Source organism: Hyaena hyaena, unplaced genomic scaffold (assembly GCF_003009895.1).
Source record: "Hyaena hyaena isolate Hyena2069 unplaced genomic scaffold, ASM300989v1 scaffold_791, whole genome shotgun sequence".
Classification (NCBI taxonomy): domain Eukaryota; kingdom Metazoa; phylum Chordata; class Mammalia; order Carnivora; family Hyaenidae; genus Hyaena; species Hyaena hyaena.
In genome coordinates, this window is record NW_024081423.1 from 253,231 (window position 1) to 312,611 (window position 59,381).

General features: G+C 36.9%; 1 pseudogene; it reads right to left on the minus strand.

Annotated features, from left to right (window-relative positions):
* Positions 1-25,936: 25,936 nt before the first annotated feature.
* Positions 25,937-48,117, minus strand: LOC120221613 (annotated as a pseudogene).
* Between the last annotated feature and the right edge of the window lie 11,264 nt (positions 48,118-59,381).

Genomic DNA, 59,381 nt, shown 5'->3' on the forward strand with positions numbered 1-59,381 from the left:
CAAAACTAATACAAGAAGAAATAGACAATCTAACTAGGCCTGTATCTATTAGAGATATTGAATCAATAAATTCATAGCCTTCCAAAATGTAAAGCACCAGACTCAGGTGGGTGCACTGCTGAATTCCACAAAACATAAGGAAGAATACCAATTCTCTATAATCTCTTCAGAGGATAAAAACAGAAGGGATGCTTCCTAACTCATTCTATGATGTCAGCCTTATGCTAATACTAAAACCAGACAAAGAATTATAAGAGAAGAAAACTACAGACCAATATCTCTCATGAACATAACAAACAAAATATTAGCAAATCAAGTCCAACAATGTATACAAGGAATTATACACCATGACCAAGTGGGATTTATCCTAACTATGCAAGGCTGGTTCAACAATAAAAAATAAGGTAACATAATTCAGCACATCAAAGGGATAGAAAAGAAAAACTTCATAATTATATCACTCAGTGCATAACAATCATTTCACAAAATCTAATATCCACTCAAGATAAAAAAAAAAACAACCTCTAAGTAAACTAAGAATAGAGGGTAACTTCCTCAACTTGATAAAGACTACCTACAAGAAGAAAAAAAAAAATCCTTACATCATGCTTAATGGTCAGAAGAAGAAGAAGAAGAAGCTTTTTTGCTAAGATCAGGAACAAGGCAAGGATGTACCCCCTCACTACATTGTCTCAGTATCATAGTGGAAGTCCTAGCTAATGCAATAAGACAAGCAAAGAAAATACAAGGCATAAAGAAATAAATAGAAAGAACAGAAAGAAATAAAACTATTCTCGTCTCCATATGTCCTGATCATTTATCTGAAAATGTAAAAGAATCAACAAAAAACTCTTAGAACTAATAAGTGATTATAATAAGCTTGCAGGATATAAACTTCATATAAAAATATAGTTGTTTTCCTATATACAGCAATGAGCAAGTGGGATTTTATATTAAAACACAATACCATTCACATTAGTACATACTCCCAAGATTCTTATACAAAATATGTATGAAATTTATATGAGAAAACTACAAAACGCTACTTAAAAAAATCAAAGAAGGACAAAATAATGGAGAGCTTTTCCATGTTCATGGATAGGAGGATTCAATATTGTTAATAGGTCAGTTATTTTCAACTTTATCTACAAATTCAGTGTAATCCAATCCCAATCAAAACCCCAGCAAGTTATTTTGTGGATATCAATAAACTGATTCTAAAGTTTATATGGAGAAGGAAAATATGAGGAATATCCAATACAATACTGAAGGAAAAAAAGAAAGTTGGAAGATTAATACTGCACAATTTCACTACTTACTATAAAGCTTTAGTAATCAGTTCAGTGTGGTATTGGCAAAAGAATAGACATATAAATCAGTGGAACAGAATAGAGACCCCAGAAATAGGCCCACATAAATATAGTCCAATGATCTTTGACTAAGGAGCAAAGGAAGTACAAAACAGCAAATACAAACACATTTTTTTTTTCAAAAAATGGTGCTGGAACAACTGGACATTCAAATGCAAAAAAGTGAATCTAAACACAGACCTGACTTCCTTCAAGCGGGTTATAAACCTCAGTGAAAATACAAAACTATAAAACTCCTAGAAGACAACATAGTAGAAAGCCTAGATGAGCTTGATATAGTAATGACTTTTTGATACAACACCAAAGGCACAAGCTATGAAAGAAAGAATTTATAAGCTGAACTTCATTAAAACTAAAAAACCTCTGTTCTGCAAAAGACAATGTCAAGAAAATGAAAAGACAAGCTACAAGTGAAGAGAAATATTTGCAAGACACACATTTGATAATACACATTTGGACTGGTATCCAAACTATACAAAGAGCTCTTTAAAGTCAACAACAAGAAAACAAACAACCCAATTAAAAAATGGGCAAAAGATCTTAACAGACCCCTCACCAAAGAACATATACAGATAGTAAATAAACACATCAAAAGGTGTGTTCCACATCATGTCATCAGGGAAATACAAATTAAAACAATGAGACACCACTACACACCTATTAGAATGGCCCAACAGCAAAAACACTGAGAACACTAAGTGCTGACAAGAATGCAGAGCAATAGGAGTTCTGTTTGTAGGAATGAAACCTGGCATGCTTTCAAAGACATCATGGCAGTTTCTTACAAAATTAAACATACTCTTACCATACGATCCAGGAATTATGCTCTTAGGTATTTACTCAAAGGAGCTGAAAACTTGTTTCCACATAAAAACCTTCACGTGCATGTTTACAGCAGTTATATTCATACTTGTCCAAACCTGGAAGCAACCAAAATGTTGTTCAGTAGATGAATACATAAACGTATTGTGGTACATCCAACAATATTGCAGTATTTTTCAGCAGTAAAAAAAATAAAATTGAGCTATCAAGTCATTATAAGACATGGAGGAAACTCAAATGCACATTACTAAGTGAAAGAAGCTAATCTTTAAAGGTTACATACAGGGGCGCCTGGGTGGCTCAGTTGGTTAAGCCTCCGACTTTGGCTCAGGTCATGATCTGACAGCTTGTGGGTTTGAGCCCCGCATCAGGCTCTGTGCTGACAGCTGGCTCAGAGCCTGGAGGCTGCTTCTGATTCTGTGTTTCCCTCTCTCTCTGACCCTCCCTTGCTCAGAAATAAATAAAACATTAAAAAAAATTTTAAAGGTTACATACCATATTATTTCTCTCTCTCTCTCTCTCAGAAATAAATAAAACACTAAAAGAATGTTTTTAAAAAGGTTACATACCATATTATTTCAGCTATATGACATTCCGGAAAAGGCAAAACTATGGAGACAGTAAGATGATCAGTGGTTGCCAGGGATTGAAATGGGGACAGGAGAACAGGCAGAGTGCACTGAACTTTTATTTATTTTTATTTATTTATTTATTTTTTTAGCTTTTAATTCACTTTATTTTTCTTGTACAAAACTATGTGGTGGCCACAGCTGGAGCCTGGGTCCTCTGAACAGAGACTCTGGTGGTGCACTGAACTTTTAGGACAGTGAAACTACTATGTTTGATACTACAATGACAGATCCATGTCTTTATACACTTTCCAAATCCATAGAAAGTACGACACCAAGAATGAACCCTAATGTCAACTATGAACTTTAGGCAATAATGATGTGTTGATCTAGGTTCATGATTTGTAATAAATGGATCACTCTGGTGTAGGATGTTGATAATGGGGAAGGCTATACATGTGTGGGGGCAAGAAATAAATGGGAACTCTTTGTATTTTCTCGGTGTTGCTGTGAACCTAAATCTGCTCTAAAAATAGTCTCTGTTTTTTAAAAGTGCTTTTACATACATTATTTTTATAATGCTGTAAAATGTGTGTTTCTTATAGAAGGCTTTTTAAAAATCTTTCATTCTTATGAGTATAGTTTTGCTCTGTAAGTGGTAACAATTCCACACTGGTGTCTCCCTATAATTTTTCTTTTAGATAACTAACATTTATTTGGCCTTAATGGTATATTAGGCAGTTTACCTAAGACCTCTTACTTTAAGGTCAAAAAAGTCTTATGATCCCAACTTACCTTCCGGCGGGCCAACCCGAGGGCAAGATGCTGGTTTCTCCATTTGTCCTCCAGTGCTCCCCGCCCCAGCCCTCCCACATCGCCTCTATTTCTACACCTGATCCTGATGCCCCTCTTTCTTTCCTGCTAGTTTTTGTCTCCTATCTAAGCGGAGTGCTTGTACCTTGGGATCTAGGACAGGAGACTGGTCCTAGCTTTGGTATAAGGAGCTGCCTCCCCGCCCCCCACTGCCAGGCCCCTCCTTACCACTGGCCCATCTCCATTGACTTCATTTGTCCCTTACTGAAAGCAAATCGGACCCTGGAGTACTTTCCTCACCAGAGTCAAGTAAGCCACATGTCAAGCAATTCAAGAGGGTGCCAGAAGTCAGGACTGTGATAGCAGAAAGAGGAATGTGGATCATGAGCTTGATATGAGCTGCTGATGAGTGTCCACTCCCAGAAAACAAGAAGGACTTTACTAAACTGCTGTCAGATTCAGAGCCTGTTCCCTCCCCAAGTGGATGCTAACTGAAAATATACTGGCTATCAGAAGAACAGGAAAAACAAAACAAAACAAATGCCCAGCATGGTTGTTAAACACAAGACCACTCGAGGCAGAAGCTGGTCAGTCTATGTCAGATGGCCAGAACACACACAACTCCAACTCACAAAATCAAGATTTTCCTGGGCTTAGGGTGATAAAAATTCAGTGAGTCCTGGGCTTAAGAATTATTCCTACCTTCATGAAAAGTTAGGGGCAGGAGTGGGAGAGCTGGGAGAGGAGGAAAGGAGCCCTCTGAGGCCACAAGCTGAAAGGGAGCCTGGCCCTTTCTAGGCCTGGCGGGGAGACTCACATTTAAAATCTACTACATCATTTATGTGCTTGGATAGTAAATTTATCTCTTTCCTTCTTTTTTTTCAGGGTGGGGGAAATGGGAAGAGAAGGGAGGCCAATAATAAATAATCTGATGTCCTGATAATATTTGACAACACTTGAATTAGGTGTCTGCAGTGTATTGGAAGAAAATATTTGGCTATTGGATTAAACCCTAAAAACCCTTAGAACAATAATAAATAAAGTACAATGCTGACAACCCAAAGCACAGTGAATGAGTATCCCAGGGGAGGTATGAACACTTGATCCAGAACTGCAAATGCAAGCTTGAAATCTCTTTGAAGTTTTATGCTTAGTCTTTGAAATTTATCCAAATTCATCCAATGGGCATTCTGCCCATTAATGTTTATTTTAATATGAAAATAATATTCTTTCTCCTACAAAATTTCCAAATAAAACTCAGTGTTCCAGAAAGGTGTGGCAGGGAACACATAGTCCAGTTTCATATGTCCAGGGGTGTAAATAATCAGGTATCCAAAATCTATGTGCATTTAGACCAACTGTTGGCTGATGATTTCGCTGCCCTGGGTGACAAAGACAGGAAGTGCAGATCTTAGGCTCTGGGTTGCAAAGAGACAGCAGAGAACCTCTCTTCAAAAGAGTCTGGTAGAGACACTACAGAGCACCTCTCATAAGTCACATTAGGGAGAAAGCATTATATCTGGGAGTACAAACACACACAGGAGTCTCCTGGGATGCTAATATCCTTGGGGTCCTTGTTATGGTCTGCATTAGTTCAGGTAGGTGAGGCTATGCTAACAAAACGGACACAAACATGCAATGGCTCCACACGATAGAAATAGAACAGTCCCTGAAGGTTCAGGTTGTGGGTTCTGCTTCATGGAGACATACAAGAATCAAGGCTGAGCATGGCTCTGCCATCTTTTAACATGTGACTTCCAAGGTCGCCTGGGGCTGCCACCTTAGTGACCTGGAAGAGAAAAAGAGCAGTTGGAGAAAGGAATGCAAAGTTTTTATAGGCTAGGCCTGAAAGGACACCCACATACTCATGTTCATATAGGCTAGGCCTGAAAGGACACCCACATACTCCTGTTCATATTCCACTCATTGGCCCTCAGTCATATAATCAGACTGAATTGCCAGGACCCTGGAAAAGGGAATCTATGTGTATGTTCAGGCAGAAAAGGGAAACATAGATTTTGTAAAGTAGAACTTTTTAAACAAATGTTTAGTTTTTAAAGAGAGAGCACGAGAGAGAGAGAGAGCAGGGGAGGGGCAGAAGGGAGGTGCCAAGGATCCTAAGCAGGTTTCATGCTGTCACTTGGCCAGAGCCAGACATGGGGCTCAAACTCAGGAAATGTGAGATCATGACCCCAGCCAAAGTTAGATGCTTAACTGACTGAGCCACCCAGGAGCCCCGAGAATAGCACTTTTTGCAATAACACCCAAAGCCAGAAAACCCCATGAATCTGTATCTGTTAATTTCAGACATATTATATAATGAGATAGTTGCTACATGGGGCACCAGCAGATTTATAGGTGATTCTAGACCCTCTTCAATATTCTAGTTATGCTAAAGAGATTCCCCAAATCAATGAGCTAAAGAAAGTTTACTGGCTCTTTTTCATAATATTAGTTTTTCCAAAGCTTTGATCTGATCAGTTAATTCCAGACCCTCTGCAATGCAATTAATAAAAATACTTGTCACATTAAGACCTATTTTTTTTCCCTAAAACTGTTTTCATTTTAACCTTTTAAAATTAACTCCCAATAAGCATTTCTCTAGAGCACAGGAAGTACCTATGAGAGCAAATCAAAATAACAAATAATCCCATATTCTTTTACTTATAATTTTTCCACATACTAAGTTTGCCTTCCTCATCTCATTGGTTGGACTATGACTTGTGTGGTTTGTGGCTATGCAAGTTAAAATAATCATTTGAAAAAACTTTTCTTCTTTTTGCAAAATACTCTTGCCCCTTAATACAGTTTTAAGCTGTGTGGGTCTACTTATATATGGATTTCAATAAATGCAGTGCAGTACTGAAAATATTTTTTCTCTTTCTTATAATTTCCTTAATAGCATTTTATTTTCTTTAGATTGCTTTGTTATAAGAAAACCACATATAATACAGATAACATAAATATATGTGTTAATCAACTGTTTATGCTATCATAAAGACTTCTGGTCAACACTAGCATATTGGTACTTAAGTTTGGGGGGAGCCAAAAGTTACACATAAATTTTCCTTGGTGACAGTGGTGAGTCCCTAATCTCCAGGTTGTGCAAATGTATAACAAACATTTGGGTCAAATGTATACCAATAGCATGACAGATTAATGACAGATCTTTCTCTGAAATGTAACACTTCATACTCAGAGTCAGAGCCAGTACTAATGAGACCCATTAGGGCAACTTCTGACTAGTGAGTGTCCTATACCTGTATGTCTCAAGTAGTATCCTTCACCAGGCAGATTATATAAACTCGCCTATCCAAGGCCCAAGGACACCTTGGATTTGTACAGTTTCCTCACAGGAATTTTGTTTCCAGAAGGGTAGCACTCTTTTCAAAGAGCTGGAGATCAGAAAAGTCTGTCTTTACTGTTTTTTCCTTCCTCCTAGTAACTTAGCATCATCACATAAAGTTCTGAGTGGCACTTTTTTATCTTTACCCAAGGCCACCACATTGTGCAACTCCAGAGTACATGATTTGCTCTCTATGCAATGTTAAGAGCCCTCTTCATCATAAAAATTCAAAAAGATGGCATGTGAATTTAGGCTTCCTGGTCTTTGGGGAGCATGCACAGACGGTTCTTCAAGCTCCAGTTACATCCACCAGGTAAAGTTCTATCAGTTGCAAATGAACAGTAAATGAGGGGACTTCCATTTTTAATGAAATTGTTTAGAAACCAAGCCATTTAAAATATTTGGTAATGTAAGATAAAATAGGGCAAATATGATTTTAAATGCAGCTTGAAAAAAAAGTAAAGGAAATCCCAGAAGTCAGAAATAAAGAGTAAATAAATAAAACCAAAGCAGTGAGCATGTGAGCTGACATTATGACCTCCCCAGAGGAAAAGTTGTCAATTTCCATAATCTTGAGGCTTGAATTTCAATACTCCTGCCAAGACAGGAGGCAGAGCTTTGGTCCCATAAGAGTAAGGAAGATCAAGACTCCTATAGCAAGTGAGGGCCATTGAAGAACAACACCCTCAATAAAAGATTAAACTAGATAAATATCAACACAAGATCATAGAGATGGGGGTGGGTGAGGCAGGGCAGGGGTGAAGCTTGTGTGTCCCTTACTGTCCTGGCAGTCAGAAAAAAAAAATGCTTCCTGGATACATATCAAAACCACACTGAGATAGTACCTCACGCCGGTCAGAGTGGCTAAAATGAGCAAATCAGAGGACTCTAGATGCTGGCAAGGATGTGGTGAAATGGGCACCCTCCTACACTGTTGGTGGGAATGGAAACTGGTGCAGCCCCTCTGGAAACAGTGTGGAGGTTCCTCAAAAAATTAACAGTAGAACTCCCCTATGACCCAGCAATGGCACTCTAGGAATTTACCCAAGGGATACAGCAGTGCTGATGCATAGGGGCACATGTACCCCAATGTTCATAGCAGCACTCTCAACAGTAGCCAAAGCATGGAAAGAGCCTAAGTGTCCATCAACAGACGAATGGATCAAGAAGATGTGGTTTATCTATACAATGGAATACTACATGGCAATGAGAAAAAATGAAATCTGGCCATGTGTAGCAACAAGGATGGAACTTGAGGATGTTATGCTGAGCGAAATAAGTCAGGCAGAGAAGGACAGATACCATATGTTTGCACGTATAGGGTGATTAGGAGGAATTTAATGGAGGACCATAGGAGAGAAGAAGGGGAAAAATAGTTGGGGAGAGGGAGGGAGGCAAACCATGAGAGACTCTTGAATGCTGAGAACAGAGGACTGAATGGGTATGGGGGGGAGGGGAAGGGTGTGTGCATGGAGGAGGGCACTTGTGGGGATGAGCACTGGGTGTTATATGGAAATCAACTTGACAATAAACTATTTTAAAAAATGCTTCCTGGCAACTCATTACTATCCTTCATGTAGATTTTGGATTCTATTTCACACTAACAGCATGGTTCAGGAAAACCGAATTAAAAAAAATATATACATACATATATAAATTGTTCCAGCCAATAACCCCCAGGGAACTGAACTCAGACTGCACAATATTTTCATTTTTAAAAACATTTTTTTAATGTTCATTTATTTTTGAGAGACAGAGCATGAGTGGGGGAGGGGAAGAGAGAGAGTGAAGGTGACACAGAATCCAAAGCAGGCTGCAGGCTCTGACCTGTCAGCACAGAGCCTGATGTGGGACTTGAACTCACAAACCACTGGATCATGACCTGAGCTGAAGTCAGGCGCTTAACCAACAGAGCCACCCAAGAAACCTCTTGGCTGTACAATATTTTCAGAGGACGAATTCACAATCAGAACTCTTAAAATACCTGAGGAAATAATCTTCTATGATTAAGAGCCAGCAGACATAATGAACAAAAGTATTAGAACCCAAGAACTTCAGGTAATTGGATAATCTTACAGATTAAAAAATAAGAATATTTGACATAAACAAACATAACAAAAGAATAAAACATTATCAAAAATGAAAAATAACCAAATAAAAATTTTAGAAACAAAAACCTAGTAATTGAAATTAAAAGCTCAGAGGATAGGTTTTATCTGCTTAGACACAGCTGATCAGAGAATCTGTGACCTGGAAAGCAAATATAAGGAAATTACACAAATGCAATACACAGATTGAGAGATGAAAAATATCAGGGGCACCTAGGTGGCCCAGTCAGTTAAGCATCCAACTTTGGCTCAGGTCATGAACTCCCAGTTCATGAGTTCAAACACCATGTCAGGCTCTGTGCTGACAGCTTAGAGCCTGGAGCCTACTTCAGATTCTGTGTCTCCCTCACTCTCTGCCCCTACCCTGCTCACACTCTGTCTCTGTCTCTCTTTCTCTCTCAAAAATAAATAAATATTTAAAAATTTTTTAAAAACTTCTTCAAAGAGAAATTAAGAAATATTCAAATAAAATGAAAACAACCAAACATATCTAGTAGAAGTTGCAGAAAGAATTAACACACTGAGGAGAGCCATATTCATAGAAAGGCTGAATATTTTCCAGAATTCATAAAAAACATGAATCTGTAGATGTAAGAGGTGCATATATTCTAAGTGAAAAAACAAGTCTACACTTGAACACATCATGGTAAAACTAAGATTTTAAATCACTATATCAGAAAGCAAACAGAAAATTTTAACACAACCAGCGAGATCATCCTTTAGACTGAGAGCAGATACACTATAATAGCACAATAAAAAACAAGGCAATGAAATAATATCTTCAAAATGCTGATAAAATATAACTCTAAATTTTTTATATCCATTTAAACTATTGTTCAAGAGTGAGAATGAATTCAAAATATTTTTAGACAAACCAAGACTGAGAGCAGTGAGCTGATGAACTCTCACTGAACTGATCACTAAAGGATTTTCTTCAAGAAGAAGTAATCAAATCCAGAAGAAATGAATATGATATAAGATGTAATGATAAGCAATGACATTGGTAAACATTCAGGTAAACCTAAACAAGAATCAGCTGTATATAAAACCTAACCAGGGGCGCCTGGGTGGCTCAGTCAGTTAAGCATCCAACTTCGGCTCAGGTCATGATCTTACAGTCCATGGGTTTGAACCCTGCATCAGGCTCTGTGCTGGCAACTCAGAGCCTGGAGCCTGCTTCAGATTCTGTGTCTCCTCTCTCTCTGCCCCTCTCCCGCTTGCTCTCTGTCTCTCAAAATAAAATAAAGATATAAAAATTTAAATAAAAACAATGACAGATTTTAGGAAAGAGGTGTAAAAAGTGGAATAAAATACTAGACAACAGTGATGTTTGATTGAGGAGAGTTGAGGGTTAGAAAGTGAAACATTCCAAGAACCATGCATGGTATAACAAGACAGAAAGAATGAGCACAGACTTTGTTAACTGAGGTACAAGTTCAAAATTGAAAGGTAAACACTGAAAGAATAGAAATAGATTATGTTACTTCTAAAGCAATCGCAACAAAACGGAAAAGGGAATTAAGAAAATTCTATCATTCCAGCAGAAAGGAGGAAAAACTTTAAGAAACAAATTTACATATAATATGTACAAGTACTATAAACAAAACACAAAATAATATAGTAGGAATAAAGATTTTAAATCACAGTAAATATGGGATATATAAAATGAGTATTAAAATATAACAATAAGTAAATATAAATGGATTAAACTTATGTTAGACAGATTTAATCCAATCCATCGAAAAAGATGCAACCTACAAAAGATTCAATACAACTGACTATAAACATATGGAAAGAATTCTCAGCTTCACTAGTAAAGAAAAAATGAATTCACATATGGATTTTAAAATGACAATCCTTAGTGCCGAAGGGAGTGGGTAAATTGACATTCTTTTAAAATGTTGCCTGTAAATGAATTGGAACAAATTTTCTAGAGTACAGTTTGTAATGTACATCAAAAAGCTTAAAAACATACCTAGCAATTACACTTTGAGGAAATAATCAGACAATGTGTGCAAAAATTATCTACAAGGATGTTCTAATGAATTATGTATACTATCAAAAAAGCGAAATCTAAATATCTAACAATTAACAGTTGTTAAATTACTATCCCTGCTGCTGCTACGACTGCTACTAGTAGTAATAAAAGATAATACTTACTAAGAGTTTACTATGGGGGCACCTGGGTGGCTCAGTCAGTTGAATACCCGACTCTTGATTTCAGCTCAGGTCATGGTCCCAGGGTCATGAGATTGAGCCCCATATAGGGCTCTGCGCTGAGTGGGAGCCCACTTAAGATTCTCCCTCTGCCTCTCCCCTGCTTGAGCTCTCTCTCTCTCTCTCTCTCAAAGAAAAAAAGAGAGAGAGTTTACTATGTGCCAGGCATTGTTCTAAATACTTTACTAACACATTTTAACCTCCATTATAACTACAAGAGCTAGGTCTTTTTATCACCCTCATTTTATAGATCTGGAAATTCAGGTGCAGAATTGCCTAAAGTCACCCAGCAATCAAAGAACCTCCCGTTTTTTTCTTTTTCTTTTTTTAAATAAGTTTTTATTTTTAGTGGTTTGTCCATTCCGACTTGAAAATGATTTATTGGGGCAGTCATCATAGTCGAATCCAAAGGCCATAGGCAGAGATGACCGTGCTGAAAATTTGGTAATCACTGCCATAGTATGCATGGAACCTCTCTGAGTTCCATCCCTTAGTCTAAACTTGGCTGCTTTATTTTCATTGTCTGTGTTTAATCTTACATCATTCTGCTGATTAACTCTTTATAGAAGACAAAAGGAAATTGGAAAACAGGTAAGATTATGTATCAGGTACAAAAGCCAATCTAAGGAGTGAACTTCACCTAGGGCAGATTTTCCATAAATGTCTACCACCATGTTTTTCTACCTCAGTCTTCTTCCAGAGCCTTGCCATTCCCCTATTAAGAGAAGAAATCTATGTCTTCTCTTCATGAATTTGGGTGGGTTCTCCAGAGCGCCCATAACACATGTTTGTTACATTATGTGGTCAGTAAAACACATGTTATAGGGAATATTTTATTTTAATAACACTAACCATATGAAACAGCATATATCCTAATACTGTGAACACACACACGTATGTATGTTAGTACAAAAACCATTCACACACAGGCATATTTAGATGCAAAAATAAGCAAGGATGAATTATACACTGAAGTATTAACAATCTGTAATCCCAGGACTATAGAAAACTTTTTTTTGCTTACTCTTCATATTTCTACAAGGAACTTCTATATCTCATGCAATTTGAAACAAAGAAATAGTAATTTCAAAGATAAAGAAATCGATGTGGCCGATGGGGTGGGTGGGGGTCAGAGAGAGAAGACATCGGTCTGCCCAGTTGGAAGCTTCTTTGTTTCTGAGGCTTCCCATCCCCCCTAATCTGCTGCCGCACTTCCCCAGCACCCAAGCTAGCCAGGTTCTTTTCTGTCACCTCCTTACCCCCAGCATCTCCAGCTGTGTCTTTTGGCAATTGTCATCCTGGGTCAGCTGCCTAGCCTCTCTCCCTTGGTCCAATCCAAGAAGATACTAAATTACTTAGGGAGTCACATGGGCATTTCCTTTATGTCATCAAGGAAATGGGCCCAGGTGTAAACAGTCCACAGTGGGAGACAATAGCAATTCACTAAATATAGTCAACAAATGTTTGTTGAACTCCTACAATGTGATGGACACCATCTTTCAGGTTGAGCAACCTTGAATTCAAGGAAATACCCTAAATCAGCCTCTTCCAATATATTCCTCTGGTGCTTTTTCTTTTCTTTTCTTTTCTTTTTAAATAAAGATCACAACAATAAAGTTGCTTTTGACATAGATAAAAACCATAATCTCCTCCTCTTGCAAGAGTATAAAAGTTCTATGTTTCAGAGTAAGACTCTGATCTATAGATAAGCTCATGCATGCTAACAAATGTTCAAGTAATTATTTGATTGCAACTCATTTAGATTCTTAATTAAGTTCCTCAGTCTGTAATTAAACTCTACCACATCCATTCCTGTCACTAAAAGGGAATAAAGGCTGGGGCACATAGAAACTGTTCATCTACAATTTCATTTTCATCTTTCTTTTTTTTTTTTTAATTTAAATTCAAGTTCATTAACAGTGTAGTCTTGGCTTCAGGAGTAGAACCCAGTGATTCATCTCTTACATATGACATGCTGTGCTCATCCTGAAAAGTGCCCGCCTTAATGCCCATCACCAATTTAACACATCCCCTACCCACATCCTCTCCAGTAACCCTCAGTTTGTACTCTGTATTTAAGAGTCTCTTATGGTTTGCCTTCTCTGTTTTTATCTTATTTTTCCTTCCCTTCCCCTATGTTCATCTGTTGAGTTTCTCAAATTCCACATATGAGTGAAATCATATGACATCTAGTCTCACTTTTTAAGCAGTGAACTGTTAGTGTCATTTGGATGGAAATATCCTGTATAATGGAAGCTTAGAAAATGCTTCCTGCTGAAAGCACATTTTTCATCGCCAACTCACCCAAGTCTGAGCTGGCAGTCTGAAGGAGGCTGACAGCCCTTTCAGGTTCAACCACACACACCCTCAGCTTTTTTGGATGCAAACCTGAGGTTGTTCTTCAGAGCATCCCAATTTTTCTTTAACCTTTTCTGGCTCATCCAGGACCTTGTAGCGGTTCTTACAAAAGCAGTGCATAGATCAAGAGCATCCAAAACTCTTTACGATAGGGGTGCTTCTCTTAAAATGGAGTTTAGCCATTTAGCTGTTAGGAATTCTAACACTCTTAATTGTTGAGAAGCTAAACAGACCTCAGGGTCTGAAATTCAGGCAAGTATTTAAACAAGAAATCAATCTGAGAAGATGCAAATAAATTTATTGAAAGTTATTTTTCCCTTGGCCTATGTCCCATACTTATTTTTAAATATTATTTATTTATATTTATTGACTGCTTTCATTTAATTAATTTAGAAAGCATCTATCATCATAAACTTTGCTTTGTTAGAACCCCAAACACTGGTCTGAACTAAACTAACATAACTCTGAGTAAATTATTGCTTTTCTAGGTTTTGGGGGGGGTCAGAATGGGGTTCCCTGTAGTGATAAAAGATTCATATAAAGTGGTTTTAACTAAAAAAAAAAAAACAAGAATTATTTTTCTTACACAGCAAATGCTGAAAGAAGCCCCATAAAGTCAAGTCCCCTACAGTGTTTAACTGGGCTAAGGGATCAAGATGCATGATAACTGCTGACCGCTGTCATTTCTCCCTCATATAAAGAAATGAATGCGCGCCTGGAAATCAGACCGAGCCATCCTGCTTGCCATGGGCTAAGGGTCCAATCCCTCACAGCTAGAAGCCTAATAAACATCAGGTCACAAATGTAACAGGACTGGAGGCTTCTGCATGTATTTCATTTCTCACTAGGGGACCATGATGCTCAATTATTTTCTAACTTCTAGTGTCCAAAGCAAAAAATAATCTCTCCCCTGAGAAAAGTGGGCAATGAGTTTTTTTTAAGTTCACATTGTTCTCTCCATAGACATTAGCAAGTGCCAGTGCTAGTCTCCACCCTGTCTGACTCCTCCAGATACACAAGGGTAGATGGGCTGCATGGTGCTGTGAGCAAGTGCGGTGGGTTGTGTCCCACGTGCAGCTCCCAACATAACATCTGTCGCATCAAAAGTTAGGTGTGTCCTGTCATGGCACATGGAATCTCAGGATTGTGACCAACTGTTCTTTGCCATCACAGAGACAGTGTGATAAGCTGGACTTTTAACACCTGTGTAGGACAGTCTGGGAAACTGAGCCACAATATCCCAAGAGTGAATCACTCACCTCAGGTCATCAGCTGAATTCAGGGCACTGAGAGAGGTTTTTGTTTCAGTTAAGCTAGGTTCCAATCACAGAACCTTCGGTGGATGCCAAGCCATTTCCACTCTGACCCTCTCCAGCTCAGGAAGTTGTCCTGACATGGATGTCAGCGGGAAAACCCTCATGAATTTTCAAGTAAAACTTGCTCAGCCTAAAATGTTTTAGGCAGTAGAGCTCTCTATAAAGAGACTGGAAAGAAATACATTAACAAAGGGGTAGCTCTGTGTTGGATATTATGAGTGAATTGTTTTCTTCTTCTGTAATGTGTTTTCAATTTTCAAAATTGTCTACAGTGAGCATGTATTACATGTATAATTTTTAAAAACTAATTTAAAGGGCAGATGGAAAAATGTATGAAAAAGGCAACGGCTCTTCCTAAAAACCCTCACAATGCTGAGGTCTCATGAAGCCAGACTTCTTGTGGCCTATTCCTAGAAGAGAGATTTTCTAGTGCCTTTCAGGAGCTCCAAAAGCTTCAAGAGCACATTTGACTGAAACGTTCTTGTACTGACCCCGACTCCCAGGGTGGTAAGCCACTACATAGGGAATCAGTAGGTAAAGGAAAAGCTACCTTGACTCTCTAAAAATATATAGTTCATAAGTCACTGTGTGATGGATACACAGCTCTCAAATTTCCTTCATTAACCAATACAATGGGCGGGGGAGAAAAAAAAACCACTGAGCTCCCTCTGCAGGTCAATGATAGTATTAACTGTCCAGTTTTCCATTCTTGGTCTCCTTGAATGAATCTGTGACCCTAGTCAACAAAACTGTGGTTCTTTTAAAATGAAATGAAATTTACTGATACAAAACAACAACAAGAACAACAAAAGCAAAAGTATAAAAAAATCTTCCTCTTGTGCATTCTGCAGTAACAGAACAAAACAGCATTTAAACACGTATAGGAAATTGGAACAGCTTTTGTAATTTAAGTTTCATGAAAAAATTCAGTAGGGGGTGATTTAAATAGCGTTGCCAATTAGAAAGCAAAAATCAGGGCTGCAAGGCAATATTTTCAGCTCTGAAGGACAAAGGCCTCCATCACCTACTCAAGTTGCATCACAGAAAACGAACTGGTAAAACAGAAGTGACAGAAACATGGGGAATCTATTTTTCCTCCTTTCACCTGTAAATTTAAGTCAGCTCTTTGATAGCCCAGCATCATTCTCCTCATCAATAAAATGAGAGTGTGCTAGGTCATGTCTCGAGATTCCATTAGACCCTAACAGGAAAACCATACCTATGATAGTAATAAGGTATCCCAAGGTGTATTAAAGAATTGAATTATATTAAAAAGGGCATATCTTCAAGCTCATTTCAGTGGAAGGGTTAGAGGTGATAATTTATATAAAGTACACAACAGATGGAAGGTACTCAACAAATAGCTGTTGAGTAAGCATTGCCGTCTGGGATGAGAACTCTGTCTCTGGTCACAGTGTCTGGCCTCAACACCTCTGGCCCTGTCTCTCCCTGAAGACATCCTTCGGAAACTCAGCGAGGCTTCTGACTGGCCTTCCTGACTATTCTTTCAATACATCTGATCCTACACTAAACATTACTTTGGATCAAACTCAAATGAACTATAATTGTTTTTTTTTTTAAGACAGAAAATTGAGGAGCCCCTGGATGGCTCAGTTGGTTAAACGTGCAACTTCAGCTCAGGTCATGATCTCACAGCCCACGAGTTCAAGCCCTGTGTTGGGCTCTGTGCTGACAGCTCAGAGCCTGGAGCCTGCTTGGGATTCTGTCTCCTCCTCTCTCTCTGCTCCTCCCCTGCTCCTGCTCTGTCTCTGACTCTCTCTCTCTTTCTCAAAAATAAATAAACATTAAAAAAATTTTTTTAATAAAAGAAAATTGAAACCCTTCTCTCATGGAGTTCCTGCTAAGAAAATTGAGGAGGTGGATGCCTTTAAGAGACTTTCTATAAGACTTCAAAAACCAAAACCAAATAGATCGATCCAAACTTGAGAGACACTGGAGACCATGCACACAGAATCTGTGATGTGCACAAATTATGAAAGCACCACTCCATTACTTTCAAGAGGAATCAATGCTAAAGGCTCAGCTGGATGTGCTGAGCATTGACTCTCCACAGGCATACTACTTTGTTACTCAACTAAAAACGAGGCATTGCCCTTTATGCAAGAATTAACACAATTGGTTGGAGGCCACACAAGCCCCTCTGCACTCTAAACCAGAGTCCCTACAGACGGCCACTCTATGAACTACGTACTTCATGGCAAAGTAAGTATAGAAATGGAAAGTGAGAGTCTACAACATTATGTCTACTGAATATGGCATTTAAAAATTAAGCTTGCACTTTACATTTCAATTTTTATTTTATTTGTATTTTTCCCTTCCAGTAATTCTTTATTTTACTTTATAAAACTGTCCATCCAAAATAGATTGGAAATTTAAAAAACAAAAACATTGGTCCTACACTAGGTAAAGTTTGAGAAGCACTGTTCTAGTCTGCGTTTTCTTCTAGGCAGAGCAAGTATGAAGTGCCACTAGGTCTACATGTCCAATATGATAGCCACTAGCCACATACGGCTACTAAACACTGGAAATGTGGCTGGTCTAAATGGGGATGTACTATAAGGATAAGACACACATGGGATTTCAGGTCCTAGTAAAAAAAAAATGTACACTATCTCAGTGTTTTAAAAAGGTGTTGAAATGATAATATTTTGGACACATTGGGCTAAAAATATAGTAAAATAATTTGGTATGTGTCTTTTTGATTTTTAATGTGACTACTAGAAAATTTAAATTTAAATACATGTGGTTTGTATTTGTGATTCATAAATTTCCATACTTCTATTCGGTGAAGATGAGTGTTGCTATAGACTTTTCTCCTCCTGCTACCTTTGAACCAGTTTTGTGATGTCCAATCTTACAATTACATGGGCAGCTCAAATGTACCTCTTCAGTAAAACCTTTCATGAACCATAAAAAAGCTCCCCACACATCTCTCTCTTCAGCTGTGCACCTATAGTGCTTAGTCCAGACCTTCATCTATATGTATATTCATAAACATATGGGCATGTGAGAAAAATGAAAACAGTGAGTGGATAATTTAGATTTGGTGGTCAGGAATGGCCTCTCTGAGGTGATATTTAAGCTGAAAGATGACAAGAAGGCATGAGATCCACAAAACTGGCGATGAATATATTAGGCAGAGAAAACAGTTTATGCAAGTTTCCTAAATAGAAACAAGTTTGGTATTTTGAAGCAAATAAAATGGCAGCAATAAGTTGGAAGAGGAATTGAAGAAGAATTTCTGTTTTTAGCAATATGATAGAAAGCCTGAACAGCCCTCCCAACTGAAAAGTAAAAACTTGGTAAAATCAAGGATTCTTTTAAATGGATTACAGAATGGCATGAATAAAAGTATTCATCGAAGGTAAAAAATATAATGAAATAGGCATTTATCCTGAATAGGATAAATGTTGTTTTTGCTGAGCCTTAGAGACTTGAATTTCTGCTTCGATGACCACATGGGCCTGGGGGACAGGAGGTATAATGGTTAATTTTACATTTAATTTTACATCTCTCTGTCTCTGTCTCTGTCTCTGTCTCTCTCACACACACATACACACACACATCTTGTTGGTTCTGTTTCTCTGGAGAACCCCAACTAATACCGAAGGTAAAATCTAAATGGAGAGTCTAGTAGGAAACCTGTTACATAAACGTGAAATCTCAGAGAGGGTTTATAACCTCAATGTATGGACAATCAAGAAATAAACTCATCATACAAAATTGCATAGCAAAAGAATTAATTCCACTTTGACACCAGATGGTAGTGGTAGTGGTGAAAAAAAGAAAAGAACCAGAGAAATCATAATCATAAGCCACTTCTTATATGGGTTTGCAGTCCAAATCCATATAACTCATATGATCCAAAGAAACCTTTAAGGGCAGACTTTTTTTTTTTTTTTTTTTTTATAAGAGTGACTATAAGAAACACTATTTATTTATTTATTTATTTATTTATTTATTTTTTTTACAAATAGTTTATTGTCAAATTAGTTTCTACATAACACTCAGTGCTCATCCCCAAAGTGCCCTCCTTCATGCCCATCCCCCCCTCCCCCCCACATCCATCAGTCCTCAGTTTTTGTCAGCATTCAAGAGTCTCTCATGGTTTGCCTCTCTCCCTTTCCCCCACCATTTCCGCCCTTCTTCTCCCCCTTGGTCCTCCGTCAAGTTCCTCCTAATCCTCCTATACGTGCAAACATATGGTATTTGTCCTTCTCTGCCTGACTTATTTCGCTCAGCATAACACCCTCAAGGTCCATCCATGTTGCTACACATGGCCAGATTTCATTGTTTCTCATTGCCATGTAGTATTCCATGGTATAGATAAACCACATCTTCTTGATCCATTCATCTGTTGATGGACACTTAGGCTCTTTCCATGTTTTAGCTATTGTGGAGAGTGCTGCTATGAACATTGGGGTACATGTGCTCCTATGCCTCAGCATTTCTGTATCCCTTGGGTAAATTCCTAGCAGTGCTATTGCTGGGTCATAAGGGAGTTCTATTGTTAGTTTCCTGAGGAACCTCCACACTGTTTTCCAGAGGGGCTGTACCAGTTTACATTCCCACCAACAGTGTAGGAGGGTGCCCGTTTCTCCACATCCTCGCCAGCATCTAGAGTTCTCTGATTTGCTCATTTTAGCCACTCTGACTGGCGTGAGGTGGTATCTCAGTGTGGTTTTGATTTGTATTTCCCTGATGAGGAGGGATGCTGAGCATCGTTTCATGTGTCTGTTGGCCATCTGGATGTCCTCTTTGGAGAAGTGTCTGTTCATGTCTTCTGCCCATTTCTTCACTGGGTTGTTTGTTTTTCGGGCGTGTAGTTTGGTGAGTTCCTTATAGATTCTGGATATTAACCCTTTATCTGATCTGTCATTTGCAACTATCTTTTCCCATTCCGTTGGTTGCCTATTAATTTTCTGGGTTGTTTCCTTTGCTGTGCAGAAGCTAAGGGCAGACTTTTATCATGAGTAATTTTTAAGTTTCTCATAAATTTCAATACAGTAAAATTCAGTCTTTGTGATATATACCTCTATAGGTATAATGTATCCACAACTGTAATCATGATACTAAGCAGTTCTATTCCCCCCCCACAATTCCTTTGTTATAAAACACTTCCCCAAATACTTACAATCACTGATCTGTTCTCCACTGTAATAACTTTGCCTTCTCCAGAATATCATACAAACCAAATAATAGCAGAGTATGGAAACTTGTTGATAATTCATCATCTTTGATGATTCCTATCATTCATGCCAATTAAGCAATTAATTTTAAAATAGTCTCAAAATATTTTAAATATTAAAATGGAGTTAGGATTCAGACATGTTTTTACAACTATCAATAACTCATTGTTTAATATTATTACACGGTATAACTGCACCTCAATTTGTTTATCACTCATCAGCTAAAGGGTAATTACGTAAAAAAATTAAAAAAAAATAAAATAAAATAAAATAAAATAAAATAAAGGGTAATTACGTGGTTTTCAGGTTTTGGTGATTATGAACAAAGCTGCTTTTTTCATGTAAATTTTTATACATCCATATTAAGATTTTAACGTAAGCATAATTTTTATTTCTCTAGGGTGAATACCCAGGAGTGGAACTGCTGGATCATATAGCAAGTATATGATTAACTTGATAAGAAACTACCAAGCTGATTTTTCAAAGTTGCTGTACCTGTACCAACTTGTGTTCCCACCAGCAATTTAAAAAATCTAGTTCTTCCTCATCTTTGCCAGCACTGGATATTCTCAGATTTTAAAAATTAAACCATTCTTGGGGCACCTCGGTGGCTCAGTCAGTTAAGTTTCTGACTCTTGATTTCGGCTTAGGTCATGATATTATGGTTCATGAGATCGAGCCCTAAGTTGGGCTTTGTGCTGACAATGTGGAACCTGCTTAGGATTCTCTCTCTCCCTCTCTCTCTGCCCCTCCCCTGCTTGCACTCTCTCTCTCTCTCAAAATAAGTATTTAAAATAAATAAGCTATTCTTTTTTTCAAGTGCCACAAAATTTAATAGAAAAAGGAAACTATTTTTAATAACATTCTTAAATCTGTCAATCAAGATCATAGTAGATAAACATTTAAAACCTTTTATTTTGTTAGTGAAACTAGATTTTTACATAAAATATATATATATAATTTTACTTTCAATAAAAACTAGGGGCACCTGCCTGGCTCAGGTGGTGGAGTGTGCAACTCTTGATCTCAGGGTTGTGAATTCAAGCTCCACGTTGAATGTACGGATTAGTTAAAAATAAAATCTTTAAAAAACAAAAGCACACACACACACACATACATGCACGTGCACACAAACAATTAAAAACTGTTTTTATTTACTTTGGAAAAATAAGAACCATTTTGATAAATGAAAAAACTTAATGTGAGCAAGACCAAATAGTTTTCTTTTGATTTGTCTAGCTGCCTCTACTATTTTTATTCTTACAAGTCAAGAAAGTCAGAATGATTTGATTTGCTTCATTGTCTAATATTGTGTCTATTGACGCAAATGTGGGTTACTTTGGTATCTACTGAAACATAAATGATAAGGTTCTTTTGATGGAATAGAACATTAAGTTGAGTGTTCAATATTTTCAAAGCTGAAAAAACAAAACTGATTGGAGTTCGTGGTCACAGAGAGTTTGTCATTTTTCTTCTTTTGCCCATATGAAAATACATTAGTGGAAAATTACCAATGGATAAACATTTTTAAATTTCTTTCCTATTAACTTTAATAATAATGCTTAGTCAGTAAGTATATTAACTTCTTTCATTCAGTGTTACTACTTTGTATAAAATTAAAGTAGAGGTAGACTGATAATTTACATTAAACATTGTGAAACACAGAGTTTGAAATGCCACATAAGAAATTATATAAAATAGTGTTTTCTTATTTTTTGATAGAGAGTATGGGTGCATGAGCACCCACACAAGCTGGGGTGGCGTGCAGGGAGCAGAGAGAGGAGAGAGAAAATCCCACAAAGAGTTGGACAATACCCTATAAATTTTTAATATTTGAGATTCAACTTATTATTATTTTCAAAATAAATTTTTATATATAATAAGTTGGTGCTTAAAACTCATTTGTTTGAAATTATTACTCCAAGGAACTCTTAGTTATTTTTTACTATAACCAGTCTTTGGAAAATAAGAATATAATATTCTTATAGGGATTTTCATTTTTGAAAAAAAAAAGTTCTAATGCACTTAAAGATCCTCCTCCTACAACAAAGAATTAGTTGCCAGAGTGACCACTGTTATAAAAAATAACATTTAGAAATGCAAATTGGGTTAAAGAGAAATACTTCTATTATATCTTTTAGTTATTCTAATGTTATAATGCAACTTATACCTATTAAGAAGTAGCTTTTATTTTTTCTCCCACTCTTGTTAGCATGTTGTTTTAGAATAGAGCACAGCAATGTGTGGGCTCCTCTGGTATTCTTCTGCATCTATGAAGGTGTCCCTGAAACCCCTCAACCACATAAAAGTTATTTTTATGTCAGAAATAAGAACAGGAGCATAGTAATTTTTTGGGGCAAATTTCTCAATTTTAGGATTAAAACATTCTCTACTAATTTTAAAATACATGATTTTCAAGGAGAGAGTTAAGATGGCAGAGCAGTATGGAGACCCTGAGCTTGTCTCATCCCTGAAAGGCAGCTAGATCAGCACCAAACCATTTTGAAAACCTAGGAAATTAATCGGAGGATTAACACAACAATCTCCATAACATGAGCCATAGAACTCAGCCGGTGTGCAGTGCAGAGAGGTGAACTGGGGGAGAGAAAAGCCACGGAGGGTAGGGAGCCATTTTTGCAGAGAGAGGACAGAGAGAAAAAGGAAAGGGGAGAGTGTGGTGCACTGGGATTGTGCAAGAAAAGCACTTCCATGAAAGTAGCTGAAGAGAAAGAGAGAGAAAGAGTGAAAACACTACCAGGGGATTGAACAAGAAATCTGTTCTCCAAAATCATTGAAGGAGAGAAAGGAGAGGGTTTCAGTACCACTAGGATTCTTTAAACAGTGGAGTGCAGAGTCTGAAGTTCCAGAGCTCAGTGCCTGGCAGTGTTCTGGTGAGGAAGTAGGATGAATCCCCAAGAGCAGGCAGCATGGTGTGAGGGGCTCATGTGCCACAACAGGGAGAAGGGGTTTCCCTGCTTGGAGTTCCTTTGGTAGGGGCCATATGGCCTCTCCACAGGCAAAGTTCCCAGTGGACACCAAAGAGCAGCACATTTGCTGGTATTAGGACAAAGATGCAAGAGTGTGGCAAAACTTGGCACTGGCTGTGTGTGGTGATTTGCCATAATCTCTGAACCTCTGCTGCTGTGCAATTGCACAAATGTTTTCTGGGCAAGCTGGCACCTGGCCATTGCCCAGCAAGATCCTCCCCTAGAGAGCTGACACGGGCCCAAGCCACAGGGGTATCTGAAGTGTGGGGTTTTGAAATACAACCCCATGTGAGATAAAACTCTGGAGGGACGTGTTGCCTGCCAGGAAGACAACTTGGACACAGACAGAGTAGAGGTGGGGAGTGGATGGAGTCCTGAGACAAATTAGGGGTGCTTGACTGCTGGTGGGTGAAAATGCGAAATTCCTGCACCAGAGACTAGGGAGCTGGATGAAATCATTTTCACCTCTCCCGTACAGGTGCATGTGCATATGCACATGGATCCACCAGTAAGCTAAGAAGCACCACATAGTGAATAATGGAGCCATTACATCCTGCCCAACTGAGCCCTCCAAGTACATCCCCCAAAAGACAGCAGGAATCACTCCACTTGCTTAGGGTATGGACTATAGAGTGCTTCACAGTTTCAGTTCTAGGGAAAATTGGATGTAACTTCATTTGGGTTTCATTCTGTTTGCTGGCTTATTAGTTTGTTTTCTTTGCTTCTTTTTTTGCTTAAATTGTTTTATTTTTTTCTTTCTATTTCTTTCTTGGATACAGAAAGAGAAAATTTTATTTTAATTTTTTTACTTTAATTTTATGTCTTATTTCATTTTATTTTGTTTTATTATATAATAATATATTATTTTTTTATTATATTTTTTTTTAATATTTTTTAAATTTATTTCTAGGAGAGAGAGAGAGAGACAGCGTGAGCAGGGGAGGGTCAGAGAGAGAGGGAGACATAGACTCTGAAACAGGCTCCAGGCTCTGAGCTGGCAGTCAGCACAGAGCCCGACGCGGGGCTCGAACCCACGAACCACGAGATCATGACCTAAGCGAAAGTCGACGCTCAACCGACTAAGCCACCCAGGCGCCCCTATTATATAATATTTTTAATTTGTAAAATTTTGTCTTACCTTTTTTTCTTTCCTTTCCCTTTTTTCTCTATTTTATCAAGCTTCTTTCAATAAGTAGATCAAACACACTGAAGATCTAGCTTCCTTTATTTGATTTTGTTTTGTTTTTAATTTTAATTTTATTAGTTTCTTCTTCCAAAATGACAAGATGAAGGAATTCACCCCCAAAAGAAAGAACAGGAAGAGGGGAGCCTGGGTGGCTCAGTTGATTAAGCTTCTGACTTTGGCTTAGGTCATGATTACACAGTCTGTGGGTTCAAGCCCTGCATCAGGCTCTGTGCTCAATGCTTGCATATCAGATAAAGGATTAGTATCCAAAATCAATAAAGAATCTATTGAACTCAATCAACACCCAAAAAACAAATAATCCAGTGAAGAAATGAGCAAAAGACATGAATTGACACTTTTCCAAAGAAGACATCCAGATGGCTAACAGACACATGAAAAGATGCTCAAAATCACTCATCATGAGGGAAATACAAATAAAAACCACAATGAGATACCGTCCCACACCTGTTAGAATGGCTAATATTAATAACTTAGGCAACAACAGATCATAGAGAGAATGCAGAGAAAAAGAAACCCTTTTGCATAGCTGGTGGGAATGCAAACTGGCGTAGCCACTGTGGAAAACAGTACGGAGATTTCTAAAAAAATTAAAAATAAAACTACCTTATGACCCAGAATTGCATTACTAGGTGTTTATCCAATGGATACAAGAGAGCTAATTTGAAAGGGCACATGCACCCCAATGTTTATAATAGCACTGTTGACAATATCCAAAGTATGGAAAGAGTCCAAATGTCCATCAACTGATGAATGGATAAAGAAAATATGGTACATATATACAATGGAATATTAATCAGTGATCAAAAAGAATGAAACCTTGTCATTTGCCATTACGTGGATGGAACTAGAGGGTATTATGCTAAGCAAAATAAGTCAGAGGAAGACAAATATCATATGATTTCACTCATATGTGTAATTTAAGAAACAGGTGAACATAGGGAAAGGGAAGCAAAAATAAGATAATAACAGAGGGAGAAAAACCGAAAGAGACTTTTAAACACAGAGAACAAACTGAGGGTTGCTTGTGTGGTGTTGGGTGGGGGGATGGCTAAATGGTTAATGGGAATTAAGGAAGATACTTGTTGAGATGAGCACTGGTTGTTATATGTAAGTGATGAATCATTAAATTCTATTTCTGAAATCATTACACTATGTTAACTAACTTGGATTTAAATAAATAAATAAATAAATAAATAAAGCCACTATGAACATATGTGTATAAAAAATACACAAGTTTCATTTTTATTCCAAATGTTTTTTAAAAACATGACCACATTTTAAATTTCTGCCTAATATGTGTATAAATATAATAATGTTGCTTGAAATCTAACAATAGAATGAATGAATCTTTTCTAAAGATGAAAGATATCAGAAAATTTATTCCTCATTCAGCATCTTAAACTAAAAATAAACCTGAAATAATAATTTTTAGAATTGTAATGTGAAAAAGAAATCTTCCATGGTAGAACCCACATTGATTTACATTGAGTACAATCCTATTATTTAAACTGGATTGTGGGGCTGGGAATCCTGAAGTGAATATTTCCTGGCAACCACTCACATTAAAGTTTGGGGGAAAATGTTTACCATATGACAAAAGTAAATTAAGATGATTACTCCTCTGTCATAGATGATTTCCTGGATTTGAGAACAAGGTCTTTAATGGATGAAGAAAGTTTTTGAAACTCTTTATGAGTACTATTGGTGATATCTTCTTGTTTTTTGTCTAATTCATCATTCCAGGGACCATCTCCCTGCCTGGTCTTCTTATTTTGACTAACTAAATGCTTTAGAACTGAGCGTTGATCCTTTACCAAAAGCATATGCTGATCCTCTAGAACTTTACTATGAAGAAGAGCAGTGATCTGTGGGACACGTCTTCCAGGTGCATGGAGCATGCTGTGGGTTGGGAACTGGAACAGAAGGACTGGTGTGAGATGCAGAATAAGAGCAGGATATTCTGTGACTTTTAGCTGTTCAGCTAGTGCTTGTCGATGCTGGAACCGTATCTGCCTTTCCTTTCTTGTGTCTCCTATGTTCACTATAATATCACAAGCTGCTTCTGCTGAACCCAGACAAAGAAAGTCTTCTATGCTCTTTTCATTCAGAGAGCTATGGAGTTTTGTGAGAGCTATTTTGGCTTTTTCTGATAATTTACTTAATTTTTTTTCTCATTTCACTTGTCATTGCTGCAGGACCATATACTGCCGTAACTAAACCCAAAGTTAAGAGGCTGAAAATAAGGTTAGTGATATCAGTACACACTGTCTTCAGCAGGTGCTTTGTAAGAGCAGCCTATGTATCATTCTGTAAAGAACTTCACCTTTTTCTACATAGCCCATTATTATTGTATATGTTTGAAACCCCTTCTTGCAAGTCCCTGATTGTGTACTTTCAACCAGTTCCAGAGGCAGAAGTTGAAGAAATGAACACTGAACATACCACCTCGTGATACGTTTTATTAAGAGGTTTTATTTAGTACTCACCAAGTTCAGACATAAACTCCTCAGAGGCATCTTGTATATGTTTTCTTTAAAAATCTTCAACCTCAGGGCGCCTGAGTGGCTCAGTCGGCTGAGCGGCCAACTTCAGCTCAGGTCATGATCTCACGGTTTGTGGGTTCAAGCCCCATGTCGGGCTCTGCGCTGACAGTGAGGAATCTGCTTGGGATTTTCTCCCTCTGCCCCTCCTCTGCTCTGGCGTGCACGTTCTCTCCGTCTCTCAAAAATAAACGTTAATTTCTTTTTTAATCTTCAATCTCACCTTGGAACATGAAAGAGATCTCTGGTTTCATCTTCTCAGTGTGAAATGACTCATCATCACTATCATTTTTTCTTCCTTTCTTCTTGATTTTTATTTTTTAAATATATTTTTAATGTTTATTTATTTTTGAAGGAGAGAGAGACAGAGTATGAGTGGGGAAGGGGTGGGGGGTGGGGGAGGAGACACAGAATCTGAAGCAGGCTCTAGGCTCTGAGCTGTCAGCACAGAGCCCGATGCAGGGATCAAACACACAATCCGTGAGATCATGACCTGAGCCAAAGTCGGACGCTTAACCGACTGAGCCACCCAGGTACCCCATCTTCTTGATTTTTAAATTTGTGTATTCTCTGGCATTGCCACTACCTCCTCTCATACTTCCACTGCCCTCTGTTGCTTTTCTTTCCTTCATCTATTTTTATCTTGTTTACTTGTGTTAATGCATTCTAAAATGGAGACTTGTTTCATATCTTCTTCAGTGATTAAATGAACAGATTATTTTTCATTTCCTTTTCAGCTTTCTGGTGCATCAGTTCATGAAAAGTTCTATGCAGGTACTAAGAAATGTTCTATTGACTACAACGGTGTCACTACAGACAATAGCTGAAACCTGCTTGCAGAATGCTCTCATCACCCAGTTGAAGCAACATCACAGCATCTTCAACTGATAAAGAACTGGGAAACTGGGGTACAATATCAACCATGTTCTAGAGCTGATTGATGGCTTCCTCTACTGATGCTTCCATGTGATGTGTAAATCACTGAGTTGACCACAGCTACTTTCAAAAACAAGACTTGTGTAGGTCTTCTATCTTTTCTTTATGTAGGTCACAGCATGTGGGATTCCAAGTCTGGATAAAGTATCAGATTCTAGATAGCCATTCTACCTGATGCATTCTGATGTAAATGTTAGGGATGAACACTGCCTTATCCTGTCTTCCACCAACCACAGAGCCCCATAAACATCTATTGTTAACAAGCTCCTCAAACACAAAGTAGTTGCTCTTGACATCCATATTTTGAAATCAGAGAATTCACTGCTGTAGGCTGGGTAATAGCACTGAACAGTCCATGATGCGTACTTTATGTCAAGCTATAAAAGCTTCAGTAAATATTGCTCCTGTCTTATTAAGGGCAATATAGCCATTAAGAACTCTACCTAGTCTTTGAGTTAATGCCTGTGTCAGAAAGTTTTCAAGAAGATTATAAGTTTTACACAGTTGGAATATGGTGACTTGATCACTTTCTTGCAATTTGTCATTTACCTCTTCTAACAGATCTAAATAGTTCGCATCTATCAGTTGTCCCAATACTAGCTGAAGGTGCTTTTCTGATTTAACAATGTCACCAATTCTATTTTCAGCAAGAGTCAGAACCACATTGATTACCTGTTGCAGATCGATGATTACTCAACCACCTCAGACATATAGCTCATCTCTCATTTCTTTACTAATTTGGGCTGGAATAATATATTCCTTCCTATCAAGTGTGTGAACTACTTCTAGCTGTTTCTGAGCAATCAGTTTATTCACAATATCAATGCACTTCCACTCTGACAATCTCTGGGTAACTGTGGTGAGCTGTGCCCACTGGAAGTCAACTGCCAACCACTTGATCTCCTCACAGGTGTCCTTTCCCTACTTGCCCAGCCACCAAAGAACTGTCCACACATCAGCCTAAAAAAATAAACCATTCTAATTAATCAGTAGTGATATCCAATATGTTTTCAAGTTTGCATTTCCCTAATGACTAAGGATACTGAGCATCTTAATTGGCAACTGTATACCTTCTTTGATGAAATATGCATCCAAATTTTTGCCACTTTGTTTTTTGAGTTGTTTTCTTTTTGTTGAGTTTTGAGAGTGTTTATATATTCTGAATACTATTTATCTGTCAGATATGCAATTTGCAAATATTTTCTCCCAGTCTGTGGCTTGTGTTTTATTCCTCTCAATAGCATAGTTTTCAATTTTGATAAAGTCTGGTTTACCCCATTTTCCTACAGATCATGTTTTTGTTGTCACATCTAAGAACTCTTTTCCATACTCAAGGTCACAAAGATTTTATGTGCTTTCTTCCAGAAGTTTTATTCTTTTATGGTTTACATTTAGGTCAATGATATATTCTGAATTAATTTTCATATGAGGTGTGAATTATGGGCACTTTTTTTTCGGCATATGGACATCCAATATTTCAAGCATCATTTATTGAAAAGACTATCCTTTCTCTAACTGCTTTTGCATCTTTTTCAAAGATGGGTCTGTACTGGGCTCTCTATTCTGTTCCATCAATCTGTTTGCCTTTCACCAATTACAGCATGGTCTTAATAATAGTAGTTTTATAGAAGTCTTGAAATCAAGTAATGTGAATCCTCCAACTTTTTTCTGAGATTTCAGAACTGTTTTACCTACCCCCATTCATTTGCCTGTCCATACAAATGAAGTGTCAGTTTGTAAATATCTAAAAAAAAAATCCTTGGGATTTTGACTGGGATTGTATTGCATCTATCAATCAATTTGGGGACAATTGACATTGTAATACCGTGAGGCTACCAATCCATGAACAAGGTACATGTCTCCATTTGTTTATCTTTTCTTTGGTTTCTTTCATCAGTGTTTGTAGTTTCAACATATATACCCTGCACATTTTGATTCCAATTGTTAGGACAGAGAAATACAGTTGCCTTTTATATGTCAACCTCATATCCTGTGTTCTTGATAAACTCACTTATTTCAGGGGTTTTTTGGTAAATTTCTTTGTATTTTGCATACAGACAATCATATTGTCTGTGAATAGAGGCTTCTATTACTGCCCTTTTATTTTTTTAATTTTTATTTTTTATGAATATAATTTATTGTCAAATTGGCTTACATACAACATCCAGTGCTCATCCCAACAAGTGCCCTCCTCAATGCCCATCACTCATTTCCCCCTTATTACTGCCCTTTTAATCTGTAAGGCTGTTATTTCTTTTCCCCTCTCATTGTACTCATGAGAACTTCCAGTGAATGATGAAAGTGGATATCCTTGCCTCATTTCAGGTCTTATTGGAAAATCATCCAATCTTTGGCTATTAAGTATGATATTAGCCTGATGAGATACCTTTCATCAGGTCAAGAAAATTACAATATATTCCTGGTTTACTGAGAATTTTTATCATCAATGAATGTTGAATTTGACAAATGCTTTTTCTACATTTACTGAGATGATCATCTAGTTTCTTTCTTCAGTATGTTAATACAATGAATTATACTGATTTTTAAAAGCTTGCACCAACCTTGCATTTCCAGAACAAATCCCACTTGGTCATGCTGTATTTTGTTGCTGTTGTTGTTGTTGTTGTTGTCGTTGAGTGGTTTTGTATTTCTGTTTATGAGGGATATTGGTCTGTAATTTTCTTTACCTGTAATTACTTTGGTTTTGGTGTCAGGTTAATGCTGGCCTAATATAATGAATAGGAAAGTGGTCTATTTTCTGGAATATAATGTACTGTTTCTTAAATGTTTAAAGAATTCACCAGTTAAATCACCTAGACCTTTGGTTTTCTTTGATAGAAGGCTTTAACTATAAATTCAACCTTTTTATAGGATATTCAGATTACGTATTTCTTCTTCAGTAAATGTGGTAGATTGTGTCTCTCAAGGAATTGTCACAATTATGGGGACAAAGTTGTCAGTAGAATTCCCTGAATGGGATTATATTGTCTCCTCTTTCATTCCTGAGATTAGTAATTAGTTTCTTCTATTTTTTTCATCGTTTGCAGGTTTATCAACTTTAATGGCTTTTAAGAAATCTTTTTTTTTTTTTTGAAAAATATGTTAACAGGCACAATGAGGAACCCATTCTCAGAATTCTTATGTATCATTTCTGTGAACACCTGATGAGGCTTGTGAAGAAAAGAATACAAATGGCTGTAATTTTCTCTTGTATCTGCACACCCAAATTGTCTCAACAGCTTACACTTGGCTTCTACCAACTCTTTAACAATTCTGCCTAAATCTTTCTTGCTGATGTTAGGCTACACTTTTTTCAAATTGGCAAGTGCTCACATCTTGTCTCTCCCTACAAGCATTTGCCTCTCTTTAGATTTTGGGCTAGTTGGTTGCCCTTTAAGCTCAGCTCTCTAACAAATTCAAAAAAGTTGTGAACTTGAAGTTTTGTCGAGTTTTTTGATGTGTTGTAACGGTGAGAGTGATGATCTTTCCAGCACTCTATCTCCTAGAAGAATAGACCCAGTAGAAACTGGGTCAGAGATTAAGCATCTTAGTAAATACTGTCAACCAGATTTCTAAAGTGGCTATATCATATTTTACACTCACACCAACAATGTATGAGAGTTTTAGTTGTTTTACATTCTTGTCAACTCTTGGTAATGCAATCTTTGATTTTAGCCAGCATTTGGGTACCTCTATTCTTTCTGTCTTTATGAATTTGCTTATTTCAGGCACCTCCTATAGTTGGAATCATACAATATTTGACTTTTTGTGTCTGGTTTATATTGCTTAGCATAATGCTTCCAAAGTTCATCTAGGTAGCATACATCAGAATTTCTTTCAAGACTGAATAATATTTCATTGCATTTATATACCACTTCTAGTGTGTCCATTCAACTATTCATGGACAACTGTATTATTTCAACCTTTTGGTTATGGTATGAATAATGCTTTTATAAACATTGGTAAACATGTATCTGAGTCTCTATTTTCATTTCTTTTGAGTATATACTAAGGAATGGAATTGCTGATCATATGGTATAATCATCCTATGTTTACTTTCTTAGGAACCACTAAACTGTTTTCCACAGTGCTGTTCCATTTTCCATTCTCACCAGCCTTGTATGATTGTACTCAATTTCTCCATGCCCTTACAAATACATATTATTTTCCATTTTAAAATATATAATAGCCATCCTAATGGGTTTGAGGTGGTATCTCATTGTGGTTTTGATTTGCATTTCCTTAATGACTAGTGATATTGAGCATTTTTTTATTGTTTTTTATTTTAATAGTTTATTGTCAAGTTGGTTTCCATATAATACCCAGTGCTCATCTCCACAAGTGCCCTCCTCCATGCCCATCACTCCCCTTCCCCTCCCCCCCACCCCATCTCCCCTCAGTTTGTTCTCAGCATTCAAGACTCTCTCATGGCTTGCCTCCCTCCCTCTCCCCCACAATTTTTCCCCTTCTTCTCACCCCTGGTCCTCCGTCAAGTTCCTCCTAATCCTCCTATACGTGCAAACATATATTTGTCCTTCTCTGCCTGACTTATTTCGCTCAGCATAACACCCTCTAGTTCCATCCATGTTGCTACACATGGCCAGATTTCATTCTTTCTCATTGCCATGTAGTATTCCATGGTATAGATAAACCATATCTTCCTGATCCATTCATCCGTTGATGGACACTTAGGCTCTTTCCATGTTTTGGCTATTGTTGAGAGTGCTGCTATGAACATTGGGTTACATGTGCTCCTATGCATCAGCACTCCTATATCCCTTGGGTAAATTCCTAGCAGTGCTATTGCTGGGTCATAGGGGAGTCCTATCGTTAATTTTTTGAGGAACCTCCACACTGTTTTCCAGAGGGGCTGCACTAGTTTCCATTCCCACCAACAGTGTACGAGGGTGCCCATTTCTCCACATCCTTGCCAGCATCTAGATCTCTCTGATTTGCTCATTTTAGCCACTCTGACCAGCGTGAGGTGGTATCTCAGTGTGGTTTTGATTTGTATTTCCCTGATGAGGAGGGATGCTGAGCATCGTTTCATGTGTCTGTTGGCCATCTAGATGTCCTCTTTGGAGAAGGTCTGTTCATATCATCTGCCCATTTCTTCACCGGATTGTTTGTTTTTTGGGTGTGGAGTTTGTTGAGCTCCTTATAGATTTTGGATACTAGCCCTTTATCTGATATATCATTTGCAACTATCTTTTCCCATTCCGTCGGTTGCTTATTGGTTTTATGGATTGTTTCCTTTGCTGTGCAGAAGCTTTTAATCTTGATGAGGTCCCAATAGTTCATTTTTGCTCTTGATTCCCTTGCTTTTGGGGATGTGTCAAGTAAGAAATTGCTGCAGTTGAGGTCAAGAAGGTCGTTTCCGACTTTCTACTCTAGGGGATATCGAGCATTTTTAAAATCTGCCTATTGAAAAGCTACATAATTTCTTTGGGAGAAATGTATATTCAAATGCTTTGTCCATTTCTTAACTGGGTTTTGTTGTTAAGTTTTAGGAGTTCTTTATATGTTCTGCATATTAAACTTTATCAGATAAATGGCTTGCAAGTATATTTTTCATTCTGTGGGAAGCCTTTTCACTTTGTTGACACTGTCCTAAGATGCATAAAAGATTTTTAAAATGTTGATGAAGTCCAATCTATCTAACTTTTTGTTCTTGTTGCCTATGCTTTTGTTGTCATTTCCAAGAAATCACTGGCAAATCTGATGTCATAAAGGTTTTCTCCTATGTTTTCTTCTGAGTTTCATAATTTTATTCTTACATTTAGATCTTTATTCACTTTAAGGTAATGGTTGTAAATTATGTAGGGTAAGGGTTCAACTTAATTTTTTTTTTGCATGTGGATATACAGTTTTCCCAACATTTGTTGAAAAGATCCCCCTTTCCCCATTAACTGGCCATGGCAGTCTTGTCAAAAATAAATTGACCATAGATATGAGGGTTTATTTTCAGACTCTATTCTATTCCATTGCTGTGTATGTCTGTCTTCATGCCACTGTTTTGATTACTGTAGCTTTACAATAATTTTGAAACCTGGTTGTGTGCTGAGTCCTCCAATTTTGTTACTTTTCAAGATGTTTTAGATATTCAGGGTCACTTGAGATTCCCTATGAAGTTTAGAATAGATCTTTCAGTTTCTGCAGAGAAAAATTCATTGGGATTTTGATAGGGTTTGAATTCAAGCTGTCAATTGCTTTGGGTAGTATTAACATCTTAATAAAAGTCTTCCACTCTATGAACACAGGATGTTTTTCCACTTATTTGTGTCTTTCATTTATTTCAGCAACATTTTATAGTTTTTGGCATACAAGACTTTTACTTCCTTGGTTAGGTATTTTCGTATATATTTTATTCTTTTTGATGCTATTATAAATGGAATTTTCTTAATTTCCTTTCAGATTATTCATTGTTAGTGTATAGAAATGAAACTGATTATTGTTATGTCTATGTATAATTGTTCTTGCTTCTTCCTCTGCCTACAATGCTGTGTACCTACCCAAATCAGAGTGTTCTTAATAAAAATTCTTCTCCAATTTTGCAGGATATCAGGAGTCTATGCCTTTAACTAGGTTCTCCCCAGGTTTTCAAACTTTTATTATCTTGCCTAATTACACTGAATATGACTTTCAGGATAATGTTTTATGGAAATTTTAATTTCTTGATTTCTTCTATAAATTGGGGAAAAACATTCAAGACTTGACTTAAGTATGATGTTAGACATAGTTTATTGCATCTATTGAGATGATCATATCTGTTTTCTTCTTTACTCTGATTTTTCCATGTAAAACCAAACCTGCATTTCTGGTATAAACACAACTTAGTCATAGTGCATTATAGTCACTTAATGTATTATGCTTTTTATTTATTACTGAATTCAATTTGCCAATATTTTTTTATGTTTTTATATGGGGAATTTTTATGTATAGGAATGGCTTACTACATTGCTTTATCTAAACTCACTGGCCAGAACTCAGACCAAACTTAATAGCAAGGAAGCTAGAAAATGTAAACAAATGGCTAGTTCTGCCGCAGAAATTAAGAGATATGCGGAGGATAGAAATAAGATTGTCCATTGTATATTTAATTAATCTCTTTAGGAGGCAAGGGCACACAAGGATATCAAAGAGAAACTATTTGGCAAGAAGTTGTTGAGAATTTTCCAGAATTGATAAAAACACATGAATCCACAGATTTGAGAAATACAACTTATTCCAAAAGAGAGCAAATTTAATAAAAATTCATGTGGTAAACCTGTCCTAATGGGCTACAGAACATCTAAAACAAATGGAAAGACAGGAACTATAAGGGAAAATAAATCAATCAGAAAGGAATGGCAATATGACTTAAAACAAACTTTCAGCAGTAACACCAGATACTGGCATACCATGGAATGTCTTCAAAATGCTGAGAGAACATAAACATAATGCTCTAGAATTAAGCAAAACTGATCTTTTCAGGATTAAGGTAAAATAAAGATACTTTCAGATAGTCAAACACTCACTGAATTCTACCAAGTCATCTATATACTATGAAAGATGGACTATTATAGCATTTCTGAAATACAAGCAGAAATGTCGAATAAGTAAAATAGCAAACTTTTTTGTAGATAAATACCACCTATATAAAACAATAAAGGTTTAATTTGCAGGGTTAAATAACAATCAGACTTAACATACTATGTAACAAGAATATACAAGTTGTAGAAGAATAAACAAAGTTAAAGTGTTTTGTGTGGTTGGGAGAGTTTAGACTTTGGCAAATTAAATATATGTGGTAAAATTGTAAAATTAACCCGAAAAGAATAAAAATAGTGTATAAGTTCCAGAGTACATAAAAGCAAATTAAATTAAAAAATAAAGAATACTTAACTTTTAAAGGGGAAAAGTAGAAAGTGCAGAAGAAATACAAAAATAAAATAAGATAAACAAATTTAAATATACAAATAATCACAATAAATGTCTATGGACTAAAGTCATTAGTTAATAAACAGATAACAGGATTGGAAAAAACACAGCTGTCTACAGGTAACATACTTAAAATACAGAGACACAGGAATATTGAAAATAAAAGAATGGAAAATTATATACCAGTATAATACCATTCAAAACATAATAAGAAAGAAAGAAAGAAAGAAAGAAAGAAAGAAAGAAAGAAAGAAAGAAAAGAAAGAAAGAAAGAAAGAAAGAAAGAAAGAAAGAAAGAAAGAAAGAAAGAAAGAAAGAAAGAAAGAAAGAAAGAAAAAGAAAAGAAAGAAAGAAAGAAAAAGAGAGAGAGAGAAGGAGGGAGGGAGGAAGGAAGGAAGGGAGGGAGGAAGAAAAGAAGGAAGGAAAGAAGAAAGAAAGAAACAAACAAACCTCAGGTGGCTATAATAACTTTGGACAAAATTCACTAGAACAGAAAGCATTATTAGGGACAAAAGAGTCACTACATAAGAGTAAATTTTGTATAATTCTAAAGTTTAAGCAAACTAAGAAGTGGCATCAAAATACATAAACAGCTTCTGTTTTATAGTCTGTCATATAAGGAACTTGGAAGTCATTGCCTCAATCTACTGACAAGTAAAAAGATAAAGAAACTAAAAAAATCAACAACACTTCCAAGCACTTGGGTGGCTCAGTTGGTTAAGCGTCCAACCCTTGATATCCACTCAGGTCATGATTTCACAGTTCATGACTTCGAGCCCTGCTTGGGATTCTCACTCTCTCCCTCATTCTCTGCCCTCTCCACCCCCCATCATGTGCGCGCTCTCTCTCTGTCAAAATAAATAAATAAACTTAAAGAAATCAACAACTCTTCTTAGATCTGTCTGAAAAGTAAGCACACACCAAACTTCTGCCCCCCACCCAAAACTGGAGAGAAAGGCAGGTGAATATATAAATTATAAATTACTGGGGCAGAAACATCCACAAGAACCAGTACCAGGGTAGAAAAAAATCAAAACTATAATTGATGAATTGCTGGAGGATCAGTGTGGACAAGACTGAGAATTTAAAACTCCATAGAGTTCTAGTCATTGAAGAAGCCTCCTATACCCTGGTGATTTTTTACCTCCAGGAGCCCCTACCAGGTTCTTATACGGATTATCGAAGGAAAAAACCCTCCTGTTTCTGGCAAGGAGAAGGGAAAAGTAATCATTTTCAAATATATCAGAGCATTCCATTTTTCATAATAAGCCCTGCCCTCAAAAGAAACCTGTTGGGGATTTTATCTGAACCTAACCAACCTGAGGGAAGGAAAATACCCAATTCCACCTGGTTCTAACCTTTTAGGTGAGACAAGAGGAATATCCAGGTTGAGTCCTCCTATAGCATTCCACATAAAGATGTGAAGTGCACAACTCTAGCCTTCTCAAGCCATCCTGTCTCATCTAAAGTGGGAAGGGAAATCTGAGAAACACTTGTGAAGTTCACAGTCCAGGCACACAGGCTTACTAAAAGATTGAGACATAATCATAGGACTCTTAAACATTTTCCCTCCTCCAATACTTTTTCACTACACTGTTAAAAGACTATTTACTAGAGTTCATTTCACTCAGTACATCACATCTGGCTTTCAACAATAAAGTACAAGGCAAACTAATGGGCAAAAAAACACTGTTTTGAGGGGCACCTGGGTGGCTCAGTCGGTTAAGCATCCAACTCTTGATCTTGGCTCAGGTCATGATCTCACAGTTCCTGAGACTGAGCCTCACATTGGGGCTCCCCTGCCTCTGTGCTGTCACCACAGAGACTGCTTGGGATTCTCTCTCTCCCTCTCTCTCTTCCCATCCCCCCTCATTCTCTCTCTCTCTCTCAAAATAAATAAACTTAAGAAAACAATTTTGGTAAGTTCATACCTACCCTTGATAAAAATTCTTGGCAAACTAGGAATACAAGGGAACTTCCTTAACCTGATAAGGAACATTATCTTACTTGATAAGGTATGATTCAATTGGGAATAAAATTTCATATAAAACAATTTTACAAAAGCAACAAAAGATGTAACCTGTAAATGATTAAATATTACAAAAACCTCCAACAGAGAAAATTACTTATGTTTATTAAAATATTAAAGAAAACTTAAATAGATAATACTGTTTTTAGATGCAAAGGCACAATATCCTAAAGATGTCAGTGGTTCTCCCAACTTATATATAGATTCATTGCAAGTCTGATAAAAATCCTTACAGGGCTTTTTATGGGATCTGAAATGATCCTTAAAATTACAAGCAAGAGCAAAGGGCCAAAAAGAGTCAAGACCCCTTGAAGAACAAAAAGCTAGAGGAGTATAATTCTGACGGATTTTTGATGTTTGATTGCCAAGAGCTGTTAAGCCTCATGCCCCCTTCTTCACTTTGGGTTCCATATCTGGACAAGCTGATGAGGAAAGCTGGGCACTTCCTCCTTTAATGCTGGCAGGAGATTCAAACAAGGCAAGCCCCTTTCCTAGTCACTGTAGCCCTACCCCCCAATCCACAATCTTCTTTCCTTGCTCTTTTTTAAATTTTTTAAATGTTTTATTTATTTCTAGGAGAGAGAGAGAGAGAGAGACAGCGTGAGCAGGGGACGGTCAGAGAGAGAGGGAGTCACAGACTCTGAAACAGGCTCCAGGCTCTGAGCTGGCAGTCAGCACAGAGCCCGACGCGGGGCTCGAACCCACAAACCGGGAGATCGTGACCTGAGCCGAAGTCGGACGCTTAACCGACTAAGCCACCCAGGCGCCCCACTCCTTTCCTTGCTCTTGAAAGCCACTGTAGACCTGCTTGGGAGGCCTGCCCTGCCCCCCTCAAAGATCTCAGATAGGTAAATAATAAACCTTGTTATACCTTCTTAGGATGTGTGGGTGGCATCATCTGGCTGCACATATGAACCTAACTCTGGGTGAGCAGGGTCCGTGTGGCTCTGCAGGTGACCAAACAGGGAGGATGGCTGATAATGCATCAAGTATACTGAAAGTAGCACAGATGAGGGTCTCTGCATAAATGATTCTGTTGTGTGGGAACCAAGGCTCCTGGAGTTGTGTTACGTGGCCATGGGTAAGATGGGTACACAAGGACCTGATTACATAGAGTTTTGAAAGTCAAGGTAAGGAGTTTGGATTTTATCTTCAGAGTGATGAGAAGCCTTTGCGGGGTTGGGGGGGAGTATGTTTTTATTCTTTTCTTTTGCTTGCGCACACATGACACATGCGCACAAGAGAGCATGAGTTGGGGGGAGAGGGGCAGAGGGAGAGAGAGAATCTTAAGCAGGCTCCATGCTCAGGGTAGAGCCTACACAGGGCTCAATACCATGACCTGAGCTGAAATCAAGAGTTGGTTGATCAACCAACTGACCCACCCATGTGACCCAGCATTGGAGAATTTTAAACAGGCTGATCTGATTTTAACTTTTCAAAGATTCTTCTAATTGCTATGGACTAAATTGTGCCCTCCCTATCCCCAAATTCATATTGAAGCCCTAACCGTCGAGGTGGCTGTATTTGGAGATAGAGCCTTTAGGAACATAATTAGTATTAAATTAAATGAGGTCATGAGGGTAGAGCCTAATCTGATAGAACTGTTGCCCTTATAAGAAGAGAGAAAAACACTAGATCACTCTCTCTCTCTCTCCACAATGTGAGGATACAATGAGAAGGAAGCCATCTACAAGCCAAGAAGAGTGGTCTCATCAAGATGATGCCATCTTGATCTTGGACTGAAGAACTATGAGAAATTAAATTTTTGTTGTTGAAGCTTCCTGGGCTGTGGTATTTTGTTATAGCAGTCCTAGCAGGCTAATATACTAACAAACTATTGAAGTAAGCACAAAGGAGGAAATCAATTTTGGAAGTGAGGAGAGGAGTGAGAAGATGATGACAGTGATGCACTTGGGTGGCTCAGTCAGTTGAGCATCTGACTTCAGCTCATGTCATGATGTGATAGTTTGTGAGTTTGAGCCCTACATCAGGCTCGCTGCTGTCAGTTCAGGGCCTGTTTCAGATCTTCTGTCCCCTCTCTCTGCCCCTCCCTGGCTCATGCTCTCTCTCTCTCTCTCAGAAATGAATAAACATTAAGAAATAAAAGGAGATGATAGCAGCTTGAGCTAGGGCATATGCAGTAGGGACAATGAGAAGCACACACATTCTAGGCTCTCCTCTGCAGAGCAGCCCACAGGATGCTATGTATTGGAGGTGGAGGATGAGAAAAATAAAGGAATCAAGTTCTAAATATATATGCAGGTAAATAAATTAGGTCACCTTTCCATTTTTAATTTGGACTTGAAGAAAAATCACTTGACTAAAAAATAAAAATAGTTTGAGTATGAATTAAAAGAGACAAAAACAGAGATAAAGGACAGAGAGGTTATATAGGTACTAGTTTATCATTTTATGGTATTTTGTAATGTATGTTTTTACAATATAACAGGATCCTACAATCTCAGAGTACATTAAGGCAGCAGCACCTGGAAGAGATAGAAGCCATCTCCCCCTAACTCCCAAATAAGGTCTCACCTACATTTCCTCCACACAGTAACCAGTGACTTAGAATGCACATTCTGACACAGTTCTATATTGCTTTTAAGCCATTTGGGTACATATGAGAATAATTATTATTTTAATGAACTTCCAGAAATCTCTGTGAAGCTATTACGTGGGAGCCTAATAGGCTCTAATTTTGCCATTACATTTTCAGAGAATACCAGACCTTTTAAGAATAAAATTTATAGTCCACAGAAGCAGCACAGCCTGCTTATATGGTAGAGAAAGACAGAAGTAATTAGTTTTATACAGAACATTTTTTTCTTATTATCAAAAGTTTGCTTTTGTTTTGGTCATGTTTAATAACTTTTGTAATACGACACTACTCAATTACCCTCCATATGCATTTATGCATTCTGTAACTGACTGGCCTTCTCTGCTCAGAAGAATATGTGTTCTTTTAAGTATAATTAATTCTCTTTTCTCCTAGTTAGGAGAAATAAAGGTAAGACAGAAGAGTATCACGGCTGGGGGAAGAGATGTACTAGGATACTCTTAAATGAAGCAATCTGCCATTCTTCCGTTATATGTCTGATTTGGCTCAGAATTCATTTACGCATCCATCCATACACCATTCTAAAACCACCCAATAGGGGCGTCTGGGTGGCTCAGTTGGTTAAGCGTCCAACTTTGGCTCAGGTCATGATCTCATGGTTCATGGGTTCGAGCCCCGCATTGGTCTCTGTGCTGACAGCTAGCTCAGAGCCTGAATCCTGTTTTGGATTCTGTATCTCCTCTCTCTGACTCTCCCCTGCTCACGATGTCTCTCTCTTTCTCTCAGAAATAAAGAAAACATTAAAGAAAACTTTTTTAAACAAGTAAAACCACCCAATAAAAATTAGGATAACAGCTTTAATTTATCCATACTGACATGGATTCTGACCCATTGACCAATATCCAGCCTTACTCTCTGCCACAAAGGTAAGCTGTCAAAAAGCACAAAATAATCATTTTGTAGCGATATACTACATTACAATTCTTATTAGCAAATATTCTATTAAATCCATTTCTAAAGCTTTCCTATCCAAGACTAATTATGTAAATTTTTTTCTTAATCACAACCATAAACTCTTTATAGGTTAATATTTATTCCAGGAAATAGACATTAATAAATATTATGTCAAAAATGTATTATGGCTTATTGATACAGAACCTAATATTATTACTTTATGATGTATGAAGCATTATTTTTCCTGGTATCACATCTAGAGCAACTTACACAGACAAAATTAAAACAATATACACTATTGTTCTTGTATTCTTTTTTCATATAAATGTTAATGGGCCGTCAAATTTCTACTTTTCCATCACTGAAGGCTAAAGCCTCCTTACATTTAAATGAGTAGAGTATTCTAATCAAGAGTAACTTTCAGAGAAAAAGATCAAGCATAGACATAGATGCACAAAATTATTTTTATTAAACCTAAAAATATATATATAATGCCCAAATTTGGGAGTCTCCTGCTACCTAAATGAATGTTTTTAGATCAAAGCATCTTATTTTTAAAAGTAAACTTAGAACCACATTTCCAACTGTTCTGTGTCCAGGTCAGTAATTAGATTCCTGATGAAACCTTCTTCCCTTTCCATTGTAACTGCTTAGTTAATATGTTATAAGTTCACGATGACCTGGTACACCCAGTGGGTATTTTCTTGAGACACAAAAAATAGCCTACTGGCAGTGAATACTCATCAAGACATTCAAAATTAATTTTTTCCTCTTACTCTTAAATAGAAAAAGAGAAAAGATTACTTTATTCATTGAGATCAGTCAAAGCACTGTTATTTTATACTATACTAAAAAAAAAAACTGGAATGCCTTTTCAATTAACATATTTCTCATCATTCAAATAATTTTTAAAGGCCAAAGAAATACTTCTATCTTGAACAATTATAAGATTATCAATATTAGTTCAGCTTATATGGTAATTGGTAAAAAATAAAGTTTACTAATAAAATCCAAATTTAACGGGTGAAAAATTATAACCTTAACCTATTTTGTGACTTTTATAAATGAATAAAATTTAATTAATAACAGCATCTGCTTCCAGCCAAGATGGAGTAGCAGGGATTAGACTTGTACTCCCACTTAAAATAACTAAAATACCAGACAAACTCTATGGGGAAAAACAAAACCAACAACAGAAAAACCTGTTTTTATGACTTTGGACTTAAAGGCAAAAAGAAGTGAGGACTGAAAGAAATGAAACGACCCCTAAATTTTTCCCAGCTTACTGCCTTGAAAGTTACCAGCTAAAGTTCTAGGAAGGGGAAGCCAGGCAGAAATAAGAGGACTTCATGAATCAAAGCATTACAGTTTACAGTATAGAATATTTAGGATGGTGGAATATAGACAGTATATAATTAGATCTTGTTTCTTAATCCATTCTGCCATCTCTGCCTTTTAATGTTCATTTAGAATAATTATTGACAAAGTATTTACTTCTGCCATTTTGGCATTTGTGCAGGTTTTTTTAATATGTTATATCTTTTTTTTTTTTTTTCCAGTTCTTCCATTACTGCCTTCTTTAGTGTTTATATGTTCCAGGATACAATTTTCATTATATTCTTACTTATGTTTCTGTATACCTTTTAGTTATTTTCTTAGTGGTTATCCTAGAGTGTAAAATCAACAACTGAAAAATGGAACAATCTAGTTTGAATTAATTCCAGTTTAGTTTCAATATATACAAAATCTCTACTTTTATCTAGCTTTGTCCCCTACTATTGTAATTGTCACAAATTATATCTTTAAACATTGTGTGCCCATGTCACAGATTTATAATTACTATTTTATGCATTTTTCTCCAATCATATATAATAAAATCAGGATTTTTTTCTTTCAACACTTAAAATTAATCATCCACCACCTCTGGATCTCCATGGTTTCTGATAAAGAAAATTAGCTGCTAATCTGATTGAGGATCCCATGTACACAACAGATCACTTTTTTCTTGGTGTTTTCCATAGTCTCTTGGGATTTGATGGTTTAATTATAATGCGTCTTGCTTGGTGTGAATATGAGTTTATCCCACCCAGAGTTTGTCGAGCTTCTTGGATGTGTAGATTCATAGCTTCCACAAATTTTGGGAAATTTTCAGCCATTATTTCTTCACATATTCTTTCTGCCCCTTTCTCTCCTTTTTGGATTCCATTATGTGTAGGTTGGCAAGCATGGTAAGTTTCCACAAGTCAGTCAAGTTCTGTCTCCTTTTCTTCATTTTTTTTCTTCTGCTTTCCAGACTGAATAATCTCAATTGGCCCATCTTCAAGGTCACTGATCCTTTCTTCTGTCTGATCAAATATATTATTATGCCTCTCTGGAGAATATTTTAATTGTTATAATTTTTTAGCTCCAAAATTATTTGATTCCTATTTATGTTTTTTATCTCATTGATATTCTCTACTTGGTAAGACACTTCTCCTGGTTTCCTTCTTTGTCTCTAAGTTCCTTTATCTCTTTCAGCATATATAAGATGATTTAAAGTGTTAAGTACAATGTCTGCTTCCCTGAGGACAGTTGTTGTTAATTTCTTTTCTTCCTAATAATGGGTGATATTTTGTTTCTTTGCATGCCTCATAATTTTTTGAACATGGACATTTTGAGCATTATAACATGGTAACGGGAAATCAGATCCTTCTACCTCCTCAGGATTTGGTGTTCCTGTTATTTGAAGGGTTTTAGTTGCTTGTTTAGTGACTTTTGTAACAACTAATTTTGTAAACACTATATTCTTTGTCATTAGTGGCCATTTTAGCATCTGTTATATAACCTTATTGGTCAGCTAGCAACTTACCAGAGACCTCTGTTAAATGACTTGAGCCAGCAACCATTATCTTCATCCTCATCATCTCCCAATCTTTGCTTGGGAGATGGCTCTATTTGTACACTCCTTCAATTTTTAGCCAAGCTGTATACAGCTCTTCATTTCCTGCTTCTATGGAGCCTAAAGGTCAGCCAAAGATGAAAATTCAGGATGTGTTCAGGTCTTTTATGAGCAAGCTCCAATGTTGTGTATGTGTGTGGCTTTTTAGATTTCCTGTATACGTGACAGCTTTTCAAAGCCCTTACATCCTTACATATTCCTTTCTCCAGTCTTTCCCCCAGGATTTTTCAGTGTATCTACTATCTTCCCTGACTGTTATCTCTTGCCAGTTGTAGCTAGTATATTTGTCATTAAATGTTTTGACAAATACTTCCTAAGACTCTGCTTTGACTCTGACAAAGTTCTGAGGAAAATGAATAAAAGCCAAGCCCTTGAGATGATTCTTCAGGGAGTTACCAAACAATTCAAAACACATATCACAACTCTTGGAGAATAGGGTCCATATTACTCCCTCCAAACCAGGAAGATACACTGGGGCAGACTGCTGTTTCCATAGCCACTGCCAAACTGAAGACTAAGGAATGGTAAATGCCACGGAGCTCTCCTCCTGAAATTAGTCAGTTTCCTTCTTTATTATGCATCCTTTAGTACAGTGTATACAGTTTTTGTTAGATAGCAAACTTCCAGAAAACCTGATCCTGAAAATTTTCCCTAGCCTAATCACTATTTTAGGAAAGGGATGGAGCTGGTTGATCAGGAGTAATGTCACTCATGACAACCAATTTTTGACAAAGGCACAAAGTCAGTTTGATGGATATCTGTATGCAAAACAATGAATTTCAATCCATACTCTATACCATATATAAAAATGAAGTCAAAATGAAACATAAACTAAATTTAAAATGTAAAATAACAAAACATCTAAAAGAAACAAATGAGAAAAATCTGTTTCCTTGGATTAGGCAAAGACTACCTACCTATGATTTCAAAAGCATGATCCATAAAAGAAATATATATATATATATAAATTGGACTTCATCAAAATTAAAAACCTCTGCTTTTCAAAAGATACTGTTATAGTATAAGGAGTAATGTCAGCAACATGGTGGGATAAGATGTTTCTTCTTTTTATCACCCTTTTTAATTACAGAATTCAACATCCATATACTATCAAAGTACCTTTTTGGGTATTTTTGGAGCCAGTACTTTACTCCAAGAGCCTCTTTAGGAATCCTGCCCCTGAGTGTAGCTCAGCCTATGTGATGCAGACAAACCTCTGTATGGGCTGCAGAACCATGGAGCCAGTGAAACTGCATAGACCCCTCTCATTGCAGTCAGGACAAAAGGCAGGTGAGTGCTGTCCCGGATAGGCACTTATGCATGAGAGAGTCTGGAGAAGTCCAGCCTTCCCAAACAGAGACTCTAGGACACCAATGAAAAAGAAAAAAAAAAGATACAAATATGTCACAGTAGAGATAGTAAGAGAAACATTCTCAGTGCCACCCCTCTCCCAAGGAAACACTGACATGGACTGATTTATCAGGAGGCAACCTCTCCCACAGGGAAATAGAAAAGTGGTGAGTGATAGCCAGACTATCCAGTTGAATGGGAGTCAGCTGAAGACACTCATTTCTCCACATCAACACCCACAGTAGTAAGGTAGGAGCTCTACAGCAGGGAGAGGGTGCATATTGGGAAAGAGGCAGATATGATTTTCAAAGGGTTAGACTGTACTCAGCAGAAAAGTCCACCCATAAGCCTCTGGGAATACCACTCTTGAAGATCTCCCTACTAGTCCAGGGGTGCCCCAATATATGAAGTGCTAAGCCCACACTTCCCCCAACTCTGCTACCACCTCTTTATGAATGATCAGGAATGTGCCTGGGAGAACAAGTTCTAGTAAATAGGGAGCTGGCTAAGAAAATAGGCCAAGGTTGGTGGACAAGGGGCAGACTACAAACTTGAACTATACTGCCACCTGATGGAAAAGAAGACAGGTTTCCAATATTTAGCAAGGTAGAATTAAAAGAACCAGAGTAGACATAAAAGCTTAAAAATTCATCCACAAGAGGCAACAAGAAAAATGAAGCAGGGACACTTTCACGAAGACTGAGAGAAAGAAAGAAAAAAATATCCTCAGATAATAACACCACCATAGAACATAACACTCCATCTACTGAAGAACAGGAGTTAAAGGTGTCTGTGACTTCAAATGCAGAAGCATAAGCACATAACTACAAAGAGTATGAAAAGTCAACGTAATACGGCGTCACAAAAAGAAAATGATAATTCTCAAGCAAACAAACACTCCCACTTAGATATTTGGACTTTTTTCTGTTGTAAACCTTCAATTAATATCTGTCTTCCCCTCAAAAATATGTAATTTCTATGACAGCAGGAGTCATGTTGCTTTGTCACCATTATATCCCCAGCACCTGCAACAGTATGTGATGCATAGCTATATAAAAATGAAATGAAAAACTGAAATTATGTTTAATATATATGGATATATAATTAAAATTAATTTTACTTTTTTCTCTTATCTTTTTAATGTGGCTATTAGAAAATATTAAGGGGAAGTAGGTGGGGGGGATGAGTGAAATAAACAATGGAGATTAAGGAATACACTTGTGACAAGCACTAAGTGATGCATGCTATTATTGAATCACTATATCATATACCTGAAACTGCTATAACACTGTATGTTAAATATACGTGAATAGAATAAAAAATAAATTAAAAAAGAAAATATTAAATAATCCTAATTAGTTTTAAAGGTTGTTATGAAGAATCTCAGAAGCTATAAGAAAACTCAGAAAAATAATTCTATGAAATCAGAAAAAAAGTATATTAACAAAGTGATTCCTTAAACAAAGATAGTGAAATTAGAAGAACTAAATAGCAATTCTGGAGCTGAAGAATTCCATGAGTGAGGTGAAGAACACAATACAGAGTGCCTGTAGCAGGGCAGACCAGAAGCAAGAAAGAATAAATGACTTGGAGAATAGGAATTTTGAAATAACACAAATAGAAGGGGAAAAAAAGGAACTAAGATTTTAAGAGTGAAGGAAGCCTACAAAAGCTATGGGATTACATCAGAAAGACAAATATAATAATAATATGGATTCCAGAAGGAGAAGAGAGAGGAGGTGGGCAGAGAGTCTATTTAAAGAAATAACAGCTGAGGGGACTTCCGGGGAAGATAGCAGACTAGGAGGATTCTAAGCTCACCTCCTCCCACAAATACAACTAGATAACACCCACACCCATGTAAATAACCCAGAAAACAACTAAAGATTGGCAGAATAGATTCTCCACAGCTAAATGTAAAGAGGGCACACCTTAGAGGGTAGGAAGGGTGGAGATGTGGTGAGGAGCTAAACTGTCCTATGAGACCGCCTGCAGGACGGGAGGGATGCTGCAGTTTCAGGGAGGGGAGAGGAGCAATGCCACATCAGGCACCTCAGGCACAGGGGACCCACATGGGGAAATGAATCCCCATAACATTTGCATTTGAAAACCAGAGGTGCCAAATAATCAGTGGGGCTTAACACCTGGAACTTTAAAACTCAGAGGGCTCAGCTCCTGGAAAGCTGGGAAGTCAGAGTCCCTGTCCTTGAAGAGACAGCACAGACAAACAGCTTCACTAAGATACAGCATTAGAAGTAGCAGTTTGAAAAGCGCCCGGGGTATATGGGAAGGAGATTCATTTACTAATGTTAGAGTATGTGCTAGAGGGGCAAGGATCTTTGGGAGACTTCTTCAAGAACAAAAGAGCTGGTGGCTGCCATTTTCCTCCCCTACCTACCCCCGGCCTAGATACATGGAACACTTTCCACCTAGCTAGCCAACAGTGCAGCCCACCCCGACATGTTTCTGCAAATCTGCCCCTTCCAACCCTGTCTGCCTCAGCAGTTTGCCAGGTGGCTACACATCCAGTCTCACAATGCACCAATGCTCACCTTGCTGGCACAGCACATCGCACTCCTGCATTCTCCTGTAAACCTGCCCTTGGCTGGAACCCATTCAAAGCAATGCCACAAGCCTGGCAGTGTGCAAGCAGCCTTAACAGGGGCCAGTACCACTCCAAAGTGACTCCTACCGGGGGGAGAGGAGAAGATAACCACACAAATCAGTCCAACTTTTGCTCTAGCAATGGGCTTGGCGGGTAGACATCAGGTCTGACTACAAGACCTGCCCACCAACAAAAGCTTCTCAAGGGACAACACAGAGAAAGCACTGAGCAGTTCAGTGCTACTCAATCATTGGCAAACACCCAGCCTGACTCAATAAAAGCCCAAATGCCCCAGATTGGTTCACTAATGAGAGAAGGGCCAAACACTGCCCACAACAGGCAAAGAGAGACATTGCAGATGACTGAAGGTAAATGCAGCTCAGTCACAACACTGGGCTCACACAACACACACAGGAGACACCCCTGAAGCACCAGGTTCTGATAAAGAGGATGTTCCACTATAAGGCACTACAGGGACTCTTCTTCATGAGGTCACCGCTTCCTTTCTATGAGTTTATCTATTTTGTTGATCTTTTTAAAGAACCAACTCCTGGTTCAATTGATCTGTTCTATTGTTCCTTTAGTTTTTATTTCATCTATTTCTACTCTAATCTTAAACACTGTCTTCCTTCTACTGGTTTTGGGGTTTGTTTGTTTGTTTTTCCAGCTCCCTTAGGTGTAAGGCTAGGTTGTTTATTTGAGATTTTTCTTGCTTCATGAGGTAGGTCTGTATTACTATAAAATTCCCTCTCAGAATAGCTTTTGCTGCATCTCAAAGATTTTGGACTGTTGTGTTTTCCTTTTTCATTTTCTTCATGTATTTTTGGACTTTCTGTTTGATTCTTGGCTGACTCATTCATTGTTTTGTACCATATTATTTAACCTTCATATATTTGCATTCTTTCCAAATTTTTCTCTTGTGGTTGATTTCTAGTTTCATAATGTTATTGTCAGAAAAGATGCATGGTATGACTAAGAACTTTTTGAATTTGTTGAGACTTGTTTTGTGGCCTCATATGTGATCTATTCTGGAGAATGTTCCATGTGTCCTTGAAAAGATTTTGTATTCTGCTGTTTTAGGGTGCAATGATCTGAATATGTCTATTAGATCCATCTGGTGTAATGTGTTATTCAAAGCCAGTTTCCTTATTGATTTTGTTTGGATGATCTATTGATGTAAGTAGAATGTTACAGTCCCCTATTATTATATTACTACCAATTACCTCCTTTAGGTTTGTTATTAGCTGCTTTATGTATTTGGGTGCTTCCATGTCAGGTGCATAAATATTTAAAATTGTTATAGCTTCCTGTTGGATTTTTCCCTTTATGAATATATACTATCCTTCTTTGTCTTTTGTTACAGTCCCTATTTAAATGTCTATTTTGTCTGAGATAAGTATTGCCTATCTTGGCTTTCTTTTCACTTCCATTTGTATGGTAAGTGCTTTTCTATCCCTTCACTTTCAATCTGCATGTGTCTTTAGATCTGAAATGAGTATCTTATAGGCAGATATAGATGGGTCTTGCTTTTTTTATCCAATCACTTTATATCTTTTTTTTTTTTTAAGGAGTGAGAGAGAGCAGGAACGAGTGGGGGAGGGCAGAGAGAGAGAGAGGGAGAGAGAATCTTAAGCAGGCTCCATGCTCAGCACAGATCCTGACGTGGGTCTTGAACTCACAACCCTGAGATCATGACCTGAGCCAAAATCAAGAGTCAGATACTTAACTCACTGAGCCACCCAGACACTCCCAGTCACCTTATGTCTCTTGATGGGAACATTGAGTCCATTTACATTCAAAATAATTATTGATAGGTATGAACTTATTGCCATTTTGTTACTTGTTTTATGGTTGTTTTTGTATTTCTTCTCTATTCCTTTATTGTCTTGCTCTCTTCTGTCACAGTTTGCTGGCTTTCTTTAGTGATATACTTGGATTTCCTTTTATTTATTTTTTGCATATCCATTACCGGTTTTTGATTTGTGGTTATCATTAGGTTTATATATGACATCTTATACATTTACAATTTATGTTAAGTTGATGGTTGCTCACGTTTGAACCCATTCTTTACTCCTCTCCCCCACATTTTAGGTATATGGCCTCATACTTTACATCATTTTATTTTATGAATCCCTTGACTGATTTTTATAGATACACTTATTTTTTATTCTTTTTGTGCTTTCTACTTTGCTTACTCCTACTTATGGTCTTTCCTTTCCATTAAAAGAGTTTTCTTCAACATATTTCAGTGATATGAAAACATATTAAAGTACTCAAATACTGGTAAAGGTAAAACAGTAAGACTTAGAAAAATGTAACTCTATATTAGGATAGTGTATTACCATTAAACTATAGTATAAATATTAAAGGAAAATAGTAGTACAATTAACTATAGCTACTATAAATTGTTAACAAAAATACAACAGAAAAGAAGTAAATTGTGACATCATTAATACAAAAGGGAGGAGTAAAATGCTAAAGTCTTTATAGGTAATTGAACACAAGTTCCTATCAACCTAAAATGGATTGTCTTATCTATATGATATTTTATGTAAATTCCATGGTAAATCCACAAAGGGCATAGAACGGGGAAACAGCATACTACCATGGAAAGCCAACTGACAAATGTGGGTAGAAACAGAGAAAAAGAAACAATGGAAATATTTAAAAAAACAAACAAACCAGAAAGCAGTTAATTAAATGGCGTTACTAAGTCCTTACATATCAATAATTACTCTGAAAGTAAATGGATTGAATTCACTTATCAAAAAGGCACAAAGTGGCTGGATGGGTTTAAAAATGTGAAGATCCAACTATAAGAGACCCACTTCAGAATTAAGGAGGCATTTAGACTCATGAAAAAAAAAGAAAAAATATACTCCATGAACAAAAGAACAAAAACAATAAAATACCTAGGAATAAATTTAACCAAAGAAATGAAAGACCTGTACAATGAAAACAATAACAGTTTTCAGTTCTTTCTACTGAAAGAAACAAGAAAACAAAACAAATGCAAGGACATTCTGTATTCATGGACTGGAAAAGTTAATGCTGTTAAAATATCCATGCCAGCCAAAGTCATCTACAGGTTCAAAACAATCCGCAGAAAAATCACAGTGGTAATTTCCACAGGGGAAAAAATCCTAAAATTCATATGGAACCACAAAAAACCCCAAAGAATCATAAGGAAAAAAAACCCTCCAAACATCACACTTCCTGATTTCAAACTGTACTACAAAGCTATAATAGTTAAAACAGCACGGTACTGGCATAAAAACAAACCCTTAGAGACCAATGGAAACAATAATTAAATCCCTACATATACAGTCAGCTAATATTGATAAGGAAACCAAGAGCATCAATTTCCAATAAAGAATACTGACCTTAAAGAAATAGATGGCCTGATAAAGAATTCAAAATAATTGACTTAAAGAAGCTCAGTAAGCTACAAGGGTGCATGGATACAAGGGTACAGGGAAAGACAAATGAATAAAATCAGAAAAACAATACATGAAAAAATCAGTTCATCGAAGAGAGAGAAGTCCTTAAAAAGAGCTAAACAAAACTTCTAGAGATGAATGAAACAAAAATGCAATACAGCTCCTCAACAGCAGAAGAGGGAATCACTGAACTCAAGGACATATTTGAAATTATCCAGTCAAAGAAGACAAAAATAATAAAAGGGGGAAGAAAGACTATAGGATTTATCAGATATTAGTAAGAAAATCAACATACAAATTATAGGAGTCCCACAAAGAGAAGGGAGAAAAAGGGCAGCAGCTTATTATAGAAATAATGACAAAAAAAAAAAAAAAACCAATTTGGGGAAGAAAACAGACATCTAGATTCAATAAGTCCAAAAGCTGCCAAATAGGTGGAACACAAAGAGCTCTACATTGAGACACGTTATAATTGTCAAAAGTCAAAGACAAAGAAAAAGCTTAAAAGCAGCAAGGCAAGAAATGGCTCATCACATATAAGGGGCCCCCATCTCCCTAAGACTATCAGCAGGTCTCTCAATAGAAATCTTGTAGGCCAGGAGAGAGGACAAAGATATATTCAGAGTACTTGGCAATGCTATCTTTTATTAAAATTATTTTTAAGTTTATTTATTTACTTACAGAGAAAGAAAAAGCATGAGTAGGGGAGGGACAGAGAGAGAGAGAGGGAGAGAGAGAATCCCAAGCAGGCTCCATGTTGTGAGGGCAGAGCTGGATATAGGCCTCAATCCCATGACTGTGGGATCATGACCTGAGCTGAAAGCAAAAGTTGGACGCTTAACTGACTGAATCACCCAAATGCCTCAGCAAAGCTATCTTTTAAAAATAAAGAAGAGATAGGGGCACCTGGGTAGCCCAGTCGGTTAAGTGGCCAACTTCTGCTCAGGTCATGATCTTGTGGTTCGCGGGTTTGAGCCCCATGTCAGGCCCTGTGCTGACAGCTCAGAGCCTAGAGCCTGCTTCATATTCTGTGTCTCACTCTCTATGCCCCTTCCCTACTTGCACTCTGTCTCTCTCTCTCTCAAAAATAAACATTAAAAAAAAGAAACATTGTTTAAAAAAATAAAGAAAGAAAGAAGAGATAGTCTTTCCCAACCCAACAAAACTGAGGAAGTCTGTCACTATTAGACCTACTTTACAAGAAATTCTTAAAAGAGTTACTCAAATTGAAGTGAAAACACACTAAACAGCAATATGAAAACATATGAAAGCATAAATCTTACCAGTAAAGGTAATTATATGAACAAATACAGAATATTGTTAACTCTGTAATGATAGTATGTAAATTATGTTTAACCGAAATTTAAAAGTTTAAAGATAATAATATGTTAATGAATATGCAATATAAAAAGAAGCAACCTCTGAGTAGAAGAACACATGTGGTGAGAGGAGAGTAGAAGTATAGAGTTCTTGTATAAAATTTAAAACAGATGATTATAATGACAAGATATTTTATGCAAGCCTTGAGGTAACCACTAAGAAAAAATTACCTATAATATATACACAAAAGATAAAGAGAAAAGAATCAAAGCAAGTCACCACATTCATCATCATCATCATCAAACAACAAAGGAAGCTACCAAGAGAGGAAGAGAAGAACAAAATATCTCTAAAACAGACAGAAAACAATAAAATGACAACAGTAAGTTTCCACCTATCAAGAATCATTTCAAATATAAATAGATAAAACTCCTCAACCAAAAGGCACTTAGAGTAGCTGGATGGATAAAAAACATAAAAAAGATCCAGTGCTATGCTGTCTATCAGAGACTGACTTCAAATTTAAGGACACATATAAGCTAAAAATAAAGAGGTTTAAGATATCCTATGCAAATGGTAATCAACAGAAAGCAGAAGTTGCTATATTTATGTTAGACAAAATTGACTTAGTCAAAAATTGTCTCTAGGGACATAAAGGGTCAATTCAACAAGAAGGTATAACAATTATAAATACATACACCCAACTTCAGAGTTCCTAAATGCATAAAGCAATACTGACAGATCTTAAGGGAGAAATGAACAGCCATACAGTTAACAATAGGAAACTCCAATTCTGTACTTTGAATAATGAAGCAACCATCCATATAGAAAATCAATTATGAGACAGTTGACTTGAATAATATTATAGATCAAATAGACATAAGGGATAGAACTTCCTACCCCAAAGCAGCAGAACATACATTCTTCTCAAGTGCACATAGAACATTATCTAGGATACATTACAGGTGAGTTCACAAAACAAGTTTTAACAAATTTAAGAACATCAAAATCATTCCAAGTATACTTTCTCACCACAACTTATTAAAACTAGAAATATGAAAATAGTAAAAGTTGAAAATACATGGAAACTAAATAATGTGCTTTTGAACAACCATAAGGTCAGAGAGGAAATATAAAAGGAATTTTAACTGTATCTCAAGACCAAAAAAAATTAAAGCATAATATATGAAAGTAGAGGGTGTATATCAAAAACACTACTAAGAGTTAATTGTATAGCAATAAATGCCCACATTTAAAAAGAAAGATCTCAAATAAACAATCTAATTCTACACATCAAGGAACAAAGAAAAGAACAACAAACTAAGCCCAAAATTAAAAGAAGGAAGGAACAATAAACATGGGAGGAAAAATAAATCAAAAGAGAATGGAAAAACAATAGAAAAAAAAAAACAAAAATAAGATTTTGTTTTTTTAAAAAGTGAAATCAATGATCTTTTAGCTAGGAAAGTGAAAAAAGAGAGAAGACTCAAAATCATGAATGAAAGAGGAGACATTACTATGGATGCCTCAGGAAAAAATATGATCATAAAAAATGATTATAAACAATTATATGCCAACCAATTAGATAATCTACAAGAAATGGGCAAATTCCTAGAAAACCTAAGACCTACCAAAACTGAGCCAAGAAGAAAAAACAAAGCCTAAAAAGACCAATAAAAATTAAGAAGACTGAAGGGTAACTGGGTGGCTTAGTTGGTTAAGTGTCCAACTCTTGATTTCAGCTCAAGTCATGTCCTCAAAGTTCGTGAGATCAAGCCCTCCAACAGACTCTATGCTGACAGCGTGGAGCCTGCTTGGGATTTTCTCTCTCTCCCTCCTTCTCTGTCCCTCCCCTGCTCATATGCATGCGCTCTCTTTCTCTCTCTCTCTCAAAATAAATAAATAAACATTAAAAAATATATAAGGAGGTCAAATCAGTAATCAAAAAACCTCCCAAGAAAGAAAAGCTTAGGACCAGATGGTTTCATATGTGAATTCTACCAAATATTCAGAGAAGAATTAATACCAATCCTTGTTAAATTCTACTAAAATATAGAAGGAGGGAATACCTCGCTCATTTTATAAGGCCAGCATCATCCTGATGCTAAAGTCAAACCAAACATCACAAGAAAACTACAGGCCGATATCCCTGACAAAGCCAGATGCAAAAATCCTTAATAAAATACCAGCAAATCAAATTCAATAGTATATTAAAGGGATCACAAATGATGACCAAGTGGGATTTATACCTTGGATTCAAGATTGATTCAACATATGAAAATCAATGAGATATACCACATTAACAGAATAAAAGAAAAAGGCCACATGATCAACCCAATAGACAAAGAAAAAGTTTTTGACAAAAGTCAATATCCATTCATGATAAAAACTCAACAAAATAGGTATAGAGGAATTTACTCAAAACAATAAATCCATATGTGAAAATCCTGCCATGCTTTACAGAAATAGAAAAAAATCCTAAAAGTCATATTAAACTACAAAAAACCCTGGATAAGCAACACAGTCTTTGAGGAAAACAAAACAATAATAACAACACCACCACCACAAAGAGGGAGGCAAATTATCAGATTTCAAAATACATTATAAAGCTATGGTAGTCAAAACAGTATTTCCATGGTATGAAAATAAAAAAATAGACCAATGTAACAGAATAGAGAGCTTAGAAATAAATCCACACATATTGTCAACTGATCTTCAATAAGTGTGCCAAGAAGGGACACTTAGGTGGCTCAGTTAATTAAATGTCTGACTCTTGATTTCAGCTCAGGCTGTGATCTCAAAGTTTATGGGATTGAGCCCCATTTTGGGTTTTGCACTGACTGCGCAGAGCCTACTTGGGATTCTCTCTCTCTCTCTCTCTCTCTCTCTCTCTCTCTCTCTCTACCCCTTCCTTATTCACACACTCTGTCTCTCAAAATAAATAAATAAACAATAAAAATAAGTGTACCAAGAACACAGAGTGGGAAAAGAATAGTTTCTTTAATAAGCAGTGCTGGGAAAGCTGGATATCCCCATCCAGAAGGATGAAAGTGGATCCTTATATCTCACCATACACAAAAATCAACTCAAAATGGATTAAAGATTTAAATGTAAGTAAGACCTGAAACCAGAAAATTAGAAAAAAACATAGGGAAAAAGGTTCTTGACATTGATCTGGGCAATGCTCTTTTGGAAATGTTGCATAGGCAACAAAAGCAAAAAGAGACAAGTGGGATTACATCAAACTAAACATGTCTGCACAGAAAAGGAAACAATCAATGAAGTGGAAAGGCAGCTTATGGAATGGAAGACAAAATCTGCAAACCATATATCTAGTAAGGAGTTAATATACACATTTTATGGGAACTCATAAAATTCAATAGCAAAATTAAAAATGGGCAAAAGACCTGAATAGGCATTTCTCAAAAGAAGACATAAAAAGAGTCAATAGGTATATGAAAAGATGCTCAATATCACTAATCATCAGAGAAATGCAGCTCAAAACTACAATGAGATATCATCTCACACCTGTTAGAATGGCTGTTAGCAAAAACAAAGCATAATAAAATGTTAGAGATGATGTGGAGAAAGGGGATCCCTTATACACTGGTGGGGATATAAACTGGTACAGTCATTATGTAAAACAGTATGGAGGCCCCTCAAAAAATTAAATAGAACTACTATATGATCCAGGAATCCCACTTCTGAGTATATATCTAAGGGAAATGAAATCAATATCTCAAAGAGGTAACTGCGCTCTCACATTCACTGCAGCACTGCTCACAATAGCCTAGATACAGAAACAACCTACATGTCCATCGATAAATGAATGGATAAAGTACAACACACATACTCATACACACGTACACACACACACACACACACACACACACACAAGGGAATATTATTCAACCTAAATAAAAGGAAATCCTGTCCTTTGTGATAGCATAGATTAACGGGAGGTCATTTCATTAAGTGAAATAAGCCAGAGAGAATGACAAATACTGCACGATCTCATGTATATATGAAATCTGAAATATTCCAACTCATAGAAGCAGAGAACAGAATGGTAGTTCTCAAGAGCTGAATAGAGAAGAAAATGGGGAGATGTTCAAAGGGTATAAAATTTTGGTTATACGGGATCAATTATGAAGATACAGTGGACATTGATGTGACTATAATTAATACAGAGCTATACACTTGAAATTTGCTGAAAGAATAGATCTTAAATGTCCTCATTACAAAAAAATGAAGGAAGGAAAGGAGGAAGGAAGGCAGGCAGGAAGAGTAATTCTATGAGGTGATAGATATGTTAACTAGCTTGATTTTGGTAATTATTTCACAATGTATATACATATCAAAACATCAAATTGTATACCTTAATTATATATATGACTTCTATTGTCAATTATATACAAAGCTGAAGGGGGTGGATAAAAGGAGTTGTAAAGAAAAAAACTGTTTAAAAAGAAGAAAATGAAGAGGTTGTATTAAAGGGACTTCACCAGGAATTAGGGGTGCAACTTCAAGCATAAAACTGGATTGTACATTCAAATTCCTCACCAAAAAAATGTTTTCAATATAAATATGGCATGTAAGCTTATGGAAAGATGTTAAATATCATTAATTACTAAGAATATACAAACTAACACAAAAATAGGATTTGATCATTTGTAATAAAATATCTGACTCCAAGTTTGATGTTTGATTGCTAACAGCTTTCAAGCCCATCTTTTCCTCTTCTCTTGAAAGAACTGGGAAAGTGGACTTAAAAATACACACACACACACACACACACACACACACACACACACACGCTCCCAGCTTTAATGCCAGCAGGAAGTTTAAACCACACAACCGCAGCCCATACAAAGGAACATTCACCCCAATCCCACCCCTTAACCTCCACGAAAACCCCAAGCCACTCTCCTTTCTTTGCTCTCTCAAGTCAATTTCAGAGCAGCTTGGGAAGCCTTCCCTGGTCTCCTCAGAAAATCTTGTTATATGAAAAACCTTTTCATACCACCTTGGTGTGTCTGTGTGTGGTATCAGTCTTGAAATCCAAGCCAAATTTTAACTGTGGGGGGGGGGGAGGGGTCTATCCTACTATGTGACAAACACACCATTAGAATAGCTAAAATTAGAAAGCCTGACTATATGAAATGTTGGTGAGGATGAGGAGGAAGTGGAAATAATACACATATGAGAAAGTAATATACAACTGCTTTGGAAAATAATTCGTCAGTTTTTTAAAAAGCCAAATAGATACTGACCATATGACCCAGCAATTCTACTCCTAGGTATTTGCCCGAGAGAAAAGAAAGCATATGCTCTAATAAAAATTAATACATGGAATATTCATAGCAGCTTTATTTATAATAGCCAAAAACTAGAAATGGCCAAACAGTTCATAAAATACTATTCAGTAATTTTAAAAAACCAAACTAGTAATAAATGTAAAAATATGGATGAATTTCAAAATAATTATGCAAATTAAAAGACAAGAATACACACTGTATTGTCCCACTTATGTAATTTCTATTTGCAAATATCTTCAGTGGTAGAAAGCAATAAGTGGTTGGAGACTAGGTTGGGAATGGAACAAAGGTGCTGGGGGTGGGGGCGGTGGCAGAGACACAGGAGGAAGAGATTACAAGGATGTAACACGGAACTTTCAGAGATTATAAATATATCCAGCATCCTGATTTTGGTGATGGGTGCATACCTATTCCAAAACTTAACGAAGTTTTACACCTTAGGTATGTGCAGTGATTTTATATGGAAATTGAACTTTGTTTAGTTTTTATTTTTTTAATGTTTATTCATTTTTGAGAGACAGATAGAGCATGAGTGGGAGATGGGCAGAGAGAAAGGGAGACACAAAATCTGAAGCAGGCTTCAGGCTCTGTGCTGTCAGTACAGAGCCCAGAGCAAGACTCGAACTCACGAACCATGAGACCATGACCTGAGCCAAAGTTGGATGCTCCACCCAGGCTCCCTGGGTTTTTTTGTTTTTTTAAAGACTGAGAAATTTCACCTTGAGAACTTGACAGAAAAGAGTCCTAAGGATTGTGCTTTGGGGCATTTCTCAGATCTCCTCCTAACCATTATTCTGGGTAGTCTCTTCAATTTTCTGTTTTTGTTCTTTTTCTGAATCCTGTGTTCCTCTTTTTTGGTTTTCTCCCTCATGTTATAGAAGATACCCTTCAGTGATACTGTGAGAAAGGGCATTTCTGGGCAGCCTGAGTGGCTTCATCAGTTAAGTGTCTTGAGTCTTGATTTTGGATCAAGTCATGATCTCAAGGTTGTGAGATCAAGCCCCAAGTCAGGCTCTGCATTGAGCACGGAACCTGCTTAAGATTCTCCCTCTTCCCACCTCCCACCCCAAAAAAGGGTGTTTCTGTAAAATTATCTGAACAGTATTCCTATGACAGCTTGGCTAGGCATAGAATTTCAGGTCAGAATTCCT